General features: G+C 40.8%; 6 protein-coding genes across 11 annotated transcripts in view; 3 read left to right on the top strand and 3 right to left on the bottom strand.

The window, feature by feature from the left end:
* Window positions 1-218, bottom strand: part of LOC129766525 (serine-rich adhesin for platelets) — a 58,845-nt gene extending 58,627 nt beyond the window's left edge. For 2 of the 3 annotated variants that reach the window (XM_055767094.1, XM_055767104.1), the window contains exon 1: window positions 1-217. This exon is cut by the window's left edge and continues 882 nt beyond it. The gene's annotated coding sequence lies outside the window, so the exon portion shown is untranslated. The other variant, XM_055767098.1, reaches the window with a different exon arrangement.
* A 4,121-nt stretch (window positions 219-4,339) lies between these two features.
* On the top strand, window positions 4,340-5,138 carry LOC129761562 (tigger transposable element-derived protein 1-like). Its single transcript, XM_055759298.1, has 3 exons — window positions 4,340-4,344; window positions 4,397-4,475; window positions 4,578-5,138. The coding sequence occupies exons 1-3, from the start codon at window positions 4,340-4,342 to the stop codon at window positions 5,136-5,138; spliced, it is 645 nt and encodes a 214-aa protein (XP_055615273.1).
* Window positions 5,139-18,886: 13,748 nt separating this feature from the next.
* LOC129761561 (uncharacterized) lies at window positions 18,887-24,637 on the top strand. The gene is made up of 2 exons (XM_055759297.1): window positions 18,887-20,725; window positions 20,918-24,637. Exons 1-2 carry the CDS (start codon window positions 18,887-18,889, stop codon window positions 24,635-24,637), a joined length of 5,559 nt encoding a protein of 1,852 aa, XP_055615272.1.
* A 1,093-nt stretch (window positions 24,638-25,730) lies between these two features.
* Window positions 25,731-28,530, bottom strand: LOC129772792 (uncharacterized). 3 transcript variants are annotated; one of them, XR_008742639.1, is made up of 4 exons: window positions 27,700-27,755; window positions 27,467-27,622; window positions 27,247-27,327; window positions 25,731-27,190 (listed from the first exon to the last, which is right to left on the bottom strand). XR_008742639.1 is itself a non-coding variant. In XM_055776245.1 (4 exons), the coding sequence occupies exons 1-4, from the start codon at window positions 27,833-27,835 to the stop codon at window positions 27,143-27,145; spliced, it is 312 nt and encodes a 103-aa protein (XP_055632220.1). In that variant the 5' UTR covers window positions 27,836-28,530; the 3' UTR covers window positions 25,731-27,142. The 3 variants fall into 3 exon arrangements, 2 of the variants coding, with proteins under 2 accessions (XP_055632220.1, XP_055632230.1); XM_055776245.1 differs by lacking the exon at window positions 27,700-27,755 and adding an exon at window positions 27,815-28,530 and having other exon boundaries at window positions 27,241-27,327; XM_055776255.1 differs by lacking the exon at window positions 27,700-27,755 and adding an exon at window positions 27,815-28,514.
* LOC129772786 (HIG1 domain family member 2A, mitochondrial) lies at window positions 27,894-28,545 on the top strand. The gene is made up of 2 exons (XM_055776232.1): window positions 27,894-28,064; window positions 28,127-28,545. Exon 2 carries the CDS (start codon window positions 28,131-28,133, stop codon window positions 28,464-28,466), a length of 336 nt encoding a protein of 111 aa, XP_055632207.1. The 5' UTR covers window positions 27,894-28,064; window positions 28,127-28,130; the 3' UTR covers window positions 28,467-28,545.
* Window positions 28,546-36,454: 7,909 nt separating this feature from the next.
* LOC129762043 (rab GTPase-binding effector protein 1) lies at window positions 36,455-52,281 on the bottom strand. Of its 2 annotated transcripts, none has more exons than XM_055760013.1 (5): window positions 51,749-52,281; window positions 51,404-51,681; window positions 51,228-51,347; window positions 50,535-51,089; window positions 36,455-37,626 (listed from the first exon to the last, which is right to left on the bottom strand). In XM_055760013.1, exons 1-5 carry the CDS (start codon window positions 51,960-51,962, stop codon window positions 36,796-36,798), a joined length of 1,998 nt encoding a protein of 665 aa, XP_055615988.1. In that variant the 5' UTR covers window positions 51,963-52,281; the 3' UTR covers window positions 36,455-36,795. The 2 variants fall into 2 exon arrangements, with proteins under 2 accessions (XP_055615988.1, XP_055615990.1); XM_055760015.1 differs by having other exon boundaries at window positions 51,240-51,347.
* Between the last annotated feature and the right edge of the window lie 8,934 nt (window positions 52,282-61,215).

Genomic DNA, 61,215 nt, shown 5'->3' with positions numbered 1-61,215 from the left:
TGGAATTATATGTTCTTCTTCGTGTTTCGTGCCAACAATACCCACCAGCACGGAAGCGTCCCTTCGAACTGATGATGACGATGATGATTCAATATATGGTTCTTTTTTTTGCGTTTGCACTCACTCACTGGTCCTCGTTCACAAAACCCTGCCAGACGAGTCGACCGCACCAACTCCCGCTCGACAGCACCGAAGACTGACGACAACGACGACGACGACGATTCCGTGCTCTGTCCCTCCGTGTGCTTGCGGTTGATACACATCTCGAGCCTCTTTGGGAGAGGGAGAGAGAAACAAGAGCGGCTAACAAGTTTAACAACTACGCATTTAACCGTTTGAAGCAACGTCGTTTGGGAGAGAGAGAGAGAGAGAGAGAGAGAGAGGAAGAGAGAAAATAAGAAACAAAGCGGAGAAACGTCAAAACGACTTGAATGACTTCCATTTAAATGCCACCAGAGTAGTGATCCCCGATTTTTTAAATTAATCGTTCATCAGCTAATCGAATACTTTTCAGTAGTTTGTTATTCGATACGATTAATCGCCTCAAATAATCGATTAATCGATTAATCGTTACACTGAGAGAAATAATTCGTTAGAATAATATTTCTCATTTTCTAGAAAGCCATCTGGAATCAAAAAGACGGGTGGGTAATGTCGGGGACATAACCGGAGTGACGTAGGACTATACAAAGGGGACAGCTTTTGTTAAATATATATGTTAAATATTTTGTTTTATTTTCTTCTCCTACGTGAATACCTACCTATCTACCTGAAAAATGGATTTACTGTTTACTCTTTATGAATATGTTGATGGTTCTGAAAAGAACCTTTGGTGTTGTGTTTTTGTTATCACTCGATATTCCCATCTTATTCGGTTAAACCTTCCTGTTTAGCTATTGCGTTTGTCATTCGCCACAGCTTTCACAGTTGAAAAATTTCTTCCCATCCAGCTTGTGACATGTTGTTCAGTAAATTACATTTAATGCAACGTGCCGGAGAAACACTTTGCCACTCACTGAAACTAATTGTTGCCTTGATGAGCGCCGAACCGAAGTTGCTCTGTTCTTGATGAGGGTTTTCTGATTGTCGTGAGCAGCTTTGCAAGCCAACTCGAGCACTCCGACGGCCGGAACTCTATAATCGCTGTTAGGTATACTGGTGCTCCGGCACCAATCCGTTCGGCCTAGTTACCCTTGCGGAGCAATCAGTGAATGCGACCAACAGGGAACTGGAGACCTGCACGGTTCGAGTGAGACTTTGCCTTTCCCTTAACTTGTCCTCCTTTGTTACGTCCACGATGTCGATGCCGTACAACCACACGGGTTTACGGTTTGAAAGAAAATAAGATATTTTTTTGGGGTCCGCGTGTTTTATACTCTAGCGGTACACACTCACAGGATAGAGACAAATCGGCAGACTCAGCCAGAGGGGCGAGTCCAACGAGACGAACGAATGAGCGTTAAAAGGGAGCGATGGCAAAAAAATACATTCATTACGACTTGTTCGCTCGTTGGATTCACATGCAGGCTAAAAAGGGTCCTTTTCAGGATCACAAAATTATCTTCAATCTAAAGAGTTTATTGTTTTGTTATCACTCGATATCCCCATCTTGTTCGGCTAAACCTTTCTGTTTAGCGATTGCATTTGCCACTCGCCACAGCTTTCACAGTTGGAAAATTTCTTCCCATCCAGCTTGTGACATATTTTACAGTAAATTACATTCAATGGCACGTCGCATTACCACCACTCATAATTCATAATTTCATAATTTGGACCCCGAACTCTATGTTTACAGAAAAGTCCAACTAAATATGTCGCAATACAGGTCCGTCCAATTAGCTAAATGTCGAGATAAGTGTAAATTACTGTACTTTCAATCTAGAAGCAATTTAAGAATCGGTGAAAATCAATAAGCTCAGAACAACTTCCAAATTCACATACTCATCATATTCTGGCAAACAAATTATGAAAAAATCAATTTGTGTTTTATTATTATTTTGGATATTGTTTTAGAAAGCATTGAACTGTATTTCCTAAACTCTTTTTTGGAAGGTTTAATGGCCCTGAAAAGCGCCTTGTTTTATGGAATGGTTCCAATTTAGAAAACTTAGTACTCGTGGTTTTGAAAAAAAACCATTTCGAACGCCTTCGATGCCGCCTTGTTCTGGATTTGCCACCAAAGCAGTTTGTATAAAGAACAAACTTTTTTCTTCTGCTACCTGATGCCGTTTTGCGATTGCGTTTGCCACTCGCCACTCGCTGCAACTGCCTGTTGTCTTGATGTCCACCGAACCGAATGTATTCTGTTCCGAATGCGGGTTTTCTTATCGTCGCGAGCAGCTTTGCCGGCTAACTCGATCACTTCGGCGGCCGAAACTATATAACGCCGGCTAGGTGGACTGGTGCACTGGTCCTAACGCGCTCGGCCTAGCTACCCTTGCGGGGAACTCCAGATCAACACGGTTCGAGCGGGATTTTGCCTTTCCCTTCACTTTTCCTCCTTTACTATTTCCAGACATGGCTGCTTGGGTTGGTTTGTTGATGTGTTGTGATGCGAACCGATGTGGTGTACGGTTTGAATGAGAATGATCGTTACGGCAGCGGAGCGGGGATTTTTAAGCAGACTGGCTGGCTAGAGAATTACGCATGTGTGAGACTGCGACCAATGTTTCGTTAATTTTTTTCTTTTTTCTTTCCAATCGTGCTTCATTCTATTTCGCTGCTGCTCTTGTTGCCCGTTTTGGTCGGTACGATTTGAGGAGCACAAAATGGACCAATCAAAAATGGGCACATAGTGCATTTTGACAATGCTTGATATTTTACAATTATTCAATTATTTATCTCAAGAAAAATGAAATGTTATTATGATAGATGCGTAGATATATTTCCTATCAATTGATGCAAAAACCTTTGCGATCTATTGAGAAATGCTCGAGTTATAAGCGTTCCATCTTCCATCTTGCATTTTTTCCTACTTGTTCAGTGCCTAGATTTCCATTTCACCCCCTATATCTTCCGGTTAGACGTAGTCCTACGTCAAAAAGTGTTCATCCCGCCTGAAAATCAATTATTATCGTTCACGCTCCCTTAGACTCGTAAACGAAGCTCAATTCGCGTTGACGGCATTGAGCTTCGTTGACCAGTTAGGGGATCGTCAAAGATAATGATTGATTTTCGGGATAAAACTGCAGCGACCGTACGTTTTTTTTCTCTGGGTTTGGATCGATTAATCGACGTAAATTATTCGTTCGCTTCGATTATTGGTTGCGCAGTATTCGTTCGATTAATATTCGATTTCTGTAGGAAGTATTCGATTAATCGATTAATCGAACGATTATCGGGGATCACTACACCAGAGATGCCACTTTTTAAAGAGCGCTGACAGTCGGTGAGCGGGTCTAAAATGATACACTGACTGAAAATTTCAAATATTTTTTGTTTGCTCTGAATATCTATCGAACGAATCGGAGAAAAACTAGCCCCATGATAAGACTCTATGTTTTAGATGCTACTATTCAAATATCAAGTTATGTTCCCCACCCTCAGCTGACATGTATTTGCGTTGACAGCATTGAGCTTCGTGCTCCACTTTTCAGAATTGATGGAGCCAAGATGTATAGAAGTATTTCTACTAGGTGGGCCAATCTGCTAAAACCGCTCTGCAGCCATCTTGAAAGTCTACTGTGTTCTGTTTATAAACAAAACACAATACGTTGATTATAAACAAGTTGCATCTCTTCGATGGAAGCAAGCACGATATCGTTGATTTTTATTTTGTTCTGTCGAGTTTATTCGCGCGGAGAAAGCAAACATGGACGGTCAGAGAAGCAGATTTTGTAGGAAGTCGAAATATAATTGTGATTGAAGTGAGTATATAATGGAAATTTCCGTTATTGTTTCTAATGTTTACTCTTGTTTGCTCCCCAGTCATTTTCACATTCTTCGTTTGTATCCGGTTTCATGAAGAGTGTAGGTTTTATTTTGTGCTAGAACTTATAAGAATATATATATATATATATATATATATATATATATATATATATATATATATATATATATATATATATATATATATATATATATATATATATATATATATATATATATATATATATATATATATATATATACAGTCGAATTTCACTCGTTGCACTAAGCTCTTAGCCCAATTTGTGAAAGACTTTCACTCGTTGGGCTGAACTGTCAAAGTCGAAAATCGATCGAGGGTCACACCGATTGTTTGTTGTTATGGGAAACGCAGAAAAGTTTTCACACCACTGACGTTTATTTCATTCGTGGTTGAGTTTCGTTCTAGGTTGGATTAATTGGTAAGTTCTTAATGAAGTTTGATATTAAAATTAGCGTAGATTTAATATACGTTCATTTCGATCGCCAGGCTCAAAACGGATGGTTTGCAAGGATCCAGTACGAACGTTAACCGGAAACGGAGCAATTTCCTGACGCTGGTGGAGAAGGTTCGCATAATTGAAGATTTTGAAGCAGGATGTGGTACGCATGACTTTCTTGGGAAGAAGTACGGCGTATGATCTTCTACGGTCACGAGAATAATCCAAAAGAAAGAAGCAATTCGTGAGGCGGTGGACAAGTTCAAGGAATATGGTGTAAATAATCGAAAAACATTGAAAGAGCAGACGTTCCCTTTGCTGGAAGAAGCTCTTTACATCGGGATTTTACAGCAGCGGCAGTCCAACATTTTGTTGACAGTGGATATTCTTAAAGCAAAGGCGGAGCTGCTGTTTAAGATGTTCCAGGGCCGGGGGCTCTATGCGGTGCACGGTTTTTCTGCTTCGGATGGCTGGATGCATCGTTTTAAGCAGCGGTTTGGATTGCGCGTGAAAGCCGTAACAGGAGAAAAGGCATCGGTAAACGTTGAAGCGTGCCTAAATTTCAAGAAGGTTCTACAGAAGAAGATTCAGGAAATGCAGCTATCACTATCCCAAGTCTTTAATGCAGATGAATCTGCCTTGTTCATCAAGCTCCTAGCCACACGCTCTGTCGTTACCTGTGATGAGACCGTGGCAAGCGGACGGAAGCAAAACAAGACAAGGTATACGTTTATGCCTTGCTCCAACATAGATGGTTCCCTAAAGCTTCCGTTGCATTGTGATTCGCCATAACGCCTCCCCCTTAAGTGTCAAACGTCCTCGGTTGCCTTCTGATGCTTCGTCGGCAACACCAATTCTGGTACGGAGAAGAGTGACTTCGATAAGAAATTTGGCTCGCCTGCCTGGACCTTGGTTGCTGTGGCTTTGGGTTCATCATTCGGAGAGCTTGGTCTATGGTTAGTAATCTGCAGAGTAACAGTCTCTTCTTTCTTGGCTAGATTTCGCTGAGTAACCTTGGGTTTGTATCTGCGAATACAAAGTATGATAATTGCTGAAAGGACGATACAGGCAATGGCTGTTCCCCCAATGGTCTGTGAACTGATCATGTGGAGTTTCAGGTTTCTGATTTCTTCTAGGTTTACCATATTCATTTGATGTATCTCCTCTATATTAGGGTTCTGTCGTGTTACTTCTATCTCTTTACCAAATATTGGTGTGAGATATTCGTATTATTTCGTTGTCTTGAAGGTACTTTTGAATGTAAAATTGTGTATGGTGACTGTACAGTTACCTGTTTCGATGATGACGGGTGTCGAGACAATTCGGGAATCCCCGCATGAATCCAGTATATTAACTGCTTTGTGACTGTTAATCAATATAGTTCCTGTATTGATTTCTTTGATGATTGGGTGATCTGGTTCTTTGGACATCAGGCATTTGGCTTTTTGGTTTGTCAGTATGCTGAAGATGCACTCGTCGTTCACAGGGTAGGTGTTCTCGCAGATGAAACATTTATCTTTCTGTTCGTAAAGCGTTTGTTGATGCTTGGTAACGTAGCGGATGTTCGTGTTGATTCGGCTTCAATTTATGTTGATGGGTTCCAGCTGCATCAGTGTGTATTCCTCCGGTTCGATTACAGGAATTTTGATGATTATGATATGATGATATGATTGTTTTGCAGGGATACAATTGATTTTATGAATTTGTATATTTCTTCTTCGAACTTAATATTTATTTGCTGATTTGTTAAAAATTTCCAAATGTATTCTTTTTCTTGCGCATTTAAAATATTTTTGTTCAAGAGGTTAGATTTTGAGAATGCGATTTGTTCCTCTAAATCTTCTAAGGTTTTTATTAAAATATCGATATTGAAAATTAAATTGATGAATTCTAGGTCCTTTCGAAAAAGTGTGTCATTTGTGTTGATTTGTTCCTTAATTAGTTTCAAAGTTTTCGATACCTTGTTTATAGTTGTCTGCAACAAGTTGTTAATCTTTATCTGTTTTGCTTGATTATTAATTATTTTGTTGCTATTGCTCTATAAAATTTCCAAGTTTTGATTAATGAGGTCTAAGTCCTCTTCATCGGGATTACCAGCAATGAATTTTATAGCTTTTCCTAATACATTAACAAGTCCTCTTTTAGATCTTTTCGGATAAAGTCCATCCAGTTTTTCATGAGCCTTCTTTAATTTGAACTGTAGTGTGTGTTCCAGGTGGTCTGTTACATTTAGAGCGATGGCAAGATTTTCGATGTAGTTGATGTTTTGTCTTATGTCCTCCAGGTTGATTTTGTGCATTAGTCTTTCGTAACCTATCATTGTCCTGGCTGTGTCTAGTTTGATGGTCAAAAGTCCATTTTTTGTTGAAACGTCGTGATAGAGTGTTGTTTGCGTCAACGTTATTAGTCTGAAATAAAGGTAAAGGCGAAGAATTACATTTTCAATCTATTTTTATGTACTTTAATGCCATATGAATCTTTAAAAGTGAGCTCGTTGTTTTCTTCAACTTTAGAAACTTTGAAAGGCTCTCTGTCCTTAGTTATTCTTTGAGTAACTTTCACATAAACGTTCTTTCCTATTTCTAATTGTTTGGGTTTCTCTCTCGATTTGTTATCTTCCTCCACTTGTTTTTTATGTTTTCTCATCATTATTTTGATTGCTGACTGTATATTGTTGTACTTTTGTAAAATTTCTTCCGTATCTGTTTTGTTCTGGTAATTGAAGATGATTTGTCTTGGTTTATACCCTGTTGCTGAATGTATTGTATTATTATAGATGTCTGTTATAATGTTGATTCTGTCGGAGAAACTAAGTTCTTTATATTTTGCTTGTAGAGTTCTATATAACTCAATGAGGGTTGAGTGGAATCTTTCTACAATTCCATTAGAGTTACTAGAGCTCGTGTGGTGTATTTCAATGTTTAGATCTTGCAAAAATCCAATAAAGTCGATGGATGTAAATCCGGGTTCTTGGTCGCAAATTATTGTCTCTGGTCTGCCAAAGGTTCTTATGTGTTCCGTGATTGCTCTTTTGAGATCTACGATAGTTCTGGTTTCAAGAGCGATCACGTTTGCGAATTTTGAAAAGGCGTCCACAACCGTTAGCATTTTCTCTCCTTTCATGAAGAAAACGTCGATGTGTACTTTCTGAAATGGTCTTTCCGCGGAGTTGGTTTTTTGAATTAATTTTGGTGGCTTTCTGTCGTACTTGCATTTTTTACAGGTAGGACAGTTGCTTATAAAATTTTTTAGCCTCTTGTCAATTTCTGGGAAGTCTGCTATAGTCTGCTAGTATTTGTGCCTTGTTTTCTTTTATGCCTCGGTGCGCGTATTCATGAGTCTTGCGAACGATCTCATCTTGGTCTTCTGGTAATCTAACATCCTGTAAGAGTACCTGTGAAATAAAAATCTTAAAGATTCTGTTGTGAGAAAAGTGTTTTCTGTACGTTTCTTGAATTAGTTGTATTAATGATATGGGACAATATATACAATTTATACCTCTTGCATTCAGTTTTGTTTTAAAAATGTTAACTATGTCGATTTCTTTGTATTCCGGTTTTGATATCGTAAATCGGTGGTATTTCGGGAAAATCTGCTCATGAGCTTCGACGTCAATTGTAGAGATTTTGAGTACTATTTGAGTTCTAAATGTGTTAATAGGTTTTTCTGTAGTCCAAATGTAGTGGTCATCGCTTGTGTCAGCTGAGTGCACTGTCATTCCGTCGTTGTCGTCTTCTGTGTTTGTTTCGCTTTCTGAATTGTTTTGGTCGTTTGGACTTTGATTGTTTGAATTAATTTCGTTCGGTTGTAGCCTAGATAGAGCATCCGCAACGACGTTCTCTTTTCCAGGCTTGTACACGGGTTCGAAATCGAATTCGCTCAAATCCAGTTTTCACCTAATTATTTTTTGATTGGCACTTGTCATGGAGTAGATTAATGGTTTATGGTCTGTAATGAGTTTGAATCGGCGCCCGTATAAATAAGGGCGGAAGTGTTTCACGGCCCATACAATAGCCAGTAACTTCTTTTCTGTTGTGCAGAGATTTTCCTCTGACTTATTTAATGTTCTTGATGCGTAGGCTAAGGGACGATCTTTTTCGATTTGTCCTTGCGACAATACCGCACCAACAGCAAAGTTGCTTGCGTTTGTTGTGAGTAAAAAATTCTTCGTGAAGTCCGGGTATGCAAGAATTGGATCCATTGTCAGTAAGGCTTTACATCTTTCGAAACATTGAATTCTGTCCGGGGTGAATTCGAAGAGTGTGTCTTTCCGCAACAATTGCGTCAATGGTTTGACCATCTTAGCGAAGTCTTTGATAAAACGACGATAATACCCAATTGTTCCAAGAAATTGTTTCAATTCTTTCTCGTTTTTTGGTACAGACCAGTTTCTTATTACGTCAATTTTGTCGGAGTTTGGTTTTACTCCATCCTTGGTCACGGTGTGCCCCAAAAATTGCACTTCGTGCCTGAAAAAATAGCATTTGTCTAATTGGATTTTTAGACAGGCTTCTTTTAATTTCCTGAATACTTTGCGTATGTCCTTGATATGCTCTTCAAATGAGCTAGTGAAGATAATAATGTCGTCCATGTAGACTAGGCACCATTTACCGACGAGGTCTCTAAGAACTGCATCCATAACTCTTTGAAATGTAGCGGGTGCATTCTCGAGGCCGAAAGGCATACGAGTGAATTCGTATTTGCCTGAACTTACAGCAAAGGCCGTTTTTTGGAAATCTTCCTTATCTAGCTGGATCTGGTGAAATCCGGAGACTAGATCTAGTGTAGAGAAGTAAGTGGCTCTACCTAGTTTGTCCAAAATTTCAGTGATATCGGGAATAGGATATCTGTCTGAAATTGTCTTTTCGTTAAGTTTCCGATAGTCTATGACTAATCGAAATTTCTTAACGCCTGATGGATCTGTTTTTTTAGGCACTATCCATACAGGAGATGTGTAAGGAGATATGGATTCTTGAATGATCCCATCTCTTAGCATTTTTTTATTTGTTTTTGTGCCTCATCTTCAAAAACCTGTGGGTATTTGTATGACTTTGTGTGGATTGGAATATTATCCACGGTACGAATTTTATGTTTAATTTGATGAGTAAAAGTGAGCTTTTGGTCATCAAAATACAAAATTTCAGCATTTTCGTCGATTATTTTTTTCAATGCTTTTTTTTCTAGAGTAGTCAGTGATTCATCGGTTACTTCGAACCGAATCTTTGAATCGTTCGGCGGTTTTTCTGAGACCGCGAATTCTTCTCCCTTCGTACTCAGTTCAGTGAAGTTAGTCTCAATGGCAGTTTTCTCATGGTTCCTGACTGCCACGTAAGCTTCATTATCGCAGCTATGGTACACCCCAGGAAGGATTGAGAATTTTCCGAATGCTTCCTCTTCGCTTACCACAAAGTCACCATTAGCTGCTGTTTTAATTTTCAAAAATTGGAACTCTTGTTCCGTTAGGTTAACTTTTTGTTCCTGTAGGAATTTCTTCTTTAGATTAAAGATTTTCCTTCCCACTTTCATATGATTTCTGCCTATGTCGAGCTGAGCTTTAAGATCTCTCAGTGTCTCATACCCAATCAGGCCGTCGAAAAAGTCGTGAAATTCGAAGACGTAATATTTCACCTTTTTCTTGATTTCGAAAAGATCTAGAGAAACTGATTTATTAATTTTATGGGTGCCGTTTATATTCTTTACCGTTATTTTGTTTTCGGTTTTAGCGTTTTCTAGATTAACATGACGCGGTGAGATGTAGTTTTTATTCGCGCCTGTGTCGACTAAAAATTTCATCTCTCCCTTCGTTGTGTTAACCGTTAGATATGGGATGAAGTTATTATTTATGGCGGTACGTTTGGCATATGTGCCAGCTGAAAATTCAATTCATCGCATAAAGCTTCGTCGTCTTCAGAATCCATTAAATTCTCCAGTTCTTCCGGTGATTCTGTTTGTTCATAGTTTTCGGGTTCGTTTATTTCGTTGTTATTCACCTGCATTTTTGAAGTGTAGGTCCTCATGGATACGTCTTCGTCATTATTGTTTTTGTAGTTTTTCACTCTTCTAGAACCTGGCTTGAAATTTCCCGAGGGGGGGTTAGTATTTTGTTTGCTTACTCCTGGGGCGATGTTTCTTACGTTCGTCTGTGTCGGTGGTGTCGGTCTAGTCTGTATTCTTTGTGATTGAATTTCGTTTAATTTTGTTCTATATGCTGCATTGGTGAACTGCATGGTTATGCTATATGCGTCCTCTAACGTTTCCGGTCGGCAGCTTCTTACGTGCATAGATACATTCTCATTAAGCCCATCTATGAATCGTGTAAGTGTTACTAAGCTGATTAAGCTGTTAATGGCCCTTGTTGAGTCTTTGTAATCATCCATAGTGGATGCTGTTGCTTTTATAGCTGTATCAATTGATTTAATTTTATTGTAGAACTCTGTCAGTGTTTTCTTCCCTTGTTTAATATAAAATAAGGATTGAATGTGCGAAGTAAAGTCGCGACGATCTCCGTATGAATTAGGGAGCGCGTCCTTGATTTCTGCCCATGTGTTTGGGTTACCTGAGGCGATTAAAATTTCTTTTGCCTCCCCTATTACTTTGGCTTTTACGGCCCTTATTAGCTGCGGATACATGGGTTTGTCCACGTACCGTTGGAATAAATCAAGCGTACTTTCTACGTCTTGTATCCATGCTTTAGTTTCTTTTTTATTGCCGCTGAAATTTGGCAATAATTTGATGGGATCCGGCGTCCTGAATTGCAGGATAGGATCCTCTGTTTTTTCTCTTAGATTTTGGATTTGACCAATCAGTAAATTTTGGTTATCCGTTAGAGTTTTTATGTGTTGTAATAAGTTATCTACTGTTATTTGCTGTGGGGGGCCTGTTTGGGGCATTTGAGCAGCTCTTGGTCCCTCTATGTCGTTCAGCTCTGGTGCTGGCATCAGCTCAGGCGAAATCATTAGTTCGCGCTGATCCATTGAGCTTTAAAAAAAATAATGGGTAAGAACCTTTTAGTTTGTTCTCCCGAAAGTGTTATGAAATGGACTTTTACTGTCTGTCACAGATAGTATTCCCGGGGAACTTCCCGTTTTATATAACAACTCACTAAATGTTGTTTTGTGTTGAGATTCTTTTAGTACTCACGTTGACAGGATGATGATTCTTTCCATCTCCCGGAGTCTTAGTTATAGCGTTGGTTCCGTGGGCGGTCCTTCCTCGCTCCTGTGCTACACAAACCAGATGATGTCCGCTCACTGGTGGCTTTCCCGGTAGCTCAGTCGTTTGCAGTAAACTGTGCTCGGTCGGTTTTCGATTTTATTTTTCTTAGGCACCTTGGAAACTCTTGGTTCACAGCAATCCTTATGTTCACTAAGTTTGCTCACACTTTGCGCTTTTTTATTTTGCACTAAGTTTCAGGTCCCTCTGAAATCACATCTACTTCACTCCACTTCACAAGACTGCGCCAGTTACGGTTGTCGTGGGTCAAGCGTAACAAAAAAATAATTTTATTTCTCTTTTATGAATCGATTACACGAAAGGTTAAACTAAGACTAAACTAGCGTGGCCCTGCAGACCTCTTTTATTAAATCTATTTTCATGGGTCAGCACATTCCGGCGGCGCGTCGTCCATGCTATCCATATCGCGTGTTGATGTGGTTGCTTCGATTTGCTTCGAGCTCGTTCAGCTCTAACCTGTTGCTAAGGTGGGCTGCATCGTGATTCGCCATAACGTATATATATATATATATATATATATATATATATATATATATATATATATATATATATATATATATATATATATATATATATATATATATATATATATATATATATATAATTTTTTCCGATACGGTCGAGATGCAAGCGGAGAGAATTTTTGCAGGATAAGTTTACTAATATATTGTTAGGTGCAGCTCGGATGATAGTGACGGGAAAATCAATATACCATAAAAAAGTGACTAAAATGATTTGTTTATTTAAGTATATTTATGCTACATTTTTGATGTAGGACTACGTCTTTCATTTCTATACCGGGGTGTAAAATCAAAGTTTCGAAAACGAAAGCGTTACGCCGGAGACCGAGATTTTGAGCGTTAATAGCTCCTAAACAACTGAACGAAATTGTATGATAAACACTTCATTCGAAAGATAAAATGTCTACGCGTTCTATACTTGTTACTTTCTGATCCAAAAACTTGTTTCAATAGTCTTAAAATTGTTTTCAAAACAGGCTCTTGAAATCACCAATCGATATATAAGCGAGCGCCGCTCGGAAATCCACTCAGTTCTAATTGAACAGCGATTGGAGCATGTTGTCACTGTTGTGGTGAAGCTCTTCGTATCATGAAAGCGCGGATGAACGGTGTCACCAAGAGCCTGTTTGTGCAGCTTAGGCCAGAAGGGAATCCATCAGTAGGAGAGTGATGCCACAAACGGTTCCCCGGGAAGATCTCGAAGCAGCCGCTACACACACACACATACATACACGCGCGGAATTCTTTCCGTGTGGATGCCATTCAGCATCGAGAAAGATCCGGAAAATAATCTGCCAGTTCCTCTGGGAATTTAAAAATGCATTCATGTGAAAGAGTTTATTTGGATGTTTTCTATCCATGTAACACTGTGACCAAATATGTTTCAATCAAGTGCTATTAACGGATGGTTATCGAGTTAGCATTAACCACTGGTGGGCTTCCAGTATCGAGGAAAATGTGGAAATATCTAATCGTTACTGAAAATAATCTGCCAGGAATTTAAAATAACATTCATGTGAAAGAGTTTATTTTAATGTTTTCTATCCATGTAACACTGTGACCAAATACTTTTGGTTTTGTGATTTTTCAATCAATCGCAATTAACAGAATAGCTTCTGAAGATTATTTTTCTCCATCAGTAGGATATTTCCGTATCCAATATTGTATGCGCCCGCAATCGATTATTGCTCAGTCGCCGAAAGTTCCGAGCTCAGAGAGTTCATTCCCCTCTAGTTTGCCTTCCAAAATGCCATCGTAAACCACGCCTTCTCTCGATTCAATCACACACAAAAAGCATACTTAAGCGATATTCTGGTGGTGAGACGCATTCATTCTGTGTATGTCATTCGTTTCGACAACACGTGATTTTTTCCACTCTCGCTTATAGCTAAAGACAGGTAGTTTTTAATTTTTGGTTTTTTTCCATTCTTTTTTTTTACCCGCATTGGAGGTGGAATCGTCGTCACACGCTTTGGCGTGCTTGGTGGATATCGCCAAGAAAAGGAATATGGGGCGTCAGCGTTCCAGTGCTTCAGCCACAGACGGCCCTTCGAAAAAGGTCCGGACTCAGTCCGCTGCCCCAGCGGATGCAGAAACAAATCAGCTGCTACAGACCAACCAATATTCGGTGCTCCCAGAGGACACTGGAAGCAACGATGGCGTCATCAAAAAGGAGCGCGTTCCCCCGCTGTTCACATCTAGGATGGACTTAGTGAAACTCGAGTCTGAGCTTTCCCAACAACATCTCAAGCCGCGATTCAAGCTGTGTAGCGTGGGCATCAAAATCGTATGCTCCAGCCTAAAGGAGTATCAACAAGTCGGGGCCTACCTGAAAACCGAAGGCGTGCAGTTTTACACACACGATATGCAAGCGGCGAAACCTCTGAAGGTGGTTTTACGTGGACTACCGCCTGTCGGCCCGGAGGAAGTTAAAACTGAGCTGTCCAATCTTGGTTTGAAACCGGAGAACGTCTTCGCGATGACTCGTCGCCCAAACAACAACACGTGGAACCAGCTGTTCCTAGTACACTTCGCCAAGGGCACCACCAACATCAGCTCGCTCAAAAACATCAGTGATTTATTCCGCGTCATTGTTTCATGGGAGCTGTATCGTCCCCAGCACCGAGATGTCACACTGTGCACGAACTGCCAAAGGTTCGGACACGGTACCAAAAATTGCTACATGCAGGCTCGCTGTGGTAAATGTGCTGGGAATCATTCCACGGCGTCCTGTGGTCTGGCTGATGACCAAAAGTCGAAGTGTGCTAATTGTGACGGTGAACACCAAGCATCCAACCGATCCTGCCCTAAGCGAGCTGAATTCATCACCATCCGACAAAAGGCGACAACATCCAACCAGCCTGGTAGACGCAAGCGTAACGTTCGTCCACCACCGATTACCTCGTATGCGGAGTATCCAGCTTTCCAGCAACGCCATCAGGTCCCAAATTTACACCCGCTTCCCCTCAACAGTCAGCGTAACACCAATACATCTCCTGCTACTAATCAAATCGATGAAGCAGTCCGCAATCGTCGTTCAGCACAGCCCCGCCTCGCAGCTGCTGCCACTCAACCGAATCAAGGGCACTTCTCCACCCCTCGTATGTCATACGCTGATGTGGCCGCTGGTGCAACCACGGACAGTACGCTATTCACCACACAGGAGATGCTAACTCTCGTGTCAGAAGTCATCACAATAATGCGTACCTGCAAAACTATACCTGAGCAGCTGCAAGCGGCTTATTCACTGATTAGCAAATATGTCCCGTGAAGCTGTCAGCATTGCAAATTGGAACGCTTGCTCGCTGAGAAGCAAGCATATCGAGCTACTAGATTTCCTCAATAACAAGGAGATCGATGTTGCTGTCATCACCGAGACGCACCTTAAACCGGAAATCAATATCTTTCTTCCGGAGTTTCGGCTCCTAAGACTCGACAGAACCAGCGCAGATAAAGGGGGAGTGGCCGTTGCTGTGAGACGAAACATCGACTGCCGCCTGCTGCCGAACATTCAGCTCAAAACCATCGAAGCCATCGGTATCGAGGCTCGTACATCGATTGGGCCAATCATCATCATTGCGGCATACTGTCCTAAGCAAGTCAACATCAGGGACGGTTCAGCCGCACTGCTACGGAACGACTTGGCCAAGCTTACACGGCGGCGGGCGAAATACATCATCGCAGGAGACCTGAATGCTCGGCATGCGATTTGGGGTAACCGAAGGCAAAACCGGAACGGGATCATCCTTGCGGAGGACTTGGAGAGTGGTTATTACAATATCTTGGCGCCGAACAGTCCAACAAGAATTTCCAGATCGGGAGTTCACTCTATTCTGGACATTTTCCTGACCAACATGGCCATTTCCGAGGATCCACTCGTCTTCGAGGAACTGTCATCCGACCACTTCCCGGTGGTGCTTAAGTTGGGTGCCTCTGCTGATACGGTGGCCAATCATTCCCGACGAAACTATCACCGAGCAAATTGGGGCGAGTTCCAACATGTTGTTGATAACAACATCACTCCCAATCAGCCTTTAGATTCTCCGGAGAATATTGACCTGGCGCTGGAATCCTTTCAACGAGCGATTACCACAGCTCGTGACAGGGCGGTTCCGCTTCAACAACATCAGGTGAGTACCTCTCTCCAAATAGATAGCACAACCAAACACATCATTCGTTTACGAAATATGTATCGACGTCAGTACCAGCGTACTGGCGATCGGAACAAAAAGATAACGTATACCAATCTGACTAGGGTAATCCAGGATAGGATTCGAGAGCTTCGAAATAGAGAATTTCGTGATAAACTCCGTCAAATTCCTCCTCATTCGAAACCCTTCTGGTCTTTGACTAAAGTTCTAAAAAAGAAACCAAAGCCTGTGCCTCCGCTTTTCTCATCTGGAGGTCCACATGAAGGTAACATTTTATTAACACCCATAGAAAAAACGAATGCGTTGGGGCAACAGTTTGTGTCGTCTCACAACCTCGGGCATAACATCATCAGTCCTCACGAGCATGACGTCATCGAGGGAGTCTCTGTGGTCGAACGATCAGAAAGTTTTATTCCGGAGGGGTCAGAAGTCACTGCTGATGAGCTGATTGGTCTTATCAGAGGATCAAAGAACATGAAGGCCCCCGGTTTTGACAACACTTTTAACATCGAGCTCAAGCATTTGAGCCACGGCTCATTTGCTTTTGTAGCAAAAATTTTAAATAGATGCTGGGAGCTTGACTACTTCCCTTCTGTGTGGAAGTTAGCAAAAGTCATCCCAGTCCTGAAACCGGGAAAAGATCCTTCTGTCCCCAAGAGTTACCGACCCATCAGTTTACTCTCTGCCCTCTCCAAGCTTTTCGAGAAGTGTATTCAATCCCGAATTCTTTCTTTCGCAGATGAACATGGTATCTTTCCTGAGGAACAGTTTGGGTTCCGTAAGGGAAGATCCACCATACATCAACTCACTAGAGTTGTTAACATCATTCAGCGGAACAAGTCGGTATCCAAGACGACAGCAATGGCGCTCTTGGACATTGAAAAGGCCTTCGACAACGTATGGCATGATGGTCTGGTGTTCAAGCTACATCAATACAATTTTCCGATGTATTTGATAAAGATAATTAAAAATTATCTCTCTGATAGATCATTCCGGGTGTCCCTGTATAATGTGTGTTCAGAGCAATTCAACATAAATGCAGGTGTGCCCCAAGGAAGTATCCTTGGGCCCATTTTATATAACATATACACTGCAGACATTCCACCGCTTCCCGGTGATGGAACACTGTCTCAATTTGCTGATGACACCGCGATTATGTTTAAGGGTCGTATAATCAGCGCTCTGACTCGCAAACTACAGTGCGGTCTGGATGCTTTAACAGAATATTACGCAAGTTGGAAAATTGTAATCAATGCGGGGAAGACCCAGACTATCCTTTTCCCGCATTCAAGGTCTCCTAAACTTATTCCCACTGACAACGTGAGAATTCGGTTCGGAGACTCCCTTATTGAATGGTCCAAAAAAGTCACCTATTTAGGACTCACATTAGACAGTCATCTAATTTTCAAATCTCACGTTGATAAAACCGTCAACAAATGTAACATTTTACTTCGGTTCTTGTATCCTTTAATTTGCAGGAACTCGAAACTTTGTTTAAAGAATCAGATGGCTGTCTATAAACAGATATTCTATCCTGCCATTGAATATGCGGTTCCTGTTTGGAAGGGCTGTGCCCGGACACACAGACTGAAACTCCAACGCGTTCAAAACAAGATTCTTAAAATCATACTGAATTTGTCACCCTGGACGAGAACAACGGAGGTTCATGAAAGAGCCTGTCTGGATACCCTAGAAGTAAAGTTTGACAACGTCATACAAAAATTTGGAGAGAGGTGCTCCTCTTCCGTGCATGAAATTGTACGGAATTTGTATATAGTAGTTTAAGGTCTTAGGTTAAGTAGGTAGTTTTATTATAACAATTAAAAAAATACAAATGTTTATCATTAAAAAAAAAAAAATTAGATATAGTAAAAACAAACAGTACCTAGCATTCTATTATGCAAATTAAGATGAACAAAGATGTGAAGCGTTAGCTGGCCAATTAAAATGTATAGAACTTTGTATTAACCAAAAACGTATAAGAAATATAAATGAATTTATGCAAAAAAAAAAAAAAAAAAAAAAAAAAAAATGTGAGACGCATTCATTTTTCGTGAGGACATCGACAAAACAACATCGTTGCTGAGGGTGCTGGACGGCGAAGGATCGAGGTCTGCCCTGAAACGCAAGCAGTTTTTTTGATCCTGTGAGGGAGCACAGAGAAGCCGATCCTTCAGAAGAGAAAGTGACCATCGAAGCAGCCGCTACACACACCCATACACGCACGGAATTTTTTCCGTTTGGATACCATTCAGCATCTAGAAAGATCCGGAAAATAATCTGCCAGTTTCTCTGGGAATTTAAAAATACATTCATGTGAAAGAGTTTATTTGGATGTTTTCTATCCATGTAACACTGTGACCAAATATGTTTCAATCAAGTGCTATTAACGGATAGTTATCGAGTTAGCATAAACCACTGGTGGGCTTCCAGTATCGAGGAAAATGTGGAAATATCTAATCGTTACTGAAAATAATCTGCCAGTTCCTCTGGGAATTTAAAAATACATTCATGTGAAAGAGTTTATTTGAATGTTTTCTATCCATGTAACACTGTGACCAAATACATTTGGTTTTGTGATTTTTCAATCAATCGCAATTAACAGGATAGCTTCTGAAGATTATTCTTCCCCATCAGTAGGATATTTCTGTATCCAATATTGGATGCATAAAACCTTGTGCCTCCAACGTAACTGTCACACCTCTGCGTGTGACGAACCTTTAGTCCAACAACCTTGAATCGATTTTGGAGAGCCGCACCCTATTAGCTGTCATGTGAAGAAAAAATAATCAAATCAGAAAAAGTAAAAGAAATCAGCTAGCTTGTGCAGGTAAATAATTTATCTTGAATTTCTTCGAATTTGTAAGAATACTTTATCCATTTGAATCCAGCTTAAAATTTGTATTAGCTATTGAAAAAAGATCAACGTTGCGTAGTGCGAGTATAGGACGACACTAAACGTGAGTAGGCAAGCCGAATTGAAAAAATGTAAAAAAACTAACCTATTTGTTTTTCCCATGAAGGGATTTTTTAACTTTCCTAAATAAAGTTCAAAGAACCGGAATTCTGTTTCGTGCTGTCGCAACATTAAAAAATCCGTTTACACCTGGCAACGAGATCGGAAGAATACATCAGCATGCCGAGGAACGACGGTCGTAAAGAAACTGTTTCTGCATTAGTAAACACATCCCGGGAAGTAAGCTGTGGATTATGCCAACTTCCGGATGACAGCCATATGGTGGCTTGCGACGAGTGTGGACGGTGGTACCACTTTGTGTGTGTAGGCGTCGATGAAAGCGTTCAGGACCGTGATTGGAGCTGTGAAAGGTGCCGTACAATGACAGCTCAGATCCCAGCCGAATGTTCGACCCCACTAGCTGGAGGTGCTACAGGCCTAACTGGAGCAAACGTTTCACCATCGGAGAAATTTCTCCGGGAGCAAGTCCAACAACTGCAGGAGAAGCTAGAGAAACAGCAGCTACTATTCGAGAGCGTTTTGCGGGAAAGAGAGCACTTCGATGCACTGAAGGCTCAGCAAAAGAAATGTAAAGAGGAGCTAGGACCGAAAGAACCGCGATCGGAAAAAATAATGCAAGACCAGTATGGTGCCAAAGTTACCGGAGCTATAAAAAAGACAAGTGCTATGACTTTGTCCACTCCAGAACAGGAAGAGATTCTGTTCGCAAAGGAGCTCGAGCTGCTCGAAGAAAAGCAAGCTATGGAAAGAAAACATCTGGAGGAGAAAAGTGCGTTACTACAAAGGTTTCACAGTCGCAATGCTGAGACCACACGCAGGAAATCTACCGAGCTCGATCCCAGAATAACAGATTTCCGTTCAATGCGCGATTATATCGATCCTGTTGTGCAACACATATTACCACCCAATTCCGATTTCGAACTTAGTCGAAGCCAACTTGCAGCCCGTCAAGCGGTAACCCGTGACTTGCCAACGTTCTCCGGCAATCCAGAAGAGTGGCCGCTTTTTATAACTAGTTTCCAGAGCTCGACCAGAATGTGTGGATATAGTGACGAGGAAAACATGCTGCGGCTTCAGCGAAGCCTCAAAGGAAAGGCATTAGACGCGGTGCGATGTCGACTATTACACCCGTCAAACGTCCCTGGGGTGATCTCGACATTGCGGACTCTATTTGGAAGACCCGAGATAATCGTCCATTCGCTTATCAGCAAAATTAGAGAGATGCCGTCACCGAAAGCGGAGAAATTGAATACGGTTATAGATTTTGGAGTGGCCGTTCAAAACGTGTGCGCGACTATCACGGCATCTGGGCTCGATGAATATTTATGCAACGTTGCACTGTTGCAGGAGCTCACCGAACGATTACCGGCTACTATCAAACTCAGCTGGGCGTATCACAGACAAACAAAAGACAAAGTGACATTGTCTGATTTCGCGGAGTGGCTTGGTAAGTTGGTGGAAGCCGCGAGCATCGTGTCAGTTCCTTCATTGAGCCTTTCGAAATCGGAAAAACGGAGCCGCAATTACATTAACGTCCATTTGGAAGATGATGAAAACTCAGATGACAACGAAACCTCGATGAAACCCTCATTTGCTCCACGCAGGGAATGTACATTATGTCAGGACAACTGCAGCGGTCTAGAGAAATGTCAAAGATTCCTGAACATGAACGTCGGCGCTCGTTGGACTGTGATTAAAGAACAAAAATTGTGTAAGAAATGCCTACAGAAGCATTTTGGAGCGTGTGGAGTAAAAGCTCAATGCGGTAAAAATGGATGTACATATATGCATAACCAACTGCTACACGAAGACGCCAGGTACAATCGATCTGTTGCTCCTCAATCGAATGCAGCGAGTTCGGTGCAAAGCTGTAACACTCACCTGAAGCCTAATGGACACGTTCTTTTCCGTTATATTCCTGTGACGGTTCACGCTCAAGGGAAAACAGTGAACACGTATGCTTTCCTCGACGATGGTTCGTCAGCCACATTCATGGAGGCGAGTTTGATGAAGGAATTAGATCTCTAAGGCACGCCCCACCCATTGTGTTTGAATTGGACGGGCGGACAACGAAGAGAGGAAAACGGTTCAGTGAAACTTGCACTGAAGATTTCCGGAACTCAGAATCAGAATAAGATATATGTACTTCCAAAAGTGCATACTGTTCGAAACTTGTCTCTCCCACGACAGTCGGTTTCGGTACCGGAGTTGACGTATAGCTACAGCTACCTAGGAGGACTGCCCTTGGAGTCATACGAGCAAGTATCACCGAGAATCCTTATTGGTATCGACAACTGCCATCTGGGCCACGCGCTGGCCAGCCGTGAGGGAATGAACCATCAACCTATTGCATCCCAAACACGCCTCGGTTGGGTTGTGTACGGCCTGTGCGTGACAACAGCCGGAACAGTCTGCGCCAGCTCGGACTACAAAGGGCATCACAATTTTCACATCTGTTCATGTCAACGGGACGATAAAATGAATGCTGAATTGAAAGAATATTTCTCGATCGATTCTCTCGGAATTTATAAGACAAACAAATCGTTGCTGTCCAAAGACGACGAACGCGCCTTGAACTTGCTCTCCACGGAAACGCTACTGAAGGGAACTCGTTACGAAACCTGTTTGCTGTGGCGTACGGATCAGACTCGCTTACCAGATAACAAGACACTGGCTCTACGACGGCTAATTTGCTTGGAGAAACGGATGAACCGTGATGCGGATCTGGCTGAATCAATGCGAACGAAGATTGCTGAGTATGAGCAAAACGGGTACATCAGACGTTTATCGCCGAATGAGATTTCGGAAGCACACCCCCGGACATGGTACTTGCCAATATTTCCAGTCGTCAATCCGAACAAACCCGGCAAATTCCGAATCGTCTGGGACGCAGCAGCCGCTGTAAAAGGAATATCGTTGAACTCTGTTTTACTTACTGGTCCGGATCAGCTAGCCTCACTGTTGTCCGTGCTTCACAGATTCCGTGAGTTTCGTTACGCAGTCACTGGTGACATTCGTGAGATGTTCCACCAAGTACTAGTGAAGGAGGAGGATCAACACAGCCAGCGGTTCCTATGGCGGAACGGAGACAGCAGTCGTGAGCCGGACGTCTACGTAATGAGAGTAATGACATTCGGTGCGGCGTGCTCTCCCAGCTGCGCAGCATACGTAAAAAACCACAATGCCGACAAGTTCCAGCAGCAATTTCCACGAGCGACAGAATGCATAAAATACGATCACTACGTCGATGATATGCTGACGAGCGTCGAGAATGAAGATGAAGCAGTGAAGCTGGCCACTGAAGTGCGCTACGTTCATTCACAAGCGGGGTTCCATATACGTAATTGGCTATCTAACTCAAGCGCAATCCTGGAGCGCCTGCATGACGGAGAACCAACAGAAAAAGATTTAAACCTCACCGCAGAGATGGCCACAGAAAAGGTGCTCGGTATGTGGTGGTGCACAGCTACCGACAATTTTACATTCAAGCTCTCAACAAAACACGATCCAGAGCTGCTCGCAGGATTAAGAACCCCAACGAAAAGGGAGGTTCTGAAGACATTGATGTCGATATACGATCCGATGGGCCTCATAGCAAACTTTCTTATGCACTTGAAAATCCTACTGCAGGATATATGGAGGTCTGGTATAGCTTGGGATGACCAAATCCCATCGTTGCTGGAGGATAAGTGGAAGTTATGGATCCGAATTCTTCCAAATGTAAAAGCAGTGCAGATTCCTCGCTGTTACCGCCATCTAACTTCGTCAACAGATACCAACCGGGTCCAGTTACACATGTTCGTCGATTCGAGTGAAAAAGGACTAGCAGCTGTTGCTTATTTCAGATTCGAAGAGGATGGAAAAATCGAATGCGCGCTGATAGGATCAAAAACACGTGTTGCGCCACTGAAATATCTTTCCATTCCCCGCCTTGAGCTACAGGCTGCTGTTGTGGGGGCACGCTTAGCCGACAGTATCGTCAAATCTCATCGATTGGTAATAGCGAAACGTTTTTTCTGGACAGATTCGCGAGATGTCATGTGCTGGCTCCGATCAGATCACCGGCGGTACAGTTCTTTCGTGGCATCCAGGATCGGAGAACTCTTGGAAACAACAGATGTGGCTGAATGGAAATGGCTTTCTACTCGTCTCAACGTGGCTGATGAAGGTACTAAGTGGCAGAAATTGCCAGATTTTAATCCAACTAGCCGTTGGTACCGTGGACCATCCTTTTTGTGGGAGCCAGAAAACAATTGGCCAGTGGACAATACTGATCCAGGAACAACGAAAGAGGAACTCCGTACGCATATGCTACATCATACTGTGGAAGAACCAATTATTTGTTTCCAGAATTTTAAACAGTGGACACGGTTGCTCAGAACCATGGCGTTTGTCTTCCGATATCGCGCAAATCTACAACGTAAGATACGAAAAGAAGGTCTGGAACTTGGACCGCTCACTCAAAGCGAATTACATAACGCGGAACAGTTCATCTACCGACAAGTACAGCGAGAAATGTTTCCAGATGAAATTCGCATTTTGACTGCCGCTGGCTCGGAAGCCAATGTACTTAAGACCGTCTTGCCGACATCCAGCTCTTTGTATAAATTAACGCCGGTTATCGATGTTCACGGTGTATTACGTATGCGTGGTCGCGTGGACGCCTGCCAATTCATCGATGAAAGTAGTAAACGTCCGATCCTTCTTCCGAAACGCCACTACCTCACTAGCTTAGTGATAACAGATTACCACGAAAGATATCGACATTTAAATCATCAGACGGCCCTGAATGGAATTCGTCAGAAATATTATATTCCGCAGCTAAGGTCTGAATACAACCGTGCTCGACGTAATTGCCAATACTGTAAGATAAATTTTGCTAAACCACAGACCCCTATAATGGGAGATCTTCCAGCTGCGCGGCTCGCGGCATTCTCTAGACCATTTGCGCATACCGGAATAGACTATTTCGGCCCGCTTCTTGTTGCAGTTGGTAGACGGGTCGAAAAGCGATGGGGTGTATTATTCACCTGTATGACCATTAGAGCCATACACATAGAAATCGCTCACACTATGACGACTGACTCCTGTATCCTGGCTGTGCGGAATTTTATAGCGCGCCGTGGAGCACCCATCGAGTTTTTGTCCGACCGCGGAACAAATTTTATAGGCGCCAATCGAGAGTTACTTGAAGCTTTAAAGCAAGTTGATCAAAATGAAGTAATGACCTATTTCGTCACACCAAATACTGCCTGGAAATTTAATCCACCAGCATCTCCACACTTTGGGGGCTGCTGGGAACGATTAATACAATCGGTCAAAAAGCTGCTCGATCAATTTAAAACACAACGTACGCTTTCCGACGAAATTCTTAGGAACGTATTAATGGAGATCGAGATGATGGTTAACTCTCGTCCGCTCACCCACATACCGTTGGATGACGCAGAAGCTTCCCCATTAACACCTAACCACTTTTTGTTAGGCTCGTTTGACGGCAACAAACCACCGATCGCGTATGATGACGGAGTCTCTACCATCAAGCAGTCGTGGAAAACGTCACAAGTCTACGCCAACAATCTCTGGAAGAAGTGGATTTCAGAATACCTCCCAACGTTGACACGACGAACTAAATGGTTCAAGCCCGTAAGACCAATTCAGTTGGGTGACGTAGTTGTCATCGTGGACAGCGCTCTGCCGCGCAATGTATGGCCAAAGGAACGCGTTATAGGAGTGGTGCAGGCTAAAGACGGTCAGGTGAGACGAGTGACGGTACAAACTACGAATGGGATTCTCGAGAGGCCAGCGGTAAAGATTGCTGTGCTGGACGTAGGTTCTGGAGATAGTAAGCCACCCGAAGACGTGTGCCGTACGGGGGGGAATGTCACACCTCTGCGTGTGACGAACCTTTAGTCCAACAACCTTGAATCGATTTTGGAGAGCCGCACCCTATTAGCTGTCATGTGAAGAAAAAATAATCAAATCAGAAAAAGTAAAAGAAATCAGCTAGCTTGTGCAGGTAAATAATTTATCTTGAATTTCTTCGAATTTGTAAGAATACTTTATCCATTTGAATCCAGCTTAAAATTTGTATTAGCTATTGAAAAAAGATCAACGTTGCGTAGTGCGAGTATAGGACGACACTAAACGTGAGTAGGCAAGCCGAATTGAAAAAATGTAAAAAAAAACTAACCTATTTGTTTTTCCCATGAAGGGATTTTTTAACTTTCCTAAATAAAGTTCAAAGAACCGGAATTCTGTTTCGTGCTGTCGCAACAGTAACGCTCTCGTTTTCGAAGTCCCTCAAATATTCATTCATTCAGAATGAACTCAGATTCAACAAATGATCTCTAAATCAACGATAGTCCTACGTCACCCTTGCGGTTATACCATAGATATAACCCACTTCCTGTTTTTTTTTAATTCAAGCAGCAACAAAACTACTTAGCTTATTCATAATTAACACATCGTTATAATTGAGCTGGTGTTTAGATGAAAAAATCAAACATACTATAGTCAGTTGCCTCTAATCATTAATAGTGTCGCATTAGATCAGTTGTGATATGTAATTGGAGTCCAATTATTTGTCCAAGTATTTGTGCCAAAAGTCCAGTTATTTGTGTCCCATTACAGGTCTGTCCAATTAGCTAGATGTCGAATTAGATGTAACTTACTGTATTTATAAAGAAATCAACCTTTTTTTTTATCATAAACAACATGTCGATTTAGACGGCGCCAGTGGTTGTGTGGTTAGCGTAACAGCCTCACAATCCGATCGGCCTGGGTTCAATCCCAGCTGGCGTCGTTGGGATTTTCTGAGGTGAAAAATCTCTGGTTACGTCTTCCTTCGGAGGGGAAGTAAAAGAAGTTGGCCCGGCTTATGAGTTGTTGAGTCTGATAGGTAGGAACAGGTGGAGTCGCCTCCCTGATGTCGGTGATTGGCACTGAAGTGGCGGAAATAGGCCGACGAAAAATAAGCGAAGATAAAAAAAAAAAACATGTCGATTTATTTCAGCCTTTTGTGGAACATCTGAATAATTATAGTAATAACTAAAATATTATTTGTAATTAATTTAAGAAGAATCACTTTCCTCCGAGTTATAATTTTGGTTATTTTTTTAAAATCTGTTTTTAGTTTTTTGTATAGTAGAATATCTAAAAGCATTTTGCTAAAATTTCAGAACGATCGCAGTTTTCTGACCATATTAAGTCGTTTGTAAATGTCGTTTGTTCCTCAAACTTGTTTTATGTTATGTTTAATTTTTGGCGATGAGTTTAAAGATTTGAGAATACTAAAACACATTATTGAACTTTCCGCTGCCATCAAGGAGTTTCACTTCGGACCATAAAATGTGTTCACGTTCGACCAATGGTTCTCAAAGTACTAAGACTGCTTCAGGCAGGATAGTAGCCCCCTGAATGACTTGGGAAAGGTGCGGCTCCACTGTGTAACCTCAGCGTTACGGTTTTGAATTTTCTTTTGTCATATGAACAACGCAATTTCACGTTCCATCAGGTTGTGGACAAGTTGAAGCCGAAGTCGATATTTGGACAGCAAAAGTCTTTGTTCTGTAAGCATTACGATTGCATTCACCTCATTAAGAACGAAGCCGATAATTTCGTCACTTGTGCCGGGGTGGTGAACCGTGCGAGTGCGAGGCATTTGGTGTTCAACTGCAGCCTCAAAACGACGACAGACACCCATATCCTATCGAAGCTCCGATACATCCGATGTGAACACCTATGGTTTGATGACTGAATGCCAGGGCCTGTCATACCTCAAGCATGATGTGGCGTTGGTGGAAGAATCGTTCAGCTTCGGTTTAGGCGGTTCGGCAGATCAAGAAACAGTCAATCAAAACCAACAGCAACAGACAGTAAAACTCCTCCATTTCCGCGCTGATAGTGTGGAGCTATGCATTTCAGAGCATTGTCAGTCCTCCAAGCATACGAATTGTTCTACGCCAACATCCGCAGGTGACAAGAAGGTCAACAAGAAAGGCAAGAAAACGCAAATGAAGACGATTCAGTCAGTGAAACCACTTGCTGCACACTGCAATCAGGTGAAACTTTCCAAGTTCCTTTGTAATGATTAGCACTTCCTAACTCGGGGCTTCGAAGTTTTTTTTAAGAACATCTGAGTCACTGCACTAAAACTAAAGTTCGTCTGAACCTAAAACACGATGGGCAGTCAATTTTTTTATACAAGCGAGCGGTTCCTTTCTGTGCCACTTAAAAAGTAGAAGAAGAATCGGAACTGCTCCAACGTATGGATATTATCACGCTCATCGAATTCTCCGATCGGGCAGCTCCTTGTCATTGACATATATGCGTATCTGCGCCGATTATTCCACCGGACTCGAGGCAGCGCTTGGAGCAAACCACACTCTCCCAACGCCCGGAGATATTCGCATGAAACTAGTCGGCAAACGTGTCCCCAGTATTATTCATCTTTCCGACGTGTACCTGCGAGTAGAGTGTCAAAGAAACTCATGATAATCAACACCCATCGTTACCTGTACCGAAGTAACGGTTAAGCACTTGGCGCATTCCAAAAACTGATGGCAAGGATGATAAAAGGTTCGGATGGAATCCATGCATTCCTAGGCGACATCATGATCCACAGTGAAAATAAAGAAAAAACATTATGTAGTTCTCACTACTCTTTTCAAGCGACATCGTCGATATGCTATCGATTTACGCCTGGAGAAATGGCGATTGAACCAGAAGGAGAACAAATACCTTAGACTGATGCAAATAAAAAATGACACGATCCAGCAAGAATTTCAGCAATCTCCCAGATGCCAGCTCCAATAGATGTTGCTGCTCTGCGATTGTTCCTGGGCAATGTAAACTCCAACCAAATTCCATCACAGACTTTGGGGTCGTCGTTTCATGCTGCAAATAAATCATCATTAGCCATTGATAAGACTCGAAGAAAATTTCATTTGTTCCTCAAGCAGAATCTAACACACTTGTGACACAATCACTCGGCAGTCCCTCTGCCGCCTTTTTTTTGTAAATAATCCCCTCTCACATTCCTCACTACTTACCACTCCCCACACAAACTTACTGAAAATACGGCCTCACCTTAGTAATACTTCTATACATCTTGGTTTAAAAATAGACATGTCTCCACATCTGGCAGCTCTGGTGATGATAACATAAAAATCTGTCAAACGGTACGATGCATAATTTTTGAGTTATGTTTTGATACACAAGTTTGTAATTTTCTTCGTATGCCGCAAATGACAGTAAAGTGATGCGAAGTTGTTAATTTGAAACTATTATTAACGTTGCTGCAAGAGAAATAATTATTTTTCTTAGCTTTGATCTACAGGTAAGGTTTCAGACGAATCTATGCATTGGAAATCCATGCAATTATTATTTTCTAAATTTTAGAACAATGTCAAAGACAGCTACCCCAGTCGCTGATGCTGCCAGCCAGCAACAGGCCGAACTGGAATGGATTCAGATGAGAAAGGATTACCCGAGCCTGCAGGTGGAAACGGCTAAAGAAAAGCTGATTCGGAAGGTGAAGGATAACCCGTTGGTTCCTATCGGGTGTGCCGCAACATTAGGTGCTCTCTGTTTTGGGCTCTGGAGTTTCCGCCAGGGTAGATCACGGATGTCTCAGTACATGATGAGGGCTCGAATTTTGGCACAAGGCTTCACCGTGGTGGCACTGGTTGTGGGCGTTGGCCTCACGTACGGCAAAACGGCTGACGGAAATAAGAAGTAATGACCTCGCTGGGTACAGCGTTTGTTTTGTTAGTTTGTGATGATATATGATATGATATAATATATATAAGTAGAATGAACATTATAGATCTTTTAACGTATTACTGCCCAGGTGTACAAGAACTTGATCTAAATGGCATGAAACTTTCTAGTCCATCTAGGTTTGTCCCGAAACGAGGGGGGGAAACGCAATATTTTGGTTTGGAGTTCTTTGGATGTTGAGATATCTGACGTATGAAATTTCATACACTGAGCCGATACAGTATCAAAAATGGAAATCATTTGAATATCGAACGAAACGGTTTTATTTCATAAAATTCAACTTCAGCAACCATTTTCAAGGTTTATTAGCATTTTCGTGTACTGCCGTTCTACGCATAATTGTCTCACGGTTCATAGGGATTGCATGGAATGATGGAGGAGTTTCTTTGTAATATCAAATCAACCTGTAAGCAAGTTAAAAACAAAAAACGGTCCGGTTGTACCACTGGCATAGATTGCTTATCAAAAGAACAAGTAAGGGCATTATCTGAACGCTAAATATTCCATGGCATGTCAAGAGAATTTCCAATCCGGGAAGACACTTGAGCGATCGGGAATCGAACCCAATGCCTATATCAGCATTAGCCATGAATTTACAAGGGATTTCCCGCTCTACTAGATTCCCGAGAACGATCTACTAATGCGATCGCTTTCGAGTCCAGACAGCTGAGCAACCCCGAGCCTAATTCTAGCCGACACTTTAGGCCCAGTAACTCTCCCAAGGCATGTCAAGAGAATTTCCAACCCGGGAAGACCCTTGACCGATCAGGAATTGAACCTAATACCTATGTCAGTACCAGCCTTGAATTTACAAAGAAAATCCCGCTTTACTGGATACCCGACAACGATCTGTTAATAGTTTTCGAGACCAGACAGCTGAGCAAACCTAAGCTTAATTCCAGCCGATACTTCAGGCCCTTCATTCAAACTGGGGTATAATCGCTTCAATCTGAATCTGCAATGAGATCTGCCACAACACAGAAAGATCTCGTCAATCATCTGTCAAAAGGATAAATTTACATGTATTCCGGTTGAGCTATTACTAGCTTCTTTTCAGTTTCCACTTTCAATCCCATGGAATGGATCGATCTTATTAAACAAAACAAAAACAAAGAAAAAAAAATCACTTTTGCCAATGTTCAATTTCAAATTCAACTATGCCGGTTCACGCGCGCGATGCTCAAACTCTTGTAGACTTCACAATTATTTTTTAACTAATCTAATAACTAAAATTATTAAAAATCAAAAAAATAAAAATAAAAACAACATACCATCATCATCATAGTCTAAAGATAAAAAAAAACACACACACATGCACCTACACCTTAAACAGTACTCTATTCATTATATAATAATGATGACGGTCCCACTTTATTTTCCTACAACGATTTGAGCTGGACGAATTTTCTTTGATAACTATTTATATGGATTTCTTTTATAATACAAACAAAACCAGTATATTAGTTAAGAGCGTAGACATAGATTGTCATTCGAATGAGCAAGTAAAGGCATTATATGAACGCTAGATATTCCAAGGCATGTCAAGAGAATTTCCAATCCGGGAAGACCCTTGACCGATCAGGAATTGAACCTTATACCTATATCCATACCAGCTTTGAATTTACAAAGGAAATCCCGCTTTACTGGATACCCAACAACGATCTGTTAATCGTTTTCGAGAGCAGACAGCTGAGCAAACCTAAGCCTAATTCCAGCCGATACTTCAGGCCCTTCATTCAAACTGGGGTATAATCGCTTCAATCTGAATCTGCAATGAGATCTGCCACAACACAGAAAGATTTCCTCAATCATCTGTTAAAAAGATAAATTTACAAGAATTCCGGTTGAGCTATCCCTAGCTTGTTCGCAATTTCCACTTTCAATCCCTTAGAATGATATGATTTTCTTAAAAACAGAACCAATATTTTTAGCCAATGCTCAATTTTAAGCTTCTCTATGCCGTTTCACGTGCACGATGCTCAAACTGTTGTAGACTACTCGAAATGTATATAAAAAAAGTAAATTAAAAACGAGTACAAACAAATAAAATACCACCATCATCATAGTCTAATGATAAAAAAGTCAAAAGCACAAAAAAAAATAATCCGTCATAGCTTCGTCATCTTACATACTAACATTGATTACACACCAGGTCAAAAATCTAAATCATGCTTTAAAAACTCTTTACAAATACTACGAAACATTCGAAGGCTTGTTGCTGTCTTTGCCTCATTGGGTAAGGTATTATACAGTCGATATCCCTTATAAAAAATTGAATTTTGGGTACACGACATTCGGAAGTTCATGGTTCTGAGGTCGCTTGCTTGTCTTGTATTATATCGATGCATGTCTCTTCCATACATCATAGTATTTCGTAGGTAGTTCGGCGTCATATTATTAGTCATTTTGTATATAAACGTGAGCGTGCAATGTTTAATACGCTGACTGACTGACACCCATTGTCGGCATTCTAGCATGAATCTCCGCGGAGTTCGTCGATCACATCTCAATATCAGGCGCATAGCCTTGTTTTGCAACATTTGCATTCTTTGCATCTGTCTCTTATTTGCAAGAAATAGCACAGATGCACAATAATCAAAATGTAGAGCGATCAGCGCTTTGTAGATCGTTATTTTGCTTTCAAAAGTCAAGAAACGATTTATTCTACAAAGCACTCCATATTTTTGAGCTGCCTTCTTTATAGTATAATTAATGTTCTCTTCAAAAAGCAGCGTTTCGTCTAGAATAACGCCAAGATATTTGATTGATGATACTCTTTCTACAGGTTGCCCATCTATACTTATACTATCGACTGCGTGTCGATACTACCATTTATTTCTTATTTACTTATATTTAATTTCAATTTTTTCCATTTTAATCAGTCATCTAAGTTTTGTAGTTCAAGATTCATTTTTCTGTAACAGTCTTGCAATGTATCTGCCACAATAAATATCGCTGTGTCGTCAGCGAACAAATTCACGTCGCTGTCATTTAACACCTGTTTGACGTCATTGATATAAAGCAAGAAAGGTAACGGCCCAGAACACTTCCTTGAGGCACACCCAGATTCACTGATCCCGCCGATGATTTACTGTCCCTATAAATAGTGATTTGTGTTCGCCCGCTTAAGTAGCTTTCAAACCACGTCAATACAGGTCCAGTTACATCATAACCGGGAAGCAGCTTTATCAATTTACACCGGTCTACTGTCTCGAAGGCCCTTTTCAAATCAATAAATACCGTCAAAATAACTTTCTTCTCCTCTATAGCCTGTTCCCATTTTAGAAGCAACAAATTAAGAGCCGTTTCACAAGAGTGGTTTTCCCTAAATCCAGACTGTTCATCTACCAGTATTTCATTTTCCGATATATGTTCCAACAGTTGATCTTTGACAACGATTTCTAGGATTTTTTTCGTACATTGATCATATATTAACTGGTCTACGGTCTTCTGGTTTGGTCGATTTCGGATTTTTTGGAATCGGTATGACAACGGATTTCTTCCAACTACAGGGTGGGCCATTTAAAGTGGAAGCATCTGGCAACCCCATAACTTTTGACAGAGATTTTTTTTTTTTATCCAAAATATATATTTTTATTAAGGCTCATATGGCGTCAACCTGACGGGGCCGGGAGTTCAATATTTCGACAATGTTTGCCTTATAACTATGTTAGTAATATGTAACCGATTACTCGCGGTTGGCTCGAGGTTAGTATTACAAGTGTTTTCGTAATTGTGATGTTGCTGTCTTCAATGATCTGTACCTGTGCCCGACACGGGATACTTCCTATTGGGATGCAGCTGACCATTAATCAGCAACGCCCCCCTAGTCTGTACCCCATATCTAGCGTGGTGCGTCTTCTCGAGGAATCCAGGATAGAATGGTCACTAGCCGGCGCTTTTGACAGAGATGTCAGATTAACAAATGTCATACCGCGTTGGAAGTGTCATTTCAGTACAATTTTAACCATGGAACAATACACACCTAAACAACGCGCTGAAATTGTTCAGCTGTACATTCAAAATAACTTCTCAATTGTGTTAACTAAAGGTGCGTGGAAAAATAAAAATAAAGTTAAAACATCGCCTGGAGACAACACTATACGTCGATTATATGCCAAATTTATATCGTCTGGTAGTGTTGGTAATGCCAGTCATCTGTCCAGACAACGACCAAGACGTTTCGACGAGAATATTGATGCCGTTCGAGCCAGTGTTGCAGAGACTCCATCGACATCAGGTCGCCATCGTTCGCAAGAGTTAGGCATCTTTTTATTGCCATTTGTTCGTGAAAATGAATTGGACAATTACTGGTTCCAACAGGACGGCGCTACATGCCATACAGCGGCTGAAACGACCAAATTATTGCGCGAAATGTTCCCCGGAAGATTAATATCGAAAAACGGCGATTATAACTGGCCACCGAGATCACCTGATTTGACGCCTCCTGACTTTTTTTTATGGGGATATTTAAAATCCAAGGTATACACTGGTAAACCAAGGACCCTGGCTGCGCTGAAAGACAATATCCGACAAGAAATTGCTGCCATATCGGCCGAAACATGGGGCAAAGTGATGGAAAATGCCGAAAAAAGGGCACATTTTGCGGTCAAGGCCAGAGGCGGTCATTTACGAGATATCATAATCAAAAAGTAGTTAGAACAAATCTCCTTGGACCAAAATAAATGAATTTAAAAAAAAATTAAATTCCACTTCTTTACTTTGCTATTGCAAAAACAAATCCTTCCACTTTAAATGGCCCACCCTGTATGTGGGCATTCACCTCGAATCATCGACTCATTTACTATATATATTGATATCATCAACACCCGCACAGTTTCTTAAATCCATCACAACCTTCCTCAGTGTTTCCATGCTGATGGTTCTAAACCATCTCCATTGTGAAGACAAACTAGGAAAAGCAAGATTTAGTCGATTTGTAGATGGCACAATACCATTGTGGATTTCCTCCACACTTGTCGTGAAAAATTTGTTCAATTTTTCAGTTGTTATGAAATTACTTTCTGTATTACCGTCAAATTCAATGTCGATATCTTTACTTCCGCCTGGATTACACAAATCATTCATTTTGACGTAGGATTACGTCTTTCGGGAACATATTGGGGTACAGATTGAAAATCGAAAATAGAGCAGATCGTGAAAATTGTCCAATTTCAAACGCTTATTGCTCAGTCATTTAATGATGGATTGATGAAATTTTTGCATCAATCAATTTCGGCACTCCATAACAATTTTTTATGTTGAATAAAATAATATATCATTAAACTAACTATCAAACAATTTAAAAATCTCAACCCCTATCCTAACGGAAATACCCACTTCTGATTGGTCGAACTTGACGACACATGCGGCGGTTCCCTAACAAAGACATCAAAACCAAGCTGCCTGATGGAAATCGGCATTAAAAATACTTGTCGGGGACATTTTTATATTGCAAGTAAGAAGAGTGATACGAATAATTCTAGCAAATAAAATTTAAGTTTGGAACTTTAATGTTGGTTGCTTCGTGAAACTCCATATCAATGTCCGATCGTGTATTTTGAAAAATTTAGCGCAATGGTAGGTGTAAAATTGTATACTATAGCCGTTGTGTTAACCCTTTCCCGTACAACATAGAGTCTCATGACATATAGTACATATAGTATTAGGTATTGTTAGTCCAATTAAAATTCGCATTGGGTTGAATAAACAATCAGAAAGTAAAAATTATAAAAGAAAATTACCTTTCCCATTTCAAATATATTTTCGCTATATTAAAGTAACATGTTTTTACTGATAAGAAAAGTTGATAATTGTGTTCGGTATTAATAATTATCTTATATTAAATTGGTGATTTTTTTTTCTTTATTTCATCAATACATATCACAAGAGGCATCTCGTCTAGGATTATAGAGGGCGGTTCTCATAATATCTCGTTCCACTTCGGTATCCTTTATCTGATACGCACCATCCAACGACTCTTTATCATCCTTCTGTCATCATCACCCGTTAAACACTGGTGGAATGAACAAATACCCAACAACCAAACAAAACGGCCCTTTTGAGGTCCACCTAATCATTATAAAAGAGTTTAACGATGTAATTATCCGAAATCAACAGATAACCTAACGGAATCCTACGTCAATTATGCGGTCGTGTCTCGGACACAACCCTCCTGTGACTTTTTACATCGAATAAAATAATATATGTCATGATACTAACTATCGAACAATTGAAAAATCTCAACCCCTATCCTAACGGAAATGCCCACCTCTGATTGGTCGAAATTGACAATACATGCGGCGGCTCGTGTTCTTACAATTATTGGTCAGTTATTTCCTGATGGATTTACGAGATATTTGCATCAATCGATCTGAGCACTCCATAACAATTCTTCACAATGGATAAAATAATATATCATATGAAACTAGCTATCAAACAATCAAAAAATCTCCAAACGAAATACCTCGTTCTGATTGGTCGAAATTGAAGATACGGAGAAATCGGCATTGCAAATACATCAAAGTAAAGGGAACTTTTGTTCCTACCGAAGTGTGTTCTCTAACAGAGACATTAAAACCACGCTGCCTGGGGGAAATCGGCATTGCAAACACATGAACGTAGGGAGAGCTTTTGTTTCCTCCGACATGTATTTCCTAACAAAGATTTCAAATTCAAGGTACCTGAGGGAAATCAGCATATAAATACCCTCTTTGTCGATAGATTAAAAAACGACGCGCACGAATGTATAGTGCTCATTGTAACTAGCGTGGGCATTGCTGATTGCATACGTGCTGGCGAATAAGTTGAGAGCGATGAACGAGTGTTTTTTTTTATTTTCGTTCCAATAAGAATCTTCCGATGGACTGATTGAACAATGATGTTTCAATGAACTGAATAGAACCTATGTTCCATAGAATATAAATAAAATTTAAATTTGGAACTTTTATGTTGGTTGCTTCGTGGAATTTCATATCAGTGACCGATCATGCGTTGTAAAACTATTAGCACAAGTGAAAGTGTAAAATTGTATGGTAGCGGTTGTATTAAAATAACTTGAAATATGATCGATTTTTTTCTCCCAAGGAAAGTGCAGGCGACGACAAAAATTGGGAAAATGAAGGAGTTCCGTGTCCCGTTCCAAACATATCCAAAACAACAGATAGCCTAACGGAATCCTACATCAACTATGCGGTCGTGTCTCGGACACAGCCCTACTGTGACTTTTTTTCCACAGCTTCTTTGGATCATGTTGAACTGCCATTATTTCACTTTGAATTAATTTATTTTTGGAATTCTTTAGTTCACGTACATAAATATTTCTCCATACTTTGTACATGTCCCAATATTCAATACTGTTTGTACGTTTAGCTATCATTAGGTAATGATCCCGTTTTCTTCTGATGGAAGCTAGCGTAGTGGTATACCAGGCTTTGTCTCCGCTCTGTTTTTGTGCTGGAATGCTCGATCCTCTAGGGGTCAATATCTTTCTCATTGAAGAGCAAAGTGCTTCCTCAAGATTTTTTGCAACATCATGAAGAGAGGAGTGTTCTCCAATCGGCATTATTTTGTTCTACTCTTAAATTGTCATGTGGTATCAGTGAAAATGCGCTTAACACTTTAGTTTCATCAAAAACAGCTTTTTCAAAAACGGGCACTTTTGCGTATTAAATTTCATACGCGGGGCACTAATGGGTTAAGCAAACGAGGGGGAGACAGTAGTTTCAGTGTCTGAAATCCCTCACCTATTACTAAAATGGCAGATATGCACTACAAATAATTTTATTTCATTTCAACTGTTTTGCCACGCGCAAAATGGAAAAAAAGTCAATCCAACTTGAGAAGACTCACCCTGTAGTTTACCAAGAAAGGTGATATTCAAAGCAAAACTCATTTTATTATAAAAGATGCAACAAGGATTTTATTTTTTTGACATCATTTTCCGAATAGACTTTTTCTACCTGAACAACAACTATCGTTGAGACAATATTGAATGAGGGACGATTAACAACAAAAACACATTTTCTTATTTAGTAATCGTTCTCTAAATTGTTTTTATTGATAACCATGAAGCGTAGGAAATTTATACTAAAAAAATCGACGAATAGAATAATATTCCCTCCCATCCACCTCGATGCGTCCGTTCGTTTTGTAAACATTGGATTTCGACGCATTCTCCGCCGTCACAATCATCATAACACTCGCTAACGAATTGTCGCAACCAATTAATTACACCGAATGATATAGACAGCAGAAACCACTAACCACTAGAAAACAGGGGGCGCGCCTTACGGCGATTGCGGTGGTTCCCGGCTGAAGTAAGGCGCGGTGTCCTGCACCAGCAGGGTATGGCACACGTCGCAAACCCGCGCCGGTCTCCGGTTCGGACCCGAGGGTACCGTTTTGCCCAGACAGGGCTGACAGTAGATGGTACCGCAGTGGCGACAGTGTTGCTTCCGCCGGGTCACCGTGAACTCCTTCCGACAGTTCGGACACTGGTCCACATCGTCCTCGTCCTGCCAGCGGACTTGCGTGTCCGCCGATCGAATCTTCTCCAGCTGCATCTGCAGCGACTGCGAAAGCTTCACGAAGTCCTTCTGGACGGCTTCGTTGTTGGCGAGGTCCTCCTGAAGGACACTCATCTTCGCCTTGAGGTCCGCGCTCTGCTTGTCCAGCTTCTCGTTGACGGCCTGCAGATTGATGGTTTGCATCCGCAGGTCCGAAATTTGGCGCTTACTTTCGACGTCGGCCCGCTCCAGATCTTCCTTGTGGATCGCCAGCCGCTGATGGTGCTGATACTGCTGCTTCAACTGTTCCTCCAGCTGGGAGATTTTGTTGGAATAGTCCCGCTCGATCCGCCGCAGGTCCCGTTCCCGGGAGTGTTGCTGATCCCGGAGGAGCGTCACCTCGTCCTGCATGCTGAGCGTCTTCCGCTCGGCAAACTCACAGCCCGCCTTCGTGACGATCAGATTCTCGTGCAGCGTCAGCACCAGCTCGTGCAGTTCGTCAATGTTCTGCGGCAGGTTGATCTCCTGGTCCTTTAGCATCTCCGAGTTATCCAGGTACTTGCCGGACAGAAACTCGTTGTCCTTCTGCAGCACGTCCAGATGACGGTACACCTGTGTGCGGATAGGAAACATTTGCATTTGCTTTCTTCACAATTTCGGATAGCGGAAAATTTTGCGGCCAAATTTAAATTTTATATCTTTTAAACAAAAACTGAACTAGAATTGATGATTCCCTGACTTCATGAAGAAGGCCTTCAGTTCAGTGTTCTGCTCACGTAAGGTACGAACGTATCTCTCTCTCTGTTGGGAAGTATCTGTTTTTTGACGTAGGACTACGTCTAACCTTTCAATATTTCGACGTGAAAAAGTGTTCAGTTTTTGAACGTTCATACCTCGTTAATTTAACGATGGATTTTGATTCCAAATACCCGAATTGATAGGAAATATCCTCAGCAATTTTGTGTGTGCTCTACATTACTATTTTTCAGTTCATTTAAAGCTCAAATTGATGAAAATTGGAAGAAATCCCTACTTTCCCCTACATTTTGTCTGCGCTACCGCAGCAAACAGCTATTCATTAAGTGCGATTCACATACAACATACACGTCACGTTCACGTCCCGTCACGTCACGATATGTCAATGATTCTACCATGCAATTCTCATGAAAACATTCACATACACCAGCAACGTAACGACCCGTCAGCATACGTTCAACGAAAACGACCGGCAGGGTTTGTAGAAAAGAATAATTGACGGAGACGGACGGCTCGTTTGGTTTTTGTCTGGGCTTTGTGTCTCGGCTTTTGTTTTGATTTGGTTGAACAGTAATTTACATCCACATCGACATTAAGCTAATTGAACAGATCTGTGATGCAACACGTTTAATTGGACATTTTTACCTCTAGTTGGACATTTTTGTAAACATTGAGTTCGGGGCCCAAATTATGGCCCCACATTGAAATTCGCCACCAGTCGCAAATGTCCAATTACTGGTCAAAACCGACTCCAATGCGACACTGAGTGGTCCCTCAGCATATCGCTTTATAAGTAACTTACTGTACTTTTTATGTCAACATATCTCTTAGCTCCAAATTTCGGAGTGAAAATCATTCGCGACTAGTTGAAAGAATTATTCTATTTATTATTATTGTTGCATAAGGGTCGGACTACGGGGTTTAAGCATTTAAATAATTGAATTCAATGATTCTTATTGAATTTTTCAAAATTTAGAACTGATTCTAGGCATGCTGATTTGAAAGAGGGCATTGCAATTTAAAATTGTTGTAGGTGAATAAAACCATGAATCAAATTAAATAAATCATTCGTTTGGCATTTGACGTGACGGTGCGGGTGGAAGCATTGACAGCATGTGTGAATTGGTGGAGACGTTGACGGAACGTAGACGTTCTTCTCCGTAACGTGCTATGTGAATCGCACATTACAAGCAACCACGGGAACGGGCGAAACGTAGGGCCAAGGTGAAGGGGGGAGTGGGGAACGCAGAAGAGATTATGTATACAGGCGGTCGCTGCATCGTAGACTATATGACTATATAAAGAAAGCGATGGTGGTGCTTAGCCTCATCAGGGACGAATGACCATCGGGTTAAAGTTCCTTAAAACTGAACTGAACTGCTTGGCCTCATTCTATCGCCGGACGCCAAGCAGGAATGTATTCAATTCTTGCATGTTCCTTTAATCTTTCTTTTCGAACATACAGAATAATTGTAACCCTCTAGACCTACACAGTGTCGCAATACATGGAGTTTTATATTAAGCCTTTCCTAAGGCAACACAATTTTGGTTCATATTGAGTGCCGCTATCTATTTTATTAATTGAAGTACCTTTTTGATTTGATTCACGAGACATTAAGATTGCTCGCATCATATAAAAGAGAGCGCTTGGCCTCACTCACTTAAACTGACATTCAACCGAGACGGTCATGTTTTTAGCGCCTTTCTGAAAGAGATTCATAGAAAATAAAGTTTTCCCTTACAACCGGATGAACAGCTTTTTTCAAAGCTACTTTCGGTCCAAAATACAGCGTTACATTTCAGCAACAGTTCGTTTGTATACCAGAAAAGGAGGAGGCGCCTATAAGCCCCCAACTGCCATTAAGGAAGTTGGTCCGGTTAGATTGGCCGCTCGGATGGGCATATTTTACTGCCCCTTGTGTATCCCGCTGTTCGCATCCGTTTTTCCAGCGTCATTTTCCTGCTAGAGAGGCGCGATTTTGGTCCCATTTTTCTTCTTTTGTGCATAGGAGTAAGCAAAAGCTTAGTATAAGAAAATTTAATTTTTTTTTCCACCTGCCTGTACTTCGGTATAGCCAGCCTTTTACCATGGCTTCCAGCAGCCCCGGCGCCAACCAACATTTACAATGGTGCTCCCACCACCAGCACTTCCCCCAGATGGGCTGATCCCTTTGGGAGAAACTTACATGTTTTGACGTAGGACTACGTCTTTCATTTCTATACCGGGGTGTAAAATCAAAGTTTCGAAAACGAAAGCGTTACGCCGGAGACCGAGATTTTGAGCGTTAATAGCTCCTAAACAACTGAACGAAATGGTATGATAAACACTTCATTCGAAAGATAAAATGTCTACGCGTTATATACTTGTTACTTTTTGATCCAAAAACTTGTTTCAATAGTCTTAAAATTGCTTTCAAAACAGGCTATTGAAATCACCAATCGGTATATAAGCGAGCGGCGCTCGGAAATCCACTCAGTTCTAATTGAACAGCGATTGGAACATGTTGTCGCTGTTGCGGTGAAGCTCTTTATTTATCATGAAAGCGCGGATGAACGGTGTCACCAAGAGCCTGTTTGTGCACCCTAGGCCAGAAGGGAATCTATCAGGAGGAGAGTGATGCCACAAACGGTTCCCTGGGAAGACATCGCTACACACACATACACGCGCGGCTATTAACAGGTGGTTATCGAGTTGGCATTAACCATTGGTGGGCTTCCAGTATCGAGGAAAATGTGAAAATATCTAATCGTTACTGAGAATAATCTGCCAGTTCCTCTGGGAATTTTCAAAATATATTCATGTGAAAGAGTTTAATTGAATGTTTTCTATCCATGTTACACTGTGACCAAATATGTTTCAACCAAGTGCTATTAACAGGTGGTTATCGAGTTGGCATTAACCATTGGTGGGCTTCCAGTATCGAGGAAAATGTGGAAATAACTAATCGTTACTGAAAATAATCTGCCAGTTCCTTTGGGAATTTTCAAAATATATTCATGTGAAAGAGTTTAATTGAATGTTTTCTATCCATGTAACACTGTGACCAAATACATTTGGTTTGTGATTTTTCAATCAATCGCAATTAACAGGATAGCTTCAGAAGATTATTCTTCCCCATCAGTAGGATATTTCCGTATCCAATATTGTATGCGTCCGCAATCGATTATTGCTCAGTCGCCCAAAGTTCCGAGCTCAGAGAGTTCATTCCCCTCTAGTTTGCCTTCCAAATTGCCATTGTAAACCACACCTTCTCTCGATTCAATCACACACAAAAAGCATACTTAAGCGATATTCTGGTGGTGAGACACATTCATTTTTCGTGAGGACATCGACAAGACAACATCGTTGCCTAACGTGCTGGAGGAGGTGGACGGCGAAGGATCGACACATACACGCGCAGAACTCTTTCCGTTAGGATGCCATTCAGCATCGAGAAAGTTCCGGAAAGATCTAATCATTGCTGGAAAATAATCTGCCAGTTCCTTTGGGAATTTTCAAAATATATTCATGTGAAAGAATTTAATTGAATGTTTTCTATCCATGTAACACTGTGACCAAATATGTTTCAATCAAGTGCTATTAACAGGTGGTTATCGAGTTGGCATTAACCACTGGTGGGCTTCCAGTATTGAGGAAAATGTGGAAATATCTAATCGTTACTGAAAATAATCTGCCAGTTCCTTTGGGAATATTCAAAATATATTCATGTGAAAGAGTTTAATTGAATGTTTTCTATCCATGTAACACTGTGACCAAATACATTTGGTTTTGTGGTTTTTCAATCAATCGCAATCAACAGGATAGCTTCTGAAGATTATTCTTCCCCATCAGTAGGATATTTCCGTATCCAATATTGGATGCATAAAACCTTGTGCCTCCAACGTAACGCTCTCGTTTTCGAAGTTCTCCAAATATTCATTCATTCAGAATGAATTCAGATTCAACTTCATACAAATGATCTCTATATCAACGAGAGTCCTACGTCACCCTTGCGGTTATACCATAGATATAACCCACTTCCTGTTTTATTGCTAAGAGCAACTGAGGATAACATTCTTCCACCCAAACCTTTTGTTGTCTCGAAAGAAAGGGAGTCGAAATGTTGGAAACTCGCTATACTGAGTGTATTGTTCTCGAAGGAAACTGTGTTGAGGAGTGCATACAGCATCGAAAACATCCTCTTCTTGCAATTCACTCTGTTACCGACACTCCCTCGAACCTGATATCCTTCTCCGGTAGCATGATACTGCCACTTCACACTCTCTGTATTAAAACCCTTGAGCAACATAAGGTTCAACGATGAACCATCGACCATTGCCGCCCGATCAGGATACCGGAAATAGCCGATCTTCTTCGTTCTTCGCCGAAAATGTGTCCTAAAATTGACAATCTGTGCAGCTAGCTCGACGTAGTCCGTGATTTGTCTTGGTAAACCGAGATTGTCAACTGTGCAAACCTCCGGCTTCGGATATCTCCATCGTTACGACCGCTACCTAGTCGATATTCTTGTTGATGCCTCCAATTCACTCAATATGCACCATTTCCATCTGACCGTTGACTCCAAGGACGTCCGCGATCGACCGCTGATTACCCGTTGTCGAGGAATACGCAAGTGTTGAACTATCCGTCACTATGTCACTAACCTGACTCAACGCCGGAACTGGTTCCAAAGCACTAGAAACCTCATTCCACATGCATGACGCAAACATGCTTCGTGTGTTTATATATTTATTTACAACTAGCTGACCCGGCCAACCGTCGTCCCACCCAAAATTTATTTTTCATTGTCACATCCACGTTTACATACTAAGCGCACGGTCATGGGTCCAATCGCCGAACTATTCATTGATTGATCTTCTAATCTACCCTTTAAATTATGTTTTACTAACGGGTGTTAAATTTTTTCAATACCTTTCAGTAACTCGGTTGAAGAGCGTAAAATTTTCTTTTTCCAAGAAAATTGCTCTTTGGGCTCCCTAGAAACAGTAGGCGTGTTTGGTTTTGCTAGTTTGAATTTAGTCAAAGCAAAGATGGCGTCGAACCAGCACGTGCTCCGCAAACGCATTGTACGGTTCTACGAAACGCATTTCCAGCAAGGAAAAAAGTTCACGGTGGCACATTTTAAGGAAGAAAATGTACCTGTCAGTACGGTATATTGTATCCTGGGTTCCCTGAACGTAGAGCGGAAGGTCGGAAGTGGTCGTCCGGTGACGATAATGACGAAGCAGAGGAAGACATCGTTAAAGAAGCTGTTTGACAACAAGGACGCAACCAGCCTGCGTGACGCCGGTCGGAAATATAGCTGCTCCCACGGATTGATCCATCGGACCCTCAAGATGGAAGGAATCGTCTGCAGGAAGAATACGAGGTCGCCGGAGTACACGGAGTAGCAGATTGAGACGGTTAAATCACAGTGTCGGCGGATGACCACAAAATACCGCGGGACGTCTTTCGTTCTGGACGACGCAAAACGCATATTTCAGGAAATGATAATTACTACTCCAGCGACAAGTCATCCACACCACCTGAAGTGAAATACAAGTTCAAGCACAAGTTTAAAAAAAAGGTTATGTTGTACATCGCCATTTCCGACCGGGGCACTTCAAAGCCTTGGTTTAAGCCGAGCGGTCTGGCAATCAACCAACAAATCTATCGAGAAGAGTGCCTCGATAAAATCCTGCTGCCGTTCCTGAACGAGCATCACGCGGATGAGAAGTACGTCTTCTGGCCGGACAAGGCGTCTTCCCATTACGCCAAGAAGACGCTGGCGTATCTTGAGGAGAAAAAGGTACCGTTCGTGCTGAAAGATCGTAACCCAACAAACTTGCCCCAGTGCCGCCCAATAGAGGATTTCTTTGGCTCACTCAGTGTCCTAGTGTATAAAAACAATTGGAGGGCCAAGGACACGAAGCAACTGACTACAAGAATCCGGAATTGTATCCGGAAAATGGACGTAAGTGCCGTACAACGTTCTTGTGAGAGCATCGCGACAAAGTTGCGTCGAACAGCAGACCACGGCCCTTACTCAAACATTCACTGACATTTTTGACGTAGGACTACGTCTTTCATTTCTATACCGGGGTGTAAAACCAAAGTTTCGAGAACGAAAGCGTTACGCCGGAGACCGAGATTTTGAGCGTTAATAGCTCTTAAACAACTGAACGAAATGGTATGATAAACACTTCATTTGAAAGATAAAATGTCTACGCGTCATATACTTGTTACTTTTTCATCCAAAAACTTGTTTCAATAGTCTTAAAATTGCTTTCAAAACAGGCTATTGAAATCAAAAATCGGTATATAAGCGAGCGCCGCTCGTAAACCCACTCAGTTATGATTGAACAGCGATTGGAGCATGTTGTCGCTGTTGTTGTGAAGCTAATTTCGTTTATCATGAAAGCGCTGATGAACGGTGTCACCAAGAGTCTGTTTGTGCACCTAACTCCAAAAGGGAATCCATCAGGAGGAGAGTGATGCCACGGTTCCGCTTGAAACATCGAAGCAGCCGCCACACACACACACACATACACGCGCGGAATTCTCGTTGCTATCATCGTTGCTGAAAAATAATCTGCCAGTTCCCCTGGGAATTGAAAAATACATTCATGCGAAATAGTTTATTTTAATGTTTTCTATCCATATAACACTGTGACCAAATACATTTGGTTTTGTTATTTTTCAATCAATCGCAATTAACAGGAAAGCTTCTGAATATTTTTTTCCCCATCAGTGGGAATTTTCGTATCCAATATTGGATGCATAACATGAAAAACGGAAAATGTTTCACATCGCGAAAATCAAGTAATTTTCGAGCGATTATTTGCTTTCTACTCATATAATGCTGCGACCAAATACATTTCGTTTTGGATTTTTTCAATCAAGTGCGATCAACGTAAGACCACGTCTTTCGGCAATTTATTAGAGGTGCAATGAATCTTTAGGAATTCCCACTCTACGCGCACTGGCAAACAATGTTTACTCAACAATTTCTCAAACTAGAAATGGGTGTTGTGAGAAAGGATTAGCGAACGCGAAAACGACAAACGGGAGAAAGATACGTTTGGAGGTTGAAGGAAATTGGCAGAAAACTTCTTCATTCTATCATTCAAATAATGTGATTCATAGCACATCGTTTTGCCAGAAAGAGATTATTAATGCTCAAAGGAGGAATCGAGTCCTCCGAGGAAATTACCCAGCGCAAATTAGAGTCGACTATCGATTGCGGCATTCGTACACAAATAATTTTATAATGCAGTTTCACCAAAGTGATTTCTTCGGATATATTCACTACATCATGTCATGTATTTCATATTCTTCATTAAGAAATCCATATCCATGGCACCTATCGGTAACGAATTATTATCGAAACCACGATTTTCGCTAAATGCTCCTTTCAGTTCGGCCTGTAAAAAACTTTTCTGTACTCTAATCCATCAAATTTGGAGCCCTGAAAAGGGCTGTTGATTATATGCTAAGCTAATATAGCACGCTCTCCTCGGATACGATGGGCCAGCTGGATGTCCTTGGGCATGATGTGACGCGTTTTGCATGGATAGCACACAAATTGGTATCTTCGAATAAGCCTCCTGCAGCGTCATAGCCGCGGAACTTTGGAAGCGCAAGTCGGTTTTGAAGTCCTGAGCAATTCCACGAACCAAATGCTGCAAAGGTAGCTTTCGGATCAGCAATTCGGTCGACTTCCGATAGCGATGAATTTCACGCAAAGTTCCTGGTCGATAGCGATGTGGCTTCTTCACGCTTCCTGCGGCTGATGCGCTTATCCGAGCTGCTTTCGTGTGCCTTACCACTGAAAGACTAACTAGCTATCTGCTTGGTCCCAAACAAACGAGTCGTCACGGTGCGAGAGTAGAGTAAGAAATGAACGAAAGCAAAGGAAGCGTCATTTTTGTGTACTATCCACGCAAAACGCGTCACATCATGCCCAAGGACATTCAGCTGGCCCTTCGAATCCAAGGAGAGGGTGCTATATTAGCTTAGCATATAATCAACGGCCCTTTTCAGGGCTCCAAATTTGGATTAGAGTTTAGAAAAGTTTTTTGCAGGCCAAACTGAAACGAGAATTTTCGTTTGGATGCCATACAGCATCGAGAAAATTCCGGAAAGATCTAATCGTTGCTGAAAAATAATCTGCCAGTTCCCTGGGAATTGAAGAATACATCCATGCGAAAGAGTTTATTATAATGTTTACTAATTATATGACGAACACAGCGACCAAATACATTTGATTTCGTAATTTTTCAATCAAGTGTAATTAGCTGGAAAGCTTCTGAAGATTATTCTTTCTCATCAGTAGGATATTTTCGTATCCAATATTGGATGCATAACATGAAAAACGGAAAATGTTTCGTATCGCCAAAATTATATAATTTTCAATCGATTATTGCTCAGTCGCCGAAATTTTCATACTCAGAGAGTTCATTCTCCTCTAGTTTGCCTTCCAAATTGCCATCGTAAACCACACCTTCTCTCGATTCAATCACGCACGAAAAGCATACTGAAATGATATTCTGGTGGTGAAACCGATTCATTTTTCGTGAGGCGTCGTGCACAAATTACGTAACGCGATAAGGGGGGAGGGGGTAGATGTTGCGTTACTTTCTGTTTATTAGAGATAGGAAATTGCGTTACGAAAGGGGGGGGGGAGAGGTGGTTCAGAATTCGGATTTTTAGCGTTACGTAATTTGTGCACGACGCCTGAGGACATCGACAAGACAACATGGTTACTGAACGAGCTGAACGGCGAGGGTTCGAGGGATTCATTACCTGACCTGACCTGACCTGAAATGCAATCAGTTTGTTTTAACTGTGAGGGAGCGCAGAAAAGCCGATGCTGATACTCTCGTGACCAAGAGAGTATCAGCATCGAAATACGGTTCCTCGGGAAGACATAGAAGCAGCCGCCACACACACACACATACACGCGCGCAACTCTTTTCGTTTGCTGGTTATCGAGAGGAAACCTGGAAAGAAAAGATCGTTACTGAAAAATAATCTGCCAGTTCCCCTTGGAATTGAAAATTACATTCAAGCGAGTTTATTTTAATGTTTTCTATCCATATAATACTGCGACCACATACATTTGGTTTTGTGATTTGTCAATCAAGTGCAGTTAGCAGGAAAGCTTCTGAAGATTATTCTTCAGAACAAGGTTTTTTGTATCCAATATTGGATGCATAAAACCTTGAGTCTCCAACGTAACACTCTCGTTTTTGAAGTCACCCAAATATATATTTATTCATTCATTCAGGATGGATTTAGATTCAACTTCAAACAAATGATCTCTAAATCAACGATAGTCCTACGTCACCCTTGCGGTTATACCATAGATATAACCCACTTCCTGTTTTTTGAAGAAAATACATTATGTTATTAATAAAAAATACTGAAATCGATGGAAAAAAATTTATTTTTTTGTATGTGATTGAAAAAATTCTCATTTTTTATTTAACACCCGTTATAAAATTTCAGTACTTCTACCAAAACTCGACATCATAATATCAGATTATTTTCAGACACAATTCTCGTGCAAGATTTGTCCGTTACATGGAATGAATGTTTGATACAGAAAATAAAGGGTGTGTCACATCAAAATGCATCACGGAAAAAACGCTGTAGAAATTTAATTTTTAGGAATTATATCTTCAGATTTCGCTTATAATCAGATAAGAGTGTATAGATCACGTTGGCCATGCTTCACTGTCAATTTTTCGTAAATTTGGAAAAATGTCGTCGAACGAAAAAGAGCGTCGTGAATTAATCCTGCGCACTCATTTCGAGAATCCGGAGTTGTCACATCGGGACATCGGTAAGATGCTGGGAATCGTCCAATCCACGGTCAGCAGAGTACTAAAACGATACTTCGAGAACCTAACCATCGACCGGAAGGTGAAGAACGGCAAAAATGGATGCTCCGTCAGTGAAAAAGATCACAAGCGCGTAGTTAAGCAGTTTAGACGTGATCCGAGAAGTTCGGTCCGGGATGTCGCCAATAATCTGAATTTGTCAAGTTCATTCGTCCAGCGGACCAAGCAGCGGGAGGGCCTGCGTACATACAAGGTTCAGAAGGCTCCTAACCGCGACGAAAGGCAAAACATGGTGGGGAAGACGCGAGCCCGGAAGCTGTACACCGAAATGCTGACGAAGCCGCATTGCCTGGTAATGGACGACGAAAACCTACGTCAAAGCGGACTTTCGTCAGCTGCCGGACCAGTTGTTCTTCTCCGCAGAGGACAAATTCAGCGTTCCGGAGGAAATTCGCAAGCAGAAACTATCCAAGTTTGCCAAAAAGTACATGGTGTGGCAAGCGATCTGCTCTTGCGGAAAGCGGAGCGCCCCCTTCGTGATGACCGGCACGGTAAACGGGCAGGTTTACCTTAAGGAGTGCCTACAGAAGCGCTTACTACCACTATTGAAGCAGCACGAGGGCCCGACCATCTTCTGGCCGGATCTCGCTTCGTGCCACTATTCAAAGGACGTGTTGGAGTGGTACGAAGCCAACGGGGTCACCTTCGTGCCAAAGGAAATGAACCCGCCCAACGCGCCGGAGCTTCGCCCAATAGAGAAATATTGGGCGATTATGAAGCAGGCCCTCCGGAAGAACCCAAAAGTTGTCAAATCGGAGGCGGACTTCAAGAGAAAATGGATTTCTGTTCAAAAAAACTACAACCTGACGTTGTACAGAACCTTATGGACGGGGTAAAGAGGAAGGTGCGAGCATACGGGCTTGGGCTCGAAGTATGAATAAAAAGAAAATGCCAAAAGTTGTTTAATAGTTTTTATTTTACTGTCTAAAAATTTCAAAAGGATCGGTCTACTGGGCGAATTTCTACAGCGTTTTTTCCGTGATGCAATTTGATGTGACACACCCTTTATTATAGAATAAAGACAGCCCTAAATCGAACAATTCCTTTCTATAGATAGAAGACGATATAGGAGTGCGTTTTATCATATTAAAATCCATTTCCACTTTCGAGCGGAGATCAATATCGTTAGCGCAAACATCAAATGGACTAACAACGCTTGTAAATATGTTGCTTCAGAGTTTTCCGAAAGTTTTCAATTGCCATGTTTGGTTGAAATATGTGTATCTATTTTTTATTTATCATACCATCATAGACACAGTTTGTGTTTCATTTGTATGACAACCTCCTTGCCCTTAGAGAGGGGGTAGGTGTGTCGAACCACCATAGAAACATTTATTGCTCCCTAAAACCTTCATATGCAAATTTTGGTTAAATTTGCACTCGAGTTATGCAAACACCGCCCCCACTCTTCCTTCTGAAACCTCCACATGCACAGTTTTGGTTCCGTTTGCATCTTTGATTCTCGAGTAATGCGACCCCTTCCCCTCCTAGGGAGGGAGGAGTGTCAAACAACCATAGAAACATTTATTGCCTCCTAAAACCTCCATATACCAAATTTGGTTCCTTTTGCTTGATTAGTTCTCGAGTTATAGAGAAATTCGTGTTTCATTTGTTAGGCAGCCCCCACTTAGAGAGAGGGAAGGGGTATCTAACCACCGTAGAAACGTTTCGTGCCCCCTATAACCTCCACATGCCAAATTTGGCTCGATTTGCTTGATTAGTTCTCGAGTTATGCAGAAATTTGTGCTTCATTTGTATGACAACCCCCTAAGAGAGGGGGAGGAGTATCTAACCACCAGAGAATCATTTATTGTACCCTAAAAACTCCACATGCCAAATTTCGTTTCATTGGCTTAATTAATTCTCGAGTAATGCATGAATTTGTGTTTCATTTGTATGTTCATTGTATCGTACGAACCTTGTGTTCGTTCATCAAGATGCGTTCTTCCTTGTTCCTGTATATTTCGGCCCGCGATACGAAGCCTTTGTGCGAGGCGTTTAGTTTCTTGAAGAACTTTCGCGATTCTTGAGAACTCCTTTTCCTCACACTCTTTCTTTTCTAAGCGACGCTTTTTCCCCGAAAGAGATGTGTTTGCTGCCTTCGCTTCAGTCTGTATCGTTCCACGTTTTGTCGAGTCGCTCGTTGCAGCATGGCTACGCACACTGCAGCCTTCTCGGTCAGAAGCACTCGGCCCTCGTCGTCAAACCATTCGTTCCGTTGTCCTCGTTGTCCCCCGATATCGAACGTAACGTCTATTACTGTCAAACATAGATGGGATGAACGAATCTTTCGACGAACGTTCCTATGACTGATCTTCACCCGGTATGAGGTTAGCATTCGCCTGCTGAGCCCTCGTTCGCTATCGGGTTTGTCCCATATTCGCCTGTGGATTAATTTTACTCCGGTCGAAATCTTGAAGTATTTTGTGATAGAATTTGATGCGAGTTCTCCCAGAAAAAATCAACCAAATTTGAACTGATTTGATCCGCTCCGGTTTCGGTCTCCGCACAATGTTTTTTTCCGATCGCAAACAGTGTTTTCACGATACTTAAGTGTCAATTTACTAGCTTCTGTTTTTAAAATCCAATTGATTTCAATTCAAATAGGTTATTGTTATTCAAGCATCAAATCACAGTTTTTTTTTGTTGTATAATTTCTGTTTTTGTTTATGTTTGCGTTTGCATACTATCGCTTTCTCCCAAACTTCCCAGATCGTCGGATAGGATTACGTTACCCACCGTTACAGACCTATTCGACAGATTGTTGCGGCGAACAGGGATTTTATTCAAATTTTATAATATTTTTGGAAACAAAAACCGAACTAGAATTGTGGATTCCCCAGCTTCATGAAGAAACCCTTCAGGCCCCGCTTATTTACCTGCTCTCGCTCCTCCGTCAGTTTCTGCAGCTCGTCATTCACACTTTGCTTGAGCTGGGCGTAGCCCTTCCTCAGTTTACCCAGCTCCTGTTCCGCCTTCGCCGTCTGTTCATTCAGTCGTTGCACTTCGCTTTTATGTTCCTCTCTCTTCTGCTGCCACTGCGCTTCCAAATCGGCCCGCATAGCACCCTCCTTTGATAGTTCCTCCCGCATCCTCTCGATGCTCTTCTCCAGCTGGAGCGCCTTCTGCTTCTCGCCGTTGATCTGTTCCTGGCATTGGACAAGTTTGGTTTCATAGTTCGAGCACATATCGCAAGGAACTGCAGAGGCTTCCGCCGAAGGCGGAGGCTCTGTCCCGGATGCCGATGGGGGTGCATCCTTGCCAGCTGCCTCTTTCAGCATTCCCACTAAAGCAGATTCCGGTGGTTTCTTCGCATCCTCGCCGCGGTGCTTTTCCAGCTCTTCGTAAGCATGGCGCAGCTTCTCTTTCAGGGTTTTAATTTCTTCCTCCAGAGGGACTACCAACGATCGCAGTACTTCGGCGTCCTCTTGAGCCTTAAAAGAAACATTTAAATGAGTGCAAGAAAAAGGCAGCTTCCCACCTCCCACAAACACATATTCCATTGCCCCAACGAATTACCGACCAAAAAAGCCAAACACAAGAAAATAAGCGTAAATTTTGCGATTACGTACATATTTGTTTACCTTCCGCATCGAGTCCTCCAGATTATCGTTGCTGCTGGCATCCGCCGCGCCCAGCTTCCGCATAATTTTCTTCGCCTGGTTCAAAACCGGTGCCAAACCGGGCGAATCCTAGCAAAAAAAATCATAGTAAATGACCCTCCTTATTCGAAAAAAACATCCCAAACCTGCTGGGCAGCGGCAAGCGCATCCTTCAGCTCCTGCTGCTCCGTCCTCATCCGATCGTTTTCCTCCCCCAGCCGACGCACCTCGGCCTGACTGATCGCGGACTCGTCTACCGTTTCCTGAACCAGCTGCTGCAGCGTTTGGATCTCCTCCTGGGCGCGTCGATTCTGGTCCTCCAAATCCTGCTCCTTGCTGTACTCCATCACCATCAGCTGAGCCTTTGCTTCGTCCAACTCTTTCCGACAGGCGGCCACCTCCTTGGCAAACCGCTTGCACTCCGCTGTAAATTTAACGTCGTTTTTTAAAATGCCCTGATCATTTCAAATCCCCGTTTTTTTTCTCCTTACCCTCCTTCGCCAGATACAATTCCTTCATTTTGGCTCGCTGCTGGTTGAATTCGTCCCGCACTCGCTTGAGCTCTCCCTCCAGGTGCTTCAGCCTGGCAGTCGCTTCCACCGTTGTGGTCGTCGTCGTGGAATTGCTGTCATTGGTTTTCGGGACCACTTCATTGCCCAGATTTCGATCCAGCTCACGCTGGGTATCACTTTTCGGCTCCAGCATGTTTCTTCCTGCGCTGCTCTCGCGTTTAGTCGTCGTTGTGATCTAATCTAATCTCTCCTTGCTCTCCTTCACGGTTGACTTCCACACCAGCAGCGGGAAGTCAGTCACCATTCATTGCAATTTCACCCGACCCACTCGACGCGGATGCAGCTCCGATGTGAGGACATTGCCACGTTAGATTCAACAATTCGATACTCAAATAGGGAAAGCTGGGTCTGTAGATGGTCACGGTTATGCGAAAATTGTGGTCGATAGTCACGGTAATTTTGCAAGGAAATTTGCACGGATTGCAATATTTTGGTTTTCACTTTTTTGACAGTTGTGGGTAGCGGTGGACCTTGACAGTTCGGTGAGTCATGTTTGCGCTACCAAAATTGGTAGCAGAAAATAGGGCACGCAAAAGTAGAAGTAATATTGTTTTTTATCCCATCTGTTTATTTTAGTAGGCTCATTTAGCAACCTCAGCTACAGAGCAGAACTTGTTCGTGTAAATTTTAATCTAACGATAATTTTCTTGTATATTACACAGCAATTAGAAAATTAAAAACGGCGATAGTTGCTTCCTTCTTAATTGGATCGTTTGTTTGAGAACCCCCATAAACGGCACTTTTATCAGAATTGACTTTTTGGCAGTTTTTGAGTCCTCGAGGGTACCTATATCGACTATCAAAATTTTAAAAAAAGTAAGATCTACGAACCACCTTAAATCGGGGTTGCAAATGTTCGTTTGTTTGAGAAACCCCATAAGTCCACGTTTCCAATTATCACCACGGGCGGCACTGCAAATGATATAAGGTACACCGGGGCAAGTTGAAACGATTTTTTCGAAGTTCAACTTGAAAGTTATATTAAAAAAATCACTAAATCACTGAATTGAAATCTGTTTGCAGCATATACAAGGTATAACAGATGTCTTTCGATAAAAAATAGGGATTCACACTGGATGTTTCGAAAAAATATCAATTTTTTTCACATCCAATGTTTCAACTTGTCCTGAGAGCGGGGTAAGTTGAAACGCGAACTATCATGAGTTTATTGTGCGGTTTTGCTTCTCGAACTGATTTATGAAACACTAAATTGAAGGAATTACATATAAACAATTGTGAAAAGGGGTTTTGGTACACGTGAGATGTGAAGGAGTAGTCTGATATACGCAAAATGGAAACTACCCAGCAAACATTAAATCGTATAATTTTGCACGTGCCAAGTCTTACAAGAAGTCCGAATAAATCAGAATCGCATATAATATCAATCAAAGTATGTATCGTGTATATTTGAAATTGCATAAAATGTAAAAACTCGATTTTATATACCATTATCAAATTAAGTCGCAATTCGGTGTAAGAAACATCAATTTTATTATGTATATTGTCGTAAAATATATTTAATCCGCATCGTATGCGTATATTACGCTGATGCAGTTTATGTGTCGTATAAGCGTATAATTTAAATCGATTCAGTACTGTAGTAAATCGTGTTGCATGCTGAAGAAAATCATGAAACAGTAATCATATTAGATCCTAATAAAGAACATATTACATCATATTGAAATGTCAATGAAATTCTGATGCACTCGAAAGTTTTAACTGCTGTTGAATTAAATTTCAGATAGCCGCGCAAGACAGTTGGTGGATGATAATCCAGACGACCGGAGTTCGAACCCACATCAGAGCAGTTTTCACCAAACATCAATCTGTGTCATTTTAAACATTCATATTCCACTCCCAACATAAGTCAATCAATCAATTATTATTTCTACGAACATAAATACTCATATATAAAAATGGCGATTCGTGAGGTTATAATAAACATTTCACGAACATATTTTGCGCCATTTGTTTTTTTTTTCTATGTCTGTAATAAATCGTATATGAGTATGGCAAAAGTCGTATTTGGTGCTTTGACAATTCAGGAATATATTCATATTAGATCGCAATTCAATTCCAACATAATCGCTATTATAGCCGGTCAAAGTTGCATATTCATCCAAATAAATTCGGTAAGCATTTGCCATGTATGTATATGGCCTCCACTTTTGCATGCATATGCCAGTTAGGCGCATTATATGCCAACAAAATTTTAGGGCATATGATGTTATATATACGCTTGTTATGCGATTTAATGTTTGCTGGGTACATACATAACGCACTCGAAAAGGGAGGAGGAGATGACTTGTGGAAACTTGTTTAGAAATAAATCCAACTAAATCTAAACATTTTTATGCAAATGACCATTAAATGCTACATTTTATGCTATGTAGAGAAGAGGGAGTCTAAAATAGTAAAAAAATGCGTTACGTAATATTTAAACGACCCCTTGTTGCAAAATTAACAAATTCTACTTATATCATGTCTGTGTATTTATAAATTATGCAGAACATACTGAGGAACGAAATATGAATTGTTCTTATTTTTTAAATTTATCATCATTCATTCATACAACAATCATCGACAAATAACGTCCGGAATGATTAAAAAATAATCGATTTTCACTGGTTTCAACTTACCCCAGGGTTGAAAAAACATGGGTTGAGTTTAGATGCTCAGAGCTTCACGAAAAAAGATCTTTCAGTTTAGTTTTCAAAAACACTACACTTGATTATCCCTATTTGATTACCTGACGTGCGATTTGACGTGGAGATATTTTTGAAAAAATCAATGTTTTCGAACTGATTCAGTCAGCGCGCAAAAATGTTTGTTTAGATTTCACAGATCAAGGAAAAGTAAACAACGGCGCGGATTGCGTTAAAGCATTCCAATATTCTGGCAATGGGTGTCATAAGGTGGGTTGAAAGATCATGTATACTATATATATTTTTATCACGTCAATCTATTCCTTGTAAATGTTATGATTTCCGTTTCAACTTACCCCAAATTTCAACTTGCCCCGGTGTACCTTACAATTTTATTCATCGTTCACCAATGCGGCAAAAAGCATGCGCAACTTAACTTAATCGGATTGTCTTCTGATTCGGATTGTGACTCGGATACGACCCCTAAATGTAAGTGTGGTGTTCGGCGAACAGCAGAATACAAAGCGCCACTGTCTTTCGTATTTTTCGGGTTGGAAATTCGTTCGAAAGTCCTGGAGCAATAAGCGTATCGTTGTGCTTGCTCTGCCTTGCGAATGCTTCGGATAGGTATAGTTAGCCCTCAATTAAAAACTGTTGAAGTGCACGAACTAAGCTAATGGCAGGCAAAGTTCCGTAGTACTGTGCGCTTCTCATATATTACGTAACGCAAAAAGTATTTTGAAATATCCTCGATCTTCGTCCATAACGTATTTTTATATTCCTTATGTATTAAGAATCAAACAAATAATACTTACCCGACCCCTCTTACTCCTCCCTCCTTTAATACAGAACATAACTTTAAAACAGACTTATTACTATTTGGCATGAGCATTATGAACATTAGAAGTACATAAAATTTAATTGAATCACTTCAAAACCACTAACTATACCGCTGAATTCTCGTTTTTCTTAGAAACCCCCTAAGTCCACCAACTTCTTCAATGATATATTTTGAGCTTAACCTGTTATATTGATAAAGTAGTGGTCCCAAATAATATGTTTTGAGTCTAATAATCGAACCTCATACAAACTCATATAAACTCATACAAACAAATTGGAGGACCAGGTCAAAATTTTGAAAAAACATTTTTTTGTCGTTTTCTTGCAAGTTTGTCATATGGACTTATGGGGTTTCTCAAAAAAACGATTCATTTATAGCTGAAGGATTTTTCATGAGGGGAAATTTTTCAGCTTGAGCTTATCATTAAGGCGCGATTTCTGCGGGCATTTTTGAATTGCGCCTGTTTTTCATTTCAAGTTTGTTCCATTCTATAATTTATGTTTTTTTATTAACAAAAAAGCAACAAAATAATAAATTCAAGAAAATAGATTTTTTCGACAGATGAAGCGCAGCGCGTACTGTTAGGTAATTATCTGTTTCTTTTGTCCTTAAACACTGTAGAGTATAATCGATCATAGGAAATATCAGTTCTTCTCCACTCGTGTTTTGATTGAACCCTTGTCACGCTATACAAAACCTTTTTCGCCTTTTACACCACAGACAGAATGAGGGACTTATCGGTTGATAGCTAATTAGACACTTATTCCATAGCACAAATTTTATTTCCAACAAACATGTTTAGTTTTTACATGTTTAAACATAACAATTTCTTTTTAGCTTCTTGCTTCCTAAACGTTCCACAGACATTTAAAAATCCTTCCTTTTCCAACGATTGGAATTGAACTATTCCTTCACATGTGGGGCTTATGATGGTAGTCGTATGTTGTCTGCATTGCTCTTATCCTTGCGGTTATTTTCTTCCTCGTCCTGCCTCCTGTCAATTGTACATTCAGTCCGCTGCGCTTAACGATGGACAACCACACCACCATTTGAAAATAATTTTTTAATTCCAAGTCTTTTCAGACTATTCTGCATTGAATATCTAAATGACTTCCAAAGGCCTTGTTGTTATGTCGTAGGCCAACAGTGAACACAATGTTTACTCGTTCGCCGTATATTCATGAGTACAATATCCATTTATACCGGTAGCTACTAATTCTCTATAACTCTGTTTTTCTAAGTTCATTGATTTAGTTTACGACATAATCCTTTAAGTAGCCTACTTTCTGGATTTCACAAGTTTCACTGATGAATTTACTTCAAGAATGTTTAAAACTATTTTCTAAAATGGTTCTTTTTGAAAAATCGGTATTATAGGCTAGCTTCCGATGAATAATTTGAACTGACTGTTTAGACAAGAATATTAACCTAACAGTAGTGCAGTTAATTCATTAGAACTGTAATTCGATACAACAAGTGCTCTCCCTTCAAATATCCATTTTTTTGCCAATCTGAATATCCAGCACTTTTAATGTTTTTGTTCATTGTTCGTATCTCCCAGATCCTTAAAAATCATATTTTAAATATCTGGGGAAGAGTTTGTTCCTCAATACTTTCATATACGCTAACCATTGGGCCCTATTATAGAAATCGAATCGAGAATTCGACATAATCACTATCACTATTACACAGAGTAAAACCTGGAATTATAGAAATCGAGGAAAACTGCTCGATTCGTTAGCAAGCTCGAATGTCAGCGGTTGTGATGAAATATTTTGAAACAAGCTTGAAATGTTTCACGAAGCACTATAGAAAGGATGCCAAATCTTTTTTTGAGGCATCTGCTATGAAAATGTATTTCCAAAAGTGTTAATATGGGTTTGTTTTGGAGAAAACTGATATTCCCTCAATTCCCTCAAAATATAATTATTAGAAAATGAATCTTTTCATTTATTTTCACAACTGCAATCTATGGAATTCCGTAAGGATTCACACATAAATTCCACTTTTTTAAGGAAAACATTTTTTTTTATGTAATTCTCTTTTAGCGTCGATTTCTTGTTGTAGCGGCGTCAATAGCTTTATTGTATTGGGCCACCACCTTTGACCCTGAATTCTAGCTTGTTGTGTGCTAGTGTTTATTTACTTTTCACCTCATGTCAATCCAAATCTGTAATTTAAAAAAATCATTATTGTTTTGCAAGACATTTTAGCTTTAGCATATGGTATAGAAAGTTTGATATAGTATAGCAATAAAAATTAAAATTGCTAACAAAAGTAACACGTACTAACATACGCTAGCAGGAATAAGACATTTTTAGGTAGGAAATTCGTTTGATAGTAATTCAAATAATATGATAAAATTTACTTATGAAGTTGTATGTATCGTAGAAGAAACACCTACTTTCTGGCATTCTGAACCAAGACGCATTGATGGTCTCAGCGCATAAGGCTCCTCACTGAATTCCTCCCACGTTTCCTTAACCGGGATTTTATTTGAACTGCCTCCACAAATACCTCGAGCAATGTTTACATTCGCTTCCTTGGTACAACGAGTCGTTCAAACAGGTGGTGATTTGTCTGTCCACTCGTTTTCAGCCACTGAAATATGTGCTGGAAGTAAGTTCTGCATTGTAAATTATAACATAATTAATATGAATAATGTTGGATTGGCAGCACCGTAAAACAAATACTGATCAAAACAAACGAACATGTGTTGTAAATTGCATATATTCAAGCGTTTCTGAAATGTTTCCTAAAGGAAAATATCAGGGACGCTGAAAAATTTCTCTATTGAAAGAAAAATTTTAACGCTTTCGCGTGAGTTCTGTTACAATACTAAAAAATTTATTCAAAAGTTTCACAATATATACATGGTTCCTTAAACTAAGATTGACGAGGAACATCTCCTCTCTCTCTCTTGAAAACCGATAACATATCGGTTTCGTTTAGATCATCTACCTTCCTTGTCCCTTCTTCTAGCGTATGGTAACGTGCAGTCTGAGACGGCTGCACTACCCTAAGAAAATACCTTAAGTTTATAGCACCTCGTCGGTGCGCCTATCTTATTCTTGGATTTCCCCTTTCCATCCTTCGCTCTAAATAACATCCTTTTATTTTATTACACCCTGCTGGTGTATCTGGCTGAGCGCAGCTAGGGATGGAAAAGGGTAATAAAAATGCATCCTAAATGATGCATGCATTAAATTGTTTACCGGACGCTATTTAAATATTCGTCCATTCTGAATTTATGACCGGCAATAATTTCGAACTACAAGCGTTTTCTAGCCTAACAAAACACTTGAGCTCTTACATCTTTTAATTGCCTTACATTGGTCCTTTCTAAACGTTTCTATACCTCGCTTGGAGGTCTTTTCTAAATATAATCTCAAATATTGCTTATCTTATGGATCTGTAACTCGATCCGCGATAAGCCTCAGCTGTCCGTAACATTCCGGACTCCGTAAATCTACTACATAGATTTACTCAATTATAGACAACTATCACGGTTTAAAATAATAGGAATATTTCTTGATTCTTCCTGAACTCTATTTAGCCGTATCATGTCTAATAACGAAGGCGGATTATCATTTCTTCTATTATTTTGTCTATTACTTCTTCTCTTTAATTTTATGTATACGTAAATTCCTACTATTATAATCATTGAAATAACAGTTATGGTACCTCCAAATGTATATACGTGTTTCTTTTTTATAAAATCGTCTTCAGGTATTACTGTATCCTTTATATCTACCTTTTCATATGGATTTCTACTCGAGATAGTTGTATTCAAATTTTCATTTATGTTTGGTTTTTCTAGTACATATGGTAGTTTCTGAATAGGTTTAAAAAATATTCTAGCTTCCCCGTTATGTCCAGATATTTGGGCATAACGAATAGTTTTTTCTGTTAGGATCTTACAATCTGGGAACAGTTCTATGATCGCGTTCTTATAAGGCGGTGACATGGCTACATTATTACAATGGATTATTATCTTGCTAGGGTCGCTCGTTGTGTACAATATAGAGTTGATCTTATTCAATTTTGTTAACATGGTGTATGGTTCTTCCATCATCTTTGTTGAGCATTTTTGTTTTATCGTTTCATGAAGTAATGCTCCAGCTATGCAATCTGGAACTCTGGTTAATTCTGGCTGATTTACCACATAATGACTTTCATTAAGCTTTATTAAATTTCCATCTGGGTAAAAAAATTCATGTTTATTATTAATTGCTATTACATGGTGATCTATTTTTATAACACTTCCTTTTTCAGGAATAGGGATTACATTGAATACTTCGAAGTTTTCCTTATTAATAATTACATTTTCCATTATTATATTTACTGTTCCATTTTCAATTTTAATGTTGTATTTAACTGCAAGTGGGTCTCTAAGGATTGAGTATCCTTCTGGTAATTGCTTCTTTATATTTTGAATTGCCTTTTGCATTTCATTTTCGGCTAAAGGGTGAGTCTTAATTATCCTGTATTTTCGAGTTATGCCATCAATCAATTGCAAAGCTAACGTTGTGGTCTCAAAACATTTTCTTGCGAATATATTAGTTCTTTCTTCGGAATACTTTCCCTTCAAAGATAACATTCCTTCATTTAGTCTACGAATTCTTACGCTTAATTCATCTCCCATATTTTTGCTTCTTTGATTCAATAGTCTCATGGTTTGTGAGATATCATGAAGTTTTTGCTCTTCGTGAATACGCAAAGACTGTACTTCGTCTTCCACATCATTACTCCCAAATAACAGATCTTTCAAAAACCCAAGTATTCCACGACTCCTTTTTGATCGTGATAAAAAATTTATTTCTTGTTTTGCATTGTTACATTGTCGTTCTATCGACATTACAAGTTCTGTCAAAGCGCTGTCTTGAGTTACATTCCCCATGAACTTCAAGGTTCTTTCTAAGTTCGAATGAATAGAGTCTAGCATAGAAATATCGTCGTTAGGAATTAAGTTGGATACAATATTTGTCCTCCAAATTCCTCGCTTTACTATACATGACCCAACATGATCAAACATTAAACCCCCTTCCTCAATAGGCTGGATGTTGACGGCATTTGTCAAATTTACCAGTACTAGAATTGCCATTGCGGTTACGATAGCCTTTTGTATCGTGCCGGTATATGGTCTTATTTTACCTATGACTTTCTTTTTTGTTTGTGGCTTCGGTTTCAATTTTGACGCCAGCTCTTTTACATGCTCGATGTTAACCGTTTTTCTTACTCCCCATTCTTGAGGATTTCGCGGTCCCTTAATTTCCTCTTTACTCCCTGGGGCACTTTTAATTACTCCAACAAAGTTAAGAGGTGGTGAGGAAATAGTGGTATCTTTTGAGCTCTCGATTTCATTGTTCTTACTTACATCTAATACTGCTAATTTTACAGCTGGTCTAGTAATTTCACCTTTAATTGTTTCCACGGTAGCGGATCTAACTTGCCCATCCATATTAGTTGTTGTTCTTATCACCTTGCCCTTATGCCATTTACCTTTCTTTTCTTCATCGGCAAAAACCACGATATCCCCTACCTTTATAGGTTTAGTCTTCTCCAACCATTTATTTCTTTTAGTTAGGGTTGGGAGGTATTCTTTTATCCACCGATTCCAATATCCCTTAACAATTGATTGCGCTCTTTTCCAGTGTTGACGAGTTGCTTCTGCTTTGGAAACGTCGTCGATCGTAATGACAGCTTCACCAGCGCAACCTAACAGAAAGTGATTAGGAGTTAAAACCTCATCGTCTTCTGTATCTAAAGGAATATGCGTTAACGGGCGATTGTTAATGAGGAATTCAACTTCGGTTAGTATGGTTCTAAGTTCATACTCTGGTATGGTTTCTTGTTTTTGAGGTAAAAGGCTTTTAACTTCTCTCACCATTCTTTCCCAT

This window comes from Toxorhynchites rutilus, chromosome 1 (assembly GCF_029784135.1).
Source record: "Toxorhynchites rutilus septentrionalis strain SRP chromosome 1, ASM2978413v1, whole genome shotgun sequence".
Taxonomy (NCBI): Eukaryota; Metazoa; Arthropoda; class Insecta; order Diptera; family Culicidae; genus Toxorhynchites; species Toxorhynchites rutilus.
Note: the sequence above shows the minus strand (reverse complement) of the source record. Positions and strands in the feature narration are given on the sequence as shown.

Coding starts and splice junctions, on each gene's coding strand:
- LOC129772792 (XM_055776245.1), bottom strand. CDS start 27,835: ATGTATAGAAGTATTACTAAG. Junction 27,623..27,814: donor TGTATAGAAGTATTACTAAG/GTGAGGCCGTAT, acceptor ATTTATTTGCAG/CATGAAACGACGACCCCAAA. Junction 27,328..27,466: donor TTTATTTGCATCAGTCTAAG/GTATTTGTTCTC, acceptor GATGTCGCCTAG/GAATGCATGGATTCCATCCG.
- LOC129761561 (XM_055759297.1), top strand. CDS start 18,887: ATGCCGAGGAACGACGGTCGTAAAGAAACTGTTTCTGCATTAGTAAAC. Junction 20,726..20,917: donor CGTCAGCCACATTCATGGAG/GCGAGTTTGATG, acceptor CTCCCACGACAG/TCGGTTTCGGTACCGGAGTT.
- LOC129761562 (XM_055759298.1), top strand. Junction 4,476..4,577: donor TCCTGACGCTGGTGGAGAAG/GTTCGCATAATT, acceptor ATAATCCAAAAG/AAAGAAGCAATTCGTGAGGC.
- LOC129772786 (XM_055776232.1), top strand. CDS start 28,131: ATGTCAAAGACAGCTACCCCAGTCGCTGATGCTGCCAGCCAGCAACAG.
- LOC129762043 (XM_055760013.1), bottom strand. CDS start 51,962: ATGCTGGAGCCGAAAAGTGATACCCAGCGTGAGCTGGATCGAAATCTG. Junction 51,348..51,403: donor CGCTTGCCGCTGCCCAGCAG/GTTTGGGATGTT, acceptor TTTTTTTGCTAG/GATTCGCCCGGTTTGGCACC. Junction 37,627..50,534: donor TGACGGAGGAGCGAGAGCAG/GTAAATAAGCGG, acceptor ATCCGCACACAG/GTGTACCGTCATCTGGACGT.